General features: G+C 38.8%; 4 protein-coding genes and 2 pseudogenes across 4 annotated transcripts in view; 1 reads left to right on the top strand and 5 right to left on the bottom strand.

The window, feature by feature from the left end:
* LOC110211125 (olfactory receptor 2AP1-like) overlaps positions 1-2,802 on the bottom strand; it is a 5,723-nt gene extending 2,921 nt beyond the window's left edge. Inside the window, exon 1 of the mRNA XM_078150268.1 lies at positions 2,789-2,802. Coding sequence (XP_078006394.1) covers positions 2,789-2,802 — 14 coding nt within the window. The remainder of the gene's footprint in view (positions 1-2,788) is intronic.
* An 18,294-nt stretch (positions 2,803-21,096) lies between these two features.
* On the bottom strand, positions 21,097-22,093 carry LOC110210893 (olfactory receptor 2AP1-like). The gene has a single exon (XM_020989949.2). The coding sequence runs from the start codon at positions 22,091-22,093 to the stop codon at positions 21,164-21,166; it is 930 nt and encodes a 309-aa protein (XP_020845608.1). The 3' UTR covers positions 21,097-21,163.
* Positions 22,094-35,618: 13,525 nt separating this feature from the next.
* LOC110211124 (olfactory receptor 6C4-like) lies at positions 35,619-36,562 on the bottom strand. The gene is given in 1 exon segment (XM_078149246.1): positions 35,619-36,562. A coding segment is annotated over 1 exon segment (933 nt). The 5' UTR covers positions 36,552-36,562.
* Positions 36,563-48,735: 12,173 nt separating this feature from the next.
* Positions 48,736-49,664, bottom strand: LOC110210892 (olfactory receptor 6C4-like). The gene is given in 2 exon segments (XM_020989948.2): positions 48,736-48,980; positions 48,983-49,664. Coding segments are annotated over 2 exon segments (927 nt in total).
* A 7,168-nt stretch (positions 49,665-56,832) lies between these two features.
* LOC110211105 (selenoprotein F pseudogene) lies at positions 56,833-57,931 on the top strand (annotated as a pseudogene).
* A 4,439-nt stretch (positions 57,932-62,370) lies between these two features.
* LOC110211123 (caspase-7 pseudogene) lies at positions 62,371-63,345 on the bottom strand (annotated as a pseudogene).
* Between the last annotated feature and the right edge of the window lie 8,744 nt (positions 63,346-72,089).

Raw genomic sequence — 72,089 nt, 5'->3', positions numbered from 1 at the left:
AAGTCTTTCAAAGTTGTTTATCTTTACAATGTTGTTATTGTTCTGCTTACTTCACTCTGCATCACTTCACTCAACTTTTGATGGATAGATATTAACAGGGCCCTTTCTTCTCTCTCCTCAACCCTCTTTACTCTTTTCTCCTTCTTCCCCCTCCCCCTCCCTTCCCTCCTTTGTCTGAGAAGACACAAAACAATGGGGGTACTGTTGGAATAGATGCCCTTCATGCCTTGTACATCATACCTGTTTTACTTCCTTTAGTAGGAAGGCAGCAGATTTGAGGACTTTAGTAACTGAATGCTAAGAAGAACTGTTGCCCATATTTTATGGATGGGGGAAGTGAGCCCCAGAGAAGTTATATCTTGCCCAAGGTTACATAGTGAGTTCAAGGTGGCAGTGAAAGTTCATTAAAGAGGAAAGGGCATTTATTAAGTGCCTACTATGTGCTAGGTACTGAGTTAAATGCTGTACAACTATTTCACTCGATCCTTACAACACTCCTTTTTTATAGTTGAAGAAACTGAGGCATAAACAGAGGTTAAATGATTTGCCTGGGGTCACACAGTTAGTAAGTGACTGAAGCTGGATTTGACCTCAGGTCCTCTGGACTCTAGGCCTAGCACTCTATCGACTGTGCCACCTAGTTACATTTAAATAATTTCTATTCCCTTGTTTGCTTTTTAGAGTTATTGATTGATTGATCCAGAGTCACACAGACAAGTAAGTGGCTGAGCTTGTATTTGAACTAGTCTCCCAACCTTAAGCCTAGTCCTTGTCTCATTTTATTAGTTTTCTGTGAATGGTTTTCATTCGTGTGAATGTAGGAAAGATCCTAATTCACAGGAATGAAAACCATTCACAGGAAATAGGAAAGACCTGTAATTTCCTCTAGTAGAAGTTAAATACTCTCCCCCTCCATAGTTATTCAGCTAATGTCAGAGTTAGTATTTCAATCCAGGTCTTGGCTGCAAGCCCCACCACCCAATCCACTATATCACCTTGACTGCTTTTCCTTTAAATTGTACCTGCCTGACACCTCATGGCTCAATAACAGTTCACATTTGTGTTTTGGTGTATGAAAAGCACTTTTCTCACAACCCCAAGAGATGGCTTACATTTTGTTCCTTAGGAAAGCAAGGTGAGTTATCAAAAGTAACACAGCTAATAAATGTCAGAGCTGAAATTTTTTCTGGAGGCAATCAGGGTTAAGTGACTTGCCCAGGATCACACAGCTACTAAGCGTCTATGGTCGAATTCGAACTAAGATTCTCCTTACTCTGGGCCTGGTGCTCTATCCATTGTGCCACCCAGCTGCCCCCAGAGCTTAAATTTGAATTCAAGTCTCTCCCAATGCCAAATCTATCACCTTTCCCCCCTATATCTCTGTAGTTTAGAAACCAACTACCTTATTCAGGGCCATACTAATCCAATTACAAAATGATCATTCTGCAAAGCTAGAAAAAATAATAATGAAATCTTTTTGGAGGAACAAAAGGTCAAGATCTTAAGGGACCTAATGAAAAAAAAATGTGTGAAGGAAGGAAATCTAGCAGCACCAGATCTCAAACTGTACGATATAATAGTAATCATTCAAATGATTTGTTACTGGTTAAAAACAGAGAGGTTGATTAGTGGAACAGATTGGGCACTTGAGATAAAGAAGCAAGAAATTGCAGTAGCCTGATGTTTGATAAAAACCAAAGACCCCAGACACTGGGGTAAAAACTCAGTACTTGGCAAAAACTCCTGGGAAAGTTGGAAAGCAGTCTGGGAGAAATTAGATATAGACCAACATCTTACACTGCATGCCAAGATAAACTTTAAATGGAAATTAGAAATAAAGAATGATGCCATAAGCAAATTAGAAGAGCAAGAAAAAATACTTTTTAGATCTATGGATAGGGGAAAACTTCCTAATTAAAGAAGGGATAGGCAGGATTACATGGTAAAATGGCCAGTTTTGATGATATGAAATAAAAAAAAAGTTTTACACAAACAAAACCAATGTAATTAAAATTAGAAGCAAAAAATTTTTGTGACAAGTTCCTCTGATAAAGGCCTCATATGCAAGATATATAAGTAGCTAATTAAAATTTATAAGAACAACAAACATTCATCAGTTGATAAATGGTCAAAGGGTATGAACAGATAATTTTCAAAGGAAGGAATACAGGCTATCAGCAAACATGAAAAAAAATGCTCCAAAATGCTATTACTTAGAGAAGTGCAAATTAAAGTAACTCTGAGGTCCTATCTCACACTCATTATTTTGGCAAAAATGACACAAAGGAAAATGGCAATTTTTGGAGGAGATGCAGAAAAACAGGGACACTAATGCATTATTGGTAGAGTTGTGAATTGGTTTAACCATTATAGAAAGCCATTTGGAACTGATAATCATTTAAGATCAATTGATCCCTAATAAAGGCCAAAAACCTAAATTAATCTTTTTCTCTCTGAGTGAACCAAAAACACCCCTTACTGTGTCAGCAAATTCCAGGACCAGATAGAACTGATCAACATTCTTCCTGTTTGTTATCACTAAGCCCAGGATATCTGGGACCAGATATTCTCTTGAATAATGGGACTTTTCTTATCTTGAATTTCTATTGACACTTTGACATTCTCCTATTTTATTGTATTTACAACCTATTCAATTAGGGAAATTCCTTTCCCATGCTATATGTTAAAGAAACATATGGAGGCTGTATTTTTTTTGTAAACACAGACATCCCGAGTCTGAACTGTATAAAACCTCTCTCATTTTGCTTAATCTTGGAATCAGAATCACGTTCTGTTTTCCATGTCGACATGATTCGCTAGCTAAAAGGGAATAAACTATATAATCATGTATCACCTAACTTGTTTGCCTTCTTTAACCAAACTTTCAGGTCGACAGAAGTAAGCCCCCAAAATAAACAAAACAAAACAAAACTGCGTGATTTTTGATACAGCTATATGCCATTATTAGTCCTATACCCCAAAAAGATCAAAGGAAGAGAAAAAGGACCGACATATGCAACACTATTTATAACCTCTTTTGTGTGATGGCGAAGAACTGGAAACCAAGGGATTATCTATTTATTAGAGAATGGATAAGTGAATTATGGCATGTGAATGGTGTGAAATGTTATTGTGTGTAAGAAATAATGAAATAGATGAACAAACTATGATGAAATGGTTTCAGAGAGGTCTGGGTAGACCTATGGGAACTAATATAGGGTGAAATGAGCAGGACAAAAACTATACAGCACTAACAGTATCATAAAGAAGAACATCTTTGAAAGATGTGGGAACTCTGATCAATGCAATGACAAACCATAGTCTCAGAGGACTGATGATGAAGCATGTTACCCACTTCCTGACAGAGAAATGATAGATTGAAGATACAGAATAAAACATACGTTTTTGGACCCAATGTAGGAATTAGTTTGACTGTGCACATTTGTTCCAAGGTCTTTTTTTTTTTTCCCAAATGGGGGTAGGGTGGGTTGTAAGGCAATGAGAAATAGGGATAGGGCAGAAAAAAAAGAGGGAAAAGAAAGGAAAGAGTGTCGTGGGAGCTGTCTTTAAAAAATGCAAATGAGAAGACAGTAAGAGGGCCAGAAACAAGCATAGACAAAAGGAGAACTTTGAAAGCTACAGGTTAATTTGTGATATACTTAACAAGGAAAGTGAGTTGTACATAACAGAGACCTACAGTTTTATGTACAGTATATTCTTTTCCTTTCCTACTAGCATATGCAAATGCCCATTGTATTTGGTGTTTGTTAAGCTCGAAGTAAAAACAACAACAAAAGGAACCCCATTTTTAACTTTCCCCTCCAGCAAAGTTTGGAAAGGGTCTTCACTATTGCCTTAGTAGCTGCGTGGAAGCAAGGGGTTGTCCCTGCTTTACCTGGAGCTTTGAAAAGCAATGTGCTGATGAGAGATCAGAGACTTCTGTGAAGGACAAGAGAGCAATTGCCTGGTGGCCCGTGGGTCACCTGGATTGAAGTTTATTCCTGGGGGCTAAGAGAGAGAAGCCGAGGCCTCAATATGAACACTTCCCATTCAATAACTGAATGTCTTAATGGATCTTATGTAAAGAACAATGATGCTGAGTAGCACTGAAAAATTGAAGTATTTCAGATGAGGACATGTCATTAATACTCTGTAGATCCTGCCTTACTTACCTCAAAGCCCATCTTTTCTTTCACTCTAAACAAAATCAAAATGCACTTCATCGTTTAGGGAAAAGAAATGGGGTTACATAGTCTGAAGCAATGTTCTTATGACGAAGGGGCCTTGAAAGATTGAGTCAGGACTCTGGATGTTTACCATACTCTCCTGGGCTTCTCAGCATCTGGAAGGTCTGGCCAGGAGGCTTTACAATACTTGGAGTGACAATTGTTCTATCTCTTCTGTTCATTACAGACTACGGGTGAAAGAGGTAGGGCATGGGAGGGGGAAGCAACTGGGGAATAAACAAACAGCACCCTGGGGACCAATTTTCAGAATTCTCTAATGAATGTTGTGCAACATCTTGAGCAAGATCTCTGAGCAGGGATAGTCCTCCAGGAGTTAGGGGAAGGCAGTGGGAACTACTGGGAAGCAAGAGGAAAATCAAATGTTTTCCCAAAGAACTTATTCCTGAGTCAATTTTTGTGAACCTGTGAGTTTTTCAAAATAGTATTTCATTTTTTCCCCAATTACATGTCAAGAGAATTTTTAGCATTCATTTTTTTAAAGTGAAACTTCTTTATTCGGAATTTTTGAATTCCAGATTGTATTACATCATTTATTTGATAAGTATGATTCCTCCAACCCTGGTCTTAATTATTTAAAAAAAAAATCCTACCCAGGGTCTAGAGACCCCTGACTGGTTTAAAATCCTAAAACACTTATTGAAGCAAAAAATGAGTTTCAATGCTGGTAGTGTGAATGGGAGACATTGGATTTAAAAGCCACCCTGAGACTTTTACTTAGGAACTGGAAGAACTTTAGAAGTCAAATAAAGCTTAGAAAAGGAAAGTTTTGAGTTTAGAAGGCAGTAGAGAGCAGACAGCCTTTTTGTTCCCATTTTGAGTTCCAAATTTTTCTCCCTCCCCTCCCCTCTTCCAAAAATGGTAGGCAATTAGATATAGGTCATATATGTGCTATCGTGTAAAACATATTCCCGTATCAGTTGTGAAAGAAGAAATGGGTCAAAAGAAAAAAACCTCCACAAAAAAAGGATAAAGTAAGCAAAAAAATATGCTTTGATCTGCATTCAGAGTCCACCAATTCTTTATCTGGATATGGATAGCCTTTCCCTTCATGAGTCCTTTGTACTTGTATTGAATCATTGTGTTACTGAGAAGAGCCAAGTCATTCATAGTTGTTCATCACACAATGTTGCTGATACTGTGTACAATGTTTTTCTGGTCCTGCTTATTTCATTTTGCATCAGTTCATACAAGTGTTTCCAGAACCTGTGAGTTTTTAATAGAGGAATTTCAGATTTATGTGAGGAAAATATTTTTGGCTAAGAGGTGGTATTCCTCCAACTGTGCCACAAATGTGTTCAGCTATTATGCCTATATGTATGATAAGGACAGCATTGGACACAGAATTGGGATGGTAGCTTGAAAATTGGGCTTTAAATAATAAATGGATGACTTTTGGACCTGGAATTGATCAGGTAGGTGCTGCTCACTGAAAATGATTTTCAGTGATGTGGCTAGAACTGGTCCTAAGGCAAAATTGTGAGGTACGTTGGTGGTGAGATAGACAGGTATCTAGTGTCTTCTCATCTTCCATTAATAAAGTTTTCTCCATTCCTACATCACCTTCCACTAGCTTTATATCCAATATAGAATCATGAACTCAAAATAACAGAAGACTTGACTGGTCTTCTCATCCAATCACTGCTTAAATCATGAGTTCTGTCCATAGTGGTCCTGGTATATGATCATTTAATCTCTACTTAAAGATTCTCTCTGGGAAGCTGCATGACATAGTGGATAGAGATCTGGCCTCAAAACCAAGAAGACCTGGGTTCAAGTTCTTCTTGTGTCTCATATTGTCTATGAGAGTCTTAGTAAATCATTTAACCTCCCAATATTCTAGGCAACTTTCTATGACCATAAGTTACGAAGAAGGTGCTGATCTATATTGGTAGAGGGGTTTTTTTCTGCCAATGAAATCATAGGCACAGTCCCTATCACTCTCCTTCAAGATCTATAGTGAAAAGGAATTCATTATATGGTCCACTATTGGGCTGCGTGGTCTGAGTTGATAACCTTCCTGGCATGGCTAAATCATGAGGGGAAATGAAAATGTTACACTCAAGACAATATTGATCTATCAGCGTAGCATGAGGTTTGGAAATAGTTTCTGTTGTTATAAAAAGATAAGGCTTTGAGTGGCCAGGCTGAGTCGGCTCTCTGATACCCCTGAATCCTGCCTCTTGAATGTACCTTTCTGTCTTGAAGTTTCTAATCCTATACTCAGCTACATACTTTGTCTCAAATCTTTGCATTTTGGTGCTATGAAGAGACCTAGATGTCTGGTCTATGATTTATTTAGTTGCTGGCTTTAATCCTGATTCAGGCTTCCCCTCTCATTTCCCAGGAGTGTTAGTGACCCAAGAATTTCTGCAATCAACCATTATAACTTTTCTTAGTTCCGGATCCTTTGTCCAGAACACTTTCCAGTTTCCTGTACAACTGTTTGGCGCCCAGGAACTCACCATTTCAGACATCACATCTGTCCAGATGTCTGGAATTTAACCTTATCACAATTGATGCAAATATATTTAAAATTGAGATTATTCTGCAGGCATTGGTGCCAGGGCTTATGCTGAGAAACTATTCCCTAAAAACTCTAGCACAGAAATGAACCCCAGAATACAAACAGGGAACATATCTGGCCATGCTCAGACTTTGAAGTGTTTCTGGGAGTCCACACCTGGAGATTCTTTCCATACACACTCTCTATAACATTAAACCAACAATCCTCTGTAGGAGTAATTAATAGTAGAGGCCAGCTGCTGTCACCTCATATGCAGCTTTAAAAAATTTCCTTTGGATTCATAGCCTTAATTTGTAAGGATTGTGTCCACACCCAGCTCCAGTGATTGCCTTAACCAGTCACCACAAGAAATAAAATAATATTCTCCAACTTCATAAACAGACTGCCTGTGGTATACAATGATGCAGCTATTATCTGTACTTCAAGCACCCTGGCAAGGTCTATCAGCAGGATAGTTTGTTTGTCTCTAAGAAGGCAGTGTTTAACTCCATCAAAAGCAAAATACAAGTGAAATTCAGAGAGATGCAGGCTCAGTAAGAAGGCAGATGAAATTCAGTTTTACATTAATAGTAACAACCCAAAGCACTTTTATGATGCCCTGAAGGCTATTAATGAGCCAAAGACCTATTGTGCATCTCAACTAATTAGCGCTGATGGAGCCACATTGATTAGTGATAAGGACATGATCTTGGAGAGATAAGTGGGACACTTCCATAGTGTTCTCAACAGACCACCATTAATCAATGCTGAAGCCAGTGACTATATACCTCAGGTTCAAGTCAATCCCTCTTTAGCCAAACTCACAACTGAAGAAGAGGTTTTGAATGTCACTCAGCTCCTCTCATGCCGTAAAGTACCCGGTGCTGATTCTATTACAGCCGAGAATCAGAAGGCAGGGGGTCCACGGCTCATACAAAAGCTGGCTGAAATTTTCTAGGCTATATGGCAAGAGGAGATTATCCTTTAAGAGTTCAAGGATGCCTCCATTTCCCATCTATATAAAGGTAAAGGAAATAGATTGCCCTCTGACAATCACAGGAGAGTCTCTCTCTCTCTCTCTCTCTCTCTCTCTCTCTCTCTCTCTCTCTCTCTGTCTGTCTCTCTCTGAGTCATTGCTGGCATGATTCTTGCCAGAGTGCTCCTTAAAACACTAATCCTTCACCTGGAATATGGTCATCTACCCGAGAGTCAGTGTACCTTCAGAAAGGGCCAAGGAATGGTTGCTATAGTGCTTGCTGCCAAACAACTCCAGGAAAAATGCCAAGAGCAGAATAGAGATCTGTACACATTTGTCATTCTGACCAAGGCCTTTGATACTGTCAATTATGAGGGCTTACAGAAAATTATAGCAAAATTTGAGTGCCTGGAGAAGTTCGTCAGTATTGCAAGTCAGTTTCACGATGAGTTCTGGATAATGGACGATGTTCTCATGCTTTCTCAGTCACCAATGGAGTAAAGCAAGTTGTACTTGTCAAACACTTCCAATGAGGATGAAAACAGCATCAAGGTCAGCTACTGCACTGACAGTAAATTGTTTAACTTGAAAAGGCTATGAACTAAGACTAAAGTGGAAGGAGAGTTGGTGTGTGATTTTTTTGTTCTCAGATAATCGCACTCTCCATGCAGCCTCTGAGGCCAGACACAGCAAAATATGGATCAGTCCTCTGCTGCTTGTACTAATTTTAGCCTAACAATGAACACCAAGAAAACAGAGGTTCTCCACCGGCCAGTACCACACCATCTATACGTGGAACCATCAGTTACAGCAAATGGAGAAATATTGAATGCTGTGGATAAGTTCATTTACCTCAGCAGTATAGTTTCCAGGGATGTCTACATAGATGATGAGGTTGATACATACATTGCTAGAGCTAGCTCAGTGTTTGGTAGGCTCTGAACGAAAGCGTTGGAGGGAAGACTGCCTACCAAACTGAATGTCTACAGAGCCATTTTGCTGACCTCATTGTTGTATGCCCTGTATAGTATACCAGTCCCATGCCAGGAAACTGAATCACTCCCACTTGAACTGCAGAAAGATTCTGAAGATCACCTGGCAAGATAAGCTACCAGGCACTGAGGTCCTTTCTCAAGGTAAACTGCCAAGCATTCAAACTACTGTAGAGGAGCAACTCTGATGGGCTGGCCATGAATGCCAAAGGTACTAAAAGACTATTTTATGGGTGCTCATGTAGGGGTCAGAAGAAGCAATACAAGAACACTCTTGAGGTCTCTGTGAAAAACTTTGGTCTTGACTGTGAGATATAGGAGATACTGGCACGGGACCACCCAGCATGGCATGCCCACATTAAGGAAGGTGCTGTGTTCTATGAACAAAGTAGAATTGCAATGATTCAAAAGAAATGTGAGATGCATAAATTTAGAGCCATCTCTACTCCAAATGTTTTTCTTTTCTTTTTGGCTAGGCAATGGGGTTAAGTGACTTGCCCAAGGTCAGCAGCTAGTAAGTGTTATGTGCCTGAGGCTAGATTTGAACTGAGGTCCTCCTGACTCCAGGGCTGGTGCTCTATAAACTGAGCCACCTGGCTGCTCTCTACTCCAAATGTTCATGTGGACTGTCTGTGCCCAACCTATGGTAGAGCCTTCTGAGCTCTTATTGGTCTGATCAGCCACAGTTGGACACACTGTACCTTGATTCCAACATAGTGATGTTATTTTTTCGTCCTTGAGATTGAAGGACAGCAACGAACCAATTACCTTTTCAGTTTTTAATCAGTACCGTATATCTTTAATGGTGATTACTCTGTAGTATAGTTTGAGATCTGACACTGCTAAGCCCCCTTCCTTCCCTTTTTCCTGTTTTTTTTATGACTTCCCTTTATATTCTGGAGCTTTTGTTCTTCTAGATGAATTTTCTTATTATTTTTAGTAAAGTAGTCATTTGGTAGTTGAATTGGTATGAATAAGTAGATTACTTTAGGTAGCATCACCACTTTTGTCATGTTGGCACCATTTAACCATGATAAATGAAGAATTTTCTAATTATTTAGGCTCAACTTTATTTCCCCTCATGGCTCTGCTTCTGACTTATGGACTTTGCCACCATCTTCAACTGCCACAGAACTTCCCTCAGAACTTGCATCCTCACCCTGGAACATCCTTCCTCCTTCACTCTGACCTTTTTCTATTGGTGAGTTCCTCTCTGGACTTCCATTTTGGGGAGGACCCAGAATGGTCAACACTCCTGACTTTGCTTCTGACTTTTCAGCCTTTGACACCATCCCCTCCCCAATCTTCCCCACTCTGCCCCACCCTCTGCTTTTTAGCTCTGTTAGGGTTCCTACAGAAACCTTCTTATGGATAAAAATCTCAATAATAATTCACTACTGTAGTCTTTCAGCACCATGTTTTATTTGCAGTGACAAGTCACCCATTTTGACTTAGAGTTGTATAATTACAACCTTGATGTCTTTTACATTTCTTAGGTCAATGCATCATGTTTGTAAGTTCTAGAACTTCCTGTGCTTTCATCACTATTCAACAGAGTATTTCCAACCTATCAATTTCAAAAGATAACTTGGAGGTGGTAAAGTTGCTAACACTTTTCTCAGCAAAGATGGAGACGAGGAAGGCCTCCTTTTCATGCCTAAATATTCCTTGAATACTCTGATAATCAAGGAATTTCACAATATATTATCATCCCAGATCTAGGGCTAGAAGGGGCCCCTTCATTTTACAGATGATAAAGCTGAAGCCCAGCATGGTTAAGTGGCTTGTCCTAGATCATACAGGTGATCAGCATTAGAGGTGGAATTCGAATCCAGTTCCTTTGTCTCTAGAGCCAGTGCAATTTCAATTACACCATGTTTCTTTGGTCACTTTCTTTTCCCAGAAGGACTACTAGCTGTATAAATCATAATCTTTCTATAACAGAGAGTAGAAAGGAAAGAAAGATGAACAGTGGGAGCATATGCTGTGATTATAGAGTTACTGAATACCTGGATTATAAAATTAAGTGTTAAGATGTCTATAACTTAAGACGACAGTGATAAACAGCAGTCATTGGTCTTACCCTAGCTAGGAGTTCTCTCTGTCTCTCTCTGTCTCTCTCTGTCTCTCTGTGTATATGCATGTGCATGTGTATGTGTGTGTCTGTCTCTGTCTCTTTCTCTGTCTCTCTGTCTCTCCTATCACCTATCCCTTTGTATCTCTATTATCTATCTTTTGCATTTGTCTCAATGCCCACCTTTTAGGGAATTACTCTCATCCGTGCCTCACCTTATTTTCTCTCTGTCCTTTCAAGATGGGCAAGCTCTAGGTGGATCTGATATCCTGAGTCACTAGAAGAAACACGAGGATCAGAGTCTTGAAGAGGACTGGGTTAAAAAAAAAAAGGAAATAAGATTCGCTTTTGTATCTAAGCTGTAGTTGACATGATCTCCACAAGAGGGAGACAGATCTTTTCTTTCCTTCCCCAAATAATACTCTCAAAACCCCAGCAATGTTCTATTTAAAATGGGAGATACTCAGGAATTGGAATCAAAAGTTTTTATTTTTCTAATGACAGAAGGTAAAGATTCATCAGTAGAATCCAGAAGTTGTTTGTAAAAAACAGTCAAGAAACTAATTTGAAGAGTTCAATGAAATAAAAAAGAAAAAGGGAGGGGGAATTGTCTTACTACTTTATAATTAAGAAAAGCAAAATCTCTTTTCTTTCAGAATTGCAAGAATATGGGAGCAGCTAGGTGGCGCAGTGGATAGAGCACTGGTCCTGGAGTCAGGAGGACCCGAGTTCAAATCCGGCCTCAGACACATAACACTTACTAGCTGTGTGACCCTGGGCAAGTCACTTAACCCCATTGCCTAGCCAAAACAAAACAAAAAAACCCCCAGAATTGCAAGAATATGAACAAAATTCCTTTAATTCTGTTGCATCAAGTAGTATGGATATTTTAGGGAAAAGTATTGAGGAGTCTCCTTAAAAAGAGATCTTTAAAAAGAAATTGGGACTCTGCAATGTTCTCCAATAGTGGCTACAAAGAAAAAAAATACACACAGACACACAGACACAGACACACACATATCCTTTGGGATTTGTACTTTCACAGTTTCTTATAGCAATCCTCATGATTTAGACAGAATGTAAACTCCCTAAAGGTAAGGACTATTGTTTCTCTTTTGACTCATGTAGTGATTAGAATGCTGGATGTGGACACAGAAAGACTTGGGTTTGAATCCTATGTTAGACACTTCTAGCTAAGCAGATCATATAACCTCTCTGAGCCTCAGTTTCCTCATCTGTAAAATGGTAATAAGAATATCCAATTTGAAAGCATCAAACAAGATAATGTATGTTACGCTCTTTATGAAACTTTAAAGTATTAGCAGCTATATTTGTCATTCTTATCACTACTGCATCCTCAGTTCCTTCTATAATTCTTTGTACATTGAAGATGCTTAGTAAATGTTAGTTGAATTGAACAGAATTTTTTTAAAAATAGTATTTTTTCCCAATTACATGCAAGGATAATTTTCAACAGTTATTTTTCTTTCTTCTTCTTTGTTTAGGGAATTGGGGTTAAGTGACTTGCCCAGGATCACACAGCTAGTAAGTGTCAAGTGTCTGGTCTGAGGTTAGATTTGAACTCAGGTCCTCCTGACTCCAGGGCCAATGCTCTATCCACTATACCACCTAGCTGCCCCTCAATAGTAATTTTTAATAAGATTTTGAGTTTCAAATTTTTCTCCCTCTCCCGTCCCTAAAACAGCATGCAACCTGATATAGGTTATACATGTGCAATCATGTAAAACATAGTTCCACATTAGTCATGTTGTGAAAGGAGAAATGGAACAAAACAAAAAAAAATAAAGAAAGAGAAAATAGTATGCTTTGATCTGCATTCAGACTCCATTAGTTCTTTCCCTGGATGTACATAGCATTTTCCATCATGACTCTTTTGGAATTGCCTTGGATCATTGTATTTCTGAGAAGAGCTAAGTCAATCATAGCTGATCATCATACAATGTTGCTGTTACTATGTACGATGTTTTCCTAGTTCTGCTCACTTCACTAGGCATTATGAACTGAATTTTTTAAACCTCTGTTTTTTCATTTGTAAAATTTGAGGGTTAGACTACACAACCTCTAAGACCTAAGGTTAAGCTCAAGAGCAGTTCTTTACCTGGGATCATATACTCTGGATGGGTTTTAGGGGGTCTTGGACTTGCATGGAAAAATAATTACCTCTTTATTTTCACCAACCTTTGGTTCTCTTTGTAATCCTGTGTATTTTATGCATTTAAAAACATTGTTCTGAGAAGGAGTCCATAATCTTCACCAAGCTGCCAAAGGTCTTGGAGAAGAATAAAATAAATTAAATAAAAAAAGTTTAAGTATTTCTGCTTTATTGGATAGCTAGGTGGTGCCGTGGATAGAGTGCCAGGCCTGGATTCAAGAAGACTCATCTTCCTGAATTCAAATCTGGAGTCAGATACTAGCTGTGTGACCCTGGACAAGTCTCTTAACCCTGTCTGCCTCAGTTTACTCATCTGTAAAATGAGTTGGAAAAGGAAATGACAAACTACTTGAATACCTTGGGCAAGAAAACCCCAAATGGGGTCACGAAGAGTCATATATAAGTGAAAATGACTGAATAATGACAACAATTTCTGCTGTAGAAAATCTACTTAAAGACCACTTTATTATTTTGGATTTCTTTTCAGGAGGCATATCCATTTATTTTATATTATCCAGTTTCTCTAATTTATTATTTGTGTCTTACTTGTCACATTTTGAAGGATTTCTGGGTCTTCCTTGATTGGGTATTGGACTCATGTCCAAGGGACAGTGTGGCTACAAAAGAAGAGAATCTAATCAATTTTGTCTCCATGCTGGGAATCTAGGGAAAGATCTATTAAACAAAATTGAGATTTGGCTTGTGTCTAGGGGCTCCCTAAAAGAGATTAGTAGGGCCCCTTCTAGAAAGTTGTCCCATGTCCAAAGTAGTGGATATGAGGTATAGCAACTAATTTTACAAAAAAAAATGCTTAGATCATGAGACTCATAGGCATGCATTGACAAATACTTTAAACATTGAAAGAGTAAGTAATAATTTCTATTATGTTCTCCCAGGAAGTAAAGAATCCTTGGAGACTTAATGGACTATATATTCCGCTTTCACCCCTGGCCTGTGTGCTCTAGATTTTCTGGTAAGCCAGGGCGTAGCTTGGATTCTCCTAGTGATGCTGGTTATCTCTCCTTCAAGAAGTCATTACAGAAATCATCTACTCTAGACAACCAACACCTGAACCCAGTAGTTCTCAAACTCTCAAGATCCCAAAGTAGCTACCAAGGCTGGGAACATCTATTAAAGGATCCCAGTTCAGTCACCTGTGTTCAGAGAAGGAAACATAAAGCAGATGAGGCTGCCAGAAGCTTGAGGTTTGATCTTGGGACAGTACATTTGTTTACTTCCATGTGCATGTAACTGCCAAAGCTGCTACAGAGAAAGTAGAGGGGGAAGTAAATCTCCCCACCCTCAAAAGAATCCCAAAGGATGCTGGATGAGGACCTTTCCTCTTACTTTGCTTAGAAAATTGAAGCCATTTTCCATGAGCTTCCTCTTCTCGTCCCCACCTCTTGATATCATCATTCACTCTCTCTTTTCTATAGTCAGAGATAATCAGGTGGCCCTTTTTCTTGTTAAGGTCAACCCTTTACATGTGACCTAGCACAGTGCTTGGCACATAGTAAAAACTATATAAATGTTGACTATTAGTTGCCTCAGTTTCCTCATTTGTAAAATGAGCTGGAGAATGAAATGGCAAACAACTCCAGTATCTCTGCCAAGAAAACTCCAAATGTGGTCAGTAAGAGTCAGATAAGGCTGAACAAAATTACAAAATATGTATTAATATATTATATATTAAGCTCTGGTCTATATTGATTCATAGACTATATGATTCACAGATGTATATATAAACTCCTATACTCCAGTCTCAAATCACCAGCTAGTTACTGAACATTTCAAAGTGGATAGACATCTCAAATTTAAAATGTCCAAAACTGAAATCATTATCTTTTTTCTCTCAAACTCATCCCTCTCCTGTATTTCCATGTCTGTTAAGGGAACTACCATTCTTTCAGTTTCCCATATTTGTAACCTCAGTTGGCCTTATTTCTGACTCTCCCTTATTCTATAAAACCAATCAATTGCTTAGCATTGCCTTTTCTACTTCAGCACCATACCTTTCAGCTATCCCCTTCTCATAACTCCTACATTCACCACCTTTTCAGACTGTACATCACCCATCAGGGGTTGGCAGATTGTGGCCTATGGGCCAAATTCAGTGCCTCCTAATTAGCCTCCCTGCCCTAATCTCTTCTAGTCTAATTCATCTTCCATATAGATGCTAAAATGACTTTCCTTCAAGGGAATAATAATAGCTATCACTTATATAGTATTTTAAGGTTTGCAAAGTGCTTTACAAATATCTCATTTGAACCTTATAATAACCCTGAGAGGTAGGTGTTTTTATTATCCCCATTTTATAGATGAGGAAACTGAGGCAGAGTGAGGTTAAGTGACTTGCCCAGGGCAACACAGCTAGTAAGGATGTGAAGCTGGATTGAATTCGGATCTCCCTGACTCCAGGTTCAGTGTTCTTGTGGGGAGAATTCCTGATTATTTATTTATAGTTTGAATCTAGCCTTGTATGGCTAGATATTGTTTAACTCAAAATGTACTAACCCCAGAGATCCTTCTGGGGAGCTAATGATGGCTACAAGGAAGGCTTGGATTGGAACTTCACCTAAAAGCCTGTATTTTGGCTTTATCCAAATTCTATTGTATGCTTAGACTTACCAACATCTCAAGTAACTTATGTGGACTTATCTGGAAACTGTCTACATGCAGCTGATTGTGTTCTTGTACCTGTGTTTGAACTCTATATAATGTGAAACTTACAGAGGTTCAGGGGAGCAAGCTGCACCTTTTCCTGGCTCTTCTCTTTGCCAAATGATTTAATAAAAATCTTTCTATAAATCTTTTTAGGCTTGGGGTTTGTTCTCAACCACTCTATCCACTGTACAACCTTAGTGGTTGATGTCCCTCCTCTACTCAACAAATTCAACTTATCTCCATCATAAAATCTAAACTCCTTTGTTTGACTTTTAAAGCCCTTTATACTCCAGCCACAATCTTTTTTTTTCTTCAATTTAGCATAATACTCTGTTTTGATGCCTCGTTTCTTTCTGACTTTAGATCATGGGCTCTTAACCTTTTCTTTTTTTTTTTTTGCATCATAGACCCCTTTGACATTCTGGTAAAAGCTATGGACCCTTTCTCAGAATAATGATTTTTAAAAATTTTTTAAAATTAATTTTTTTTTATTAATTTGATTTATCAATAATCACTTCCATATGCTTTTGAGTTTAAAATTTTTCTCCACCTTCCTCCCCACCACACTCCCCAAGATAGCGCACAATCTGATATAGGCTATACATTTACATTCCTATTAAACATATTTTCACATTAGTAGTGTTGTAAGTAAAAATTAAAAACAATAGGAAGAACCATCAGAAAGAGGAAACAAAACTCAATAGAAGAGAAAAAAATAACAATTCAACTTTCATAGCTCTTTCTTTGGAAGTAGATAGCATTTTCCATCATGAGGCCTCTGGAGATGTCTTAGATTCTTGTATTGCTGGGAAGGGTTAAGGTTATCAATATTAGTCATTACACAACGTGGCTGTTATTGTGTACAACGTTCTTTTGGTTCTGCTCATTTCACTCAGCATCAGACCATACAAGTCTTCCCAGGTTTTCAGAATAATGTTTTTAAATGTATAAAGTAAAATGCAAAGATTACAAAAGAAACCAATTATATTGAAATACACCTATCAAAATACTTTTTTTTTAAAAAAAATCCAACACAACTAGGTTAAGAACTCTGTGCCTCTGACCACGGGTTGGCAAACTACAACTGAGGATCAAATTCAGCCAACTGCCTGTTTTTCTTTTTTTATATTACCCTGTGAGCTAAGAATAGTTTTTATATTTAAAAAATTACAATAGAACCTTATCCAAAAATGTAAAAACCAGTGGAGCAAAGATGAAGGAACAAAAGCAGGCATTCACCTGAACTCTCCCAGTTCCTCTCCAAACAAGTTTAAAATAATGTCTCATAATGAATTCTGGGCTGGCAAAACCAACAAAGGGATGGGTTAAAATGGTTTTCCAGCCCAAGGCAATTTAGGTCTGTAGGAAAGATCTGTTTCATTGGGGTGATGTTGGAGTGTACTCCAGCACAGGCTGGGCCAGTGCAGGCTTCCCCTGGAAAGCCAGCAGCAGGCCTTGGGGGGTGGTGACTGAACTGGCAGCACCAGCTTCCAGAGCTCTCAGCCCACAGATAGTAAAGGAGTAGGGCAGAAGGAGATTATAGGGGACCCTTTGCTGGCACTGGGTGCAGGTGTCTGTTGCACTAATCATAGATGATTCTAGGTTGCAGTCTCAGGGTGGAGAAGAGCACTAATACACTAGAGCATATGGCTGCCAGGAGCAGGGATCACAGTCACAGTTCCAGGGCAGAAAAGAGTGCTTGTGGTCATTCACAGACCACAGCGCATGCCAGGAGAGCAGTGGCCACACCTCTCCTTGGTCACACCACCTTTGAAGAATATAAAATGTACAGACCCCCAGAACTAGCTCTGAAAAGAGCAGCAGGAAAAACCTGAAGCTTGGGATACTACCTCTTCCACTCTGGGAGCACAGCCAAACTTGAACATAAAATTAAAAGTCAAAAAATAGGCTGGAAAATGAGCAAACAACAAAAAAGACTCTGACCATAGAAAGTTACTATGATGACAAGGAAGGTCGAAACAGAAACTCAGAAGAAGACAACAAAATCAAAACAGCTGCATGTAAAGCCTCAAAGAAAAATATGAATTAGTTTCAGGCCCCAAAAAGAACTCCTAGAAGAGCTCAAAAAGGATTTAAAAAATCAAATATGAGAGCTAGAGGAAAAATTGGGAAAAGAAATGACAGTGATGTAAGAAAATAATGAAAAAAGGGTCAACAGTTTGATAAAGGAGGCACAAAAAAACACTGAAGAAAATAACACCTCAAAAAACAGAATAGGCCAAATGGTAAAAGAGGCACAAAAATCCACTGAAGGGAACTCATTAAAAAGCAGAATTGGCTAAATGGAAAAGATGTTACAAAATCTCACTAAAGAAAATAATTCCTTAACAATTAGAATTAGGCTAGTGGAAGCTAACGATTCCATGAGACACCAAGGAACAACAGAACAAAATCAAAAGAAGAAAAAAAAAGAAGAAAATGTGAACTATCTCATTGGAAAAACAAATGGTCTGGAAAACAGATCAAAGAGAGATAATTTAAGAATTATTGGACTACCTAAAAGCTATGATCAAAAAAAGAGCTTAGGCATCATATTTCAAGAAATTATCAAAGGACACTGCCCTGATATCCCAAAACTAGAGGCTAAAATAGAATTGGAAAGAACTGATCACTTCCTGGTTCTGAAAGAGATCCCCAAGTGAAAATTCCCAGGAACATTATAGTCAAATTTCAGAGCTCCCAGGTCAAAGAGAAAATATTGCAAGCAGCCAGAAACAATTTAAATATTGTGGTGTCACAGTCAGAATCACAAAAGATGTCGCAGCTTCTACATTAAAGAATTGGAGGGCATGGGATAAGATATTCCAGAGGGCAAAAGAGCTAGGATTACAACCGAGAATCACCTACCAAGCAAAACTGAGTATATTCCTTCAGGAGAAAAAAAATGATATTTAATGAAATAAAAGAATTTGAAGCATTTCTGATAAAAAGAGCAGAGCTGAATAGAAAATTTGACTTTTAAATACAAGACTCAAGAGAAGCAAGAAAAGGTCAACAGGAAAGACAAATCATAAGTGATACAATACGGTTAAACTGTTTATATTTCTGCATGGGAAGATGATACTTATAACTCCTAAGAATTTTATCATAATTAGGGCAGTTAGAAGGAGTATACATGGACAGAGGTCATGGGTGTGAGTTGACTGTGATGGGATAATATCTCAAAAAATAAAATTAAGGGTGAGAAAGAGGATGCACTGGGAGAAGGGAGAGGTAGAATGAGATAAATTATTTCACATACAAGAGCTTATGTAGTGAAGGGAAAGATGGGGGAATGGCAGAAAATATTTGAACCTTACTCTCATCAGAATTGGCTCAAAGAGGGAATAACACACTCAGTAGGGTATAGAAATCTATCTTACCCTAAAGGGAAGTATGAGGGGAAAGGGACAAGAGAAGAGTGGGGTGCTGATAGAAGTGAGGACAAATTGGGGGAGGCAGTGGTTAGAAGTAAAACACTTTTGAGGAGTGACAAGGTGAAAAGAGAGGAAGAAGAATAAAAAAGGGGAAATAGGATGGAGTAATTATAACAGTGAAAATATTTTTATAGCAAGTTTCTCTAATAAAGACATCATTTCTCAAACATATAGAGAACTGAGTCAAGTTTATAAGAATACAAGTCATTCCCCAATTGATAAATGGTCAAAATATATGAACAAGCAGTTTTCAGGTGAAGAAATCAAAGCTATCTATGGTCAAATGAAAAAAATGCTCTAAATCACCGTTGATTAGAGAAATGCAAATTAAAACAACTCCTAGGTATCACCTCATGCCTATCAGATTGTCTAATATTACAGAAAAGGAAAATGACAAATGCTGGAGGTGATATGGAAAAATTGGGACACTAAAGTATGTTAGTGGAGTTGTACACTGATCCAATCATTTTGGAGAACAATTGGGAACTATCACCAAAGGGCTAAAAAAACTGTGCATACCCTTTAATCCAGCAATATCACTACTAGGTTTGTATGCTGAAGAGGTTAAAAAAAGGAAAAGGACTTGTATATATAAAAAATATTTATAGCAGCTCTTTTTGTGGTGGCCTAGAATTGGAAATTGAGGGGATGCCCATCAATTGGGGAATGGCTGAACAAGTTTTGGTATAAGATTGTGATGGAATACTAATGTGGTGTAAGAAATGATGAGCAGGATGCTTTCAGAAAAACCTAGAAAGACTTACATGAACTGATGTAAAGTGAAGTGAGCAGAATTAGGAGAGCAGTATATATAGTAACAACAATATTGTATGATGATCAACTGTGAATGACCTGAGCTATTCTCAGCAATACAATGGTCCAAGACAGTTCTGAAGGACCTATGATGAAAAATGCTATCCATCTCCAGAGAAAGAGCTGATGGAATCTGAATTCAGATTAAAGACTATTTTGGAAAACTTTGTTTATTTTTTTGGTCTGTGTTTTCTTTCACAACGTTGACCAATATAGAAATATGTTTTGCATGACGACATATATATAGTCTATATCAAATTGCTTGCCTTCTCAGGGAGGAGCATGGGGAAGAAGGGGGAGAATTTGGAATTAAAAATTTTTAAAAATGAACGTTAAAATTGTTTTTACATATAATTGGGGAAAAATAAGATATTAAAAAATGTAAAAAACATTCTCAGTTGCTGGCCAGGAAGCAGGCTAGATTGGACCTACAGGCCATAGTTTGCTGATTCCTGGCTTAGATCACATTTTCCTGTCTTGCACTTTATATCTCAGACTAGCTAAATAACTGATCTGTGCTTATAGATCTGGGACAGACCTCCTGCTTCTGTCCCTTGTTTTTATTGTGTTGATTTTATTGTATTGATAATTGACCTCCTTTTCTCAAATGACCCTCCTCATTTTTCAGGCCTTTTATTATGCCCCAGGTTTTCCCTGGGGACTGTCCCATTTAGGCCAGAGTTCCTGTTAGCATCACAGTCCATGCCACAGAGGACCAAGACCCTGAATAGCTTCACCCTTGACCCTTCCTTCACATGAGGAAATAATACAATCAGAGGAGTGCTTTGGAGAGTGATTTTCTTTTCAATGGTCATACATGTAACAGTGAAAAGTATTTGTACTTGTTGGGAATCCAGTCTATGCTCATTATTAGGAACTATTTCTTGGAGAAGGCAGGCTTAGAATGAGGAAATAAATCAATGAATGAATGAATAGATGAATGAAAAAACTGCTTACTGTGTGCCAAGCACTGTGTTAAGATTGAGAATGCAAATACAAAAACAATACCAGTCCCTGCCCTCAAGCAGGTTACATTCTAATAGGAGGCAGCAAAACATATAGGGAAGTGAGGCCAGGGATTGACAATTTGGGAAATCAAACTGATACATTATTTCCAAGAGTAATGCATTAACATCCTCATAGTTAGTAGAGGGAGAATGTGATAAGGGTGACTTTGAGAAGATTTGGATTATAGAATTGAAGGACTTGGGGATCAAAGGTTAGCATGAAATGTCATAAGGGAGACAACGAAGATTTTCATCTAGGCTTGAATTATGTGTCTCCTCAAATACTCATTATTTTTCGGACCATGTCCTTGAAGGCTTGTATAACTTGCTTGTTCCTTAGAGTGTAAATGAAAGGATTAAGTAAGGGGGCAACTGAGGTATTAAGTATAGCTACTCCTTTGTTGAAAATAATACCTTCCTTTGCTGATGGTTTAACATACATGAAGATGCAGCTACCATAAGAGAGGGAAACAACGATCACGTGGGAAGAACAGGTGGAAAAGGCTTTTTTCTTCTGTTGGGCAGAGGGAAACCTAAGAATGGTCTGGATGATGTTTGTGTAGGAAAGAATCACCAGCACAAGGGTGATCATAAGCGTTACTAGTGCTAGAATAAAATCAACCACCTCTAAGAGGGTTGTGTCAGAGCAAGAAATTTGCAAGAGGGGCCCATAGTCACAGTAATAGTGGTTTAGCACATTGGATGCACAGAAATCCAGATGGCTTGTCAGGATGATTGGTGATAAAATAATTAAGAGCCCAGCCAGCCAAGAGCACAGAACAAGTTGGTTGCAGACTCTGCTGCTCATGATGGTTGTGTAGTGCAGAGGTTTGCAAATGGCCACGTAACGATCATAGGACATGGCAGCCAGAAGGTAAAACTCTGTTGCTCCCAGAAATATGGCAAAAAAGTACTGAGTGAAGCATCCAGCAAAACTGATGCTTTTGTTTCCTGTTGAAAGGCTGAACAAAAGTCTGGGAGTAAAAACAGATGTGAATGAAATTTCTAAGAAGGAGAAATTGCGGAGGAAGAAATACATGGGAGTCTGGAGATGGGAATCCAGCAAGGTAAGGGTGATGATGGTCAGATTGCCAAAGATGCTGAACATATAGGTGAAGAAGAGGAAGAGGAATATTGCAGCTTGGAATTCAGGGGCATCTGTCAGTCCCAGAAGGGTGAACTCAGTCAGTGTTGTGAGATTTTTCATAGCTGACTTTGCTGGATCTAAGGGTGAAAAAGAAAGAAGTCAGTGGAGAAGTTGGGAGAGGAGGAGAGGAGTCAGATTGGGAGAGAAAAGTTGAGGGAGCTACTGGAATCATCTCATTTGTATTTCCTCTGCTTACTAGGCTAATGGACAGCTCCTCACAAATTCCATTTCCCTTAGGAAGCATACCTCGTACGAGACAGCTTGTCCCTAAGGACCTTTTCATGTCATGGTCTTCCCATACTTGTCTCAGCCCTTCTTCCCAGAGTGACTACTGATTTCTTGCCTTTACTTTTCATGCCCATCATTCTTTCCCTTTCCCTTTGGAAACATTTGGAGTTAAGTGACTTGTCCAGTATCACACAGCTAGTGTCTGTGATCCGATCTGAACTCAAGTCCTCCTGACTTCATGGCCCATGCTCTATCTACTGTACCACCTGGCTGCTCTTTTCTTCTCAGTTTTAAATCCATCACTGCACTCTGATTCTGGGATGGCTAGTGATATGGTAGGTATAGCTTTGGACTTTGAATCAGGAAGATCTTGAGTTCAAATCCTTTCTTACTAGTTGTGTAGCTCTGGGCAGATTACTTAAACTTTTTCAGTTTCAGTTTTTTCATCTGTAAAATGGGGATAATAATAGGACCTACTTCACAGAGTAGCATCGCATTGGACAACATATGCAAAGTGTTTTGTAAACCTTAAGGCACTATATAAATTCTAGCTGCTGCTGCTACTGCTACAACAACAACAACTACTACTACTACTACTACTACTACTACTACTACTACTATCACTACTATCACTACTGCCACCATCACTACTGTTGCCGTTTCTGCTGCTACTAAGCTATCTTCACCAAGCCCATATTTGCAGGTCAGAAATGATTGGCCTCATTTACTCCTTTGGCTCAGAGCTTGTACTTTGCCCCACTGAGCCTTCTCTGAGCTGACCGATCGGGAAATCATCTTGTTATTGCATGTTGGGGTAGTAAGAAGCATCAACTTGACAATACATACTGCCTATCCTTTTTTAAAAGTCATGTCCACAATTTTGTGCCGCCCACTTCCATCTCCCTGGATAATTTTTCCACTTGATTCTTGTTTTTCTGTACACTCAAACTCCTGGAGATATCCATAATGGTGACTCAAACAAACTTCATAGTTCTACATGCCTAACTCCTCTGATTTTCACCTATACAAATGTCAACAACTTAGAGTCATGGTTGCACCCTGGACTTTGTTACTACATGGTGATGTTCCCACTCCAGTATATTATTTTGGTTTGTCCACATATACAATAACAACCTTTCTACTATTTTCACTCCTAGGACCTCCAATCACTAGACTGTGTACTTTGCCCAGTACATCATAAACATAAAAAACAAATGACCTTTACATTGAGCTGAAGTATGCTTCAGTATAGCTTCTACCCTTTGCTCCTACTTCTGCCCTCTGATGCCAAGCAAAACAAAGCTAATTCCTTCTCTGTGACAAAACTTCAAATTTTTTTTTTTTTGTATTTTGCTAGGCAATGGGGTTAAGTGATTTGCCTAGGGTCACACAGCTAGTGAGTGTCAAGTGTCTGAGGCCGGATTTGAACTCAGGTCCTCCTGACTTCAGGGCTGGTGCTGTACCCACTGCACCACCTAGGTGCCCCAAAACTTCAAATATTTGAAGGCAGCTGTTATATACCCCTGCTTTCTTATTCAGGTTTAACACATGCTATTCCATCAAACCATTCTTTACGTAGCCTGGTCTCTTGTTCTCTCCTGGTCAAGCTATGATGCTGCAGTTTGTCAATGTGCTTCTTAAAATAAGGAGGCAAGTATTGAATGCAAAACTCTAGATGTGGTCTGACAATAGCAAGCTTTATCTGGATTTTGCCTTCCTTTTCCTGGATGCTGTGTCTCCATTCAGGAAACATAGACCCATATTAGCTTTTTTGGCTACCAGGTCAAAAGATTGATTCACATTGAGCTAACCAGCCCTGTTCTGCCTCCCCTTGTTTTTTTGAGTGGTATCTAACCATGTCTCTCTATCCTATACCTGTATAGATCAATTTTTGAACTCAAATGTAGGCCTTTTAATCCATTCCCATTTAGTTACAACTTATTATATGTAGACGATAGTTATGATACTCTGCAAATGATAATGGAGACAGCATGGCTTAGATCTTGGAGTCAGAGTGATCTGATTTCCAGTTCTGCTTCTGGAACAAAGTTTCTCAGTGCCCCAGGCAACTCTTTAATACTACAAATTGTAGATAAGTTGGTAGTCTTCATGGGAGTAGAGATTTCCTTACCTGGGAGCTCCCTACAGTGATGAGTTTTGGTTTGGACTAGAAGAAAGATAATAACACATTTCCTTTTCATTACTGTACTCACTATGATTGTTGTTGTAAACCCTGCTTACTCTGTTCCCATCTCTCCCCAATTCTACCCTGAATCCATTCTCAGCAGATGATTTTATCTCATATTTTAATGTGGATATAAAGGGCAAATATTGTGAGCCTCTCTCACCTACTTTTCACCTCGTTGTATATCTTTGTCTATCACCATTCTTTTAGCCTTCCTTCAGTCACAGACAAACCATATCTTTCAATTTCTTGGGGGCTCTCCCATCCTTAGGACCTTCATATAATTTTTTTCTCTCTGCTGATTCCTTTCTTTTTACTTTCAAATATGCATGATAAAAAACTCTCAGAACTGAAAAGAGCCTCAGGGGTCATCTACCCCAGACCCTTGATCAGGAATCCTCTTTTCTATATCTCTAGTAATGTATTTTCAGTTTCTTCATAGATCTTGCCTATACTGAAAAAAATCTGTTACCTATGCTTGCTTCTTCCTCTAGCACATCTTATTTTTCTCTTTTCTTTCACGGCCACCCACCTCAATTTTTTTATTTGGTATTTTATTTTCCCCCAGTTACATGTAAGAACAATTTTTAGCATTTGTTTTTAAAACTTTTGGGTTCCAAATTCTCTCCCTTCTTCCCTCCCGCTCCCTGCTGTCATTAAGAAGGTAAGCAGTTTGATATAGGTTATACACATGTAGTCATGCAAATCATATCCATAACAGTCATGTTGTGAAAGAAAACATAGACAAAAAAAACTCAAGAAAAATAAAGTTGAAGTGTGCTTCAATCTGCATTCAGGCACCATCAATTCTTTCTCTAGAGATGGATATGTGCACCTCACATTGATGGTTTACAACTACTTCTTCTATTTCTTTGCCACCTAATCTCTCCTTAGACTTTAAAAATAAGGCTTCTGTTCCCTATGATGCAACAAAAAAACTGCACTCTTCAAGTCCTTCAGTAACATTCTAATTGGCAAATCCAATAGCCTTTTTCAAAGTCCTTTTGACCCATAAGCTTCATTTGATCATAGATCAAAAGTTGGAAAGAACCTCAGAGGCTATCCAATCCAGCAACCTGCAGCCTTGAGGCTAATTGTGGCCCTCTAGGTCTTCAATTATGTCCCTTTGACTGAATCCAAACTTCACAGAACAAATCCCCTTAATAAAAGGATTTGTTCTTGTAAAACTTGGACTTGGTCAAAAGGTTAGACTCAAGGACCTAGAGGGCCACCCCTGGCCTAGCATCTTCCTTGAAACCATTTCTTTCCTTGGCTTCCATTACAATTCACTTTCCTACTTTTCCTCCTACTTTTCTCATTTTGCTTTTCTGTCTTACTTGCTGGGTCAACTTTCTCTTATTCCCCACCCCAACTCTGGCTATTTCCCAAATTTCAGTTATTGTCTGTTCTTTGCTTACACTGTCTCCCATACTAAACTGATTCTGTCTCATGGCTTTGACTGTAACCTCTTTGTTCCTGGTCCCAAATTTATATTTCTTCTGAGCTTTAGTTCTTTATGTCATTGTATCACTTTAAACTCAATTTGTACAACACCAAACTCTCTTTGTGATGAAACTATTTTAAATATGTTTAAGACCCTTGTTAGATTTTCCATTGAAATATAACATTCATCTAGAAGTATGAACAGTCTTATAAAAAAGTCTTCAGTGTAATGTTTTGGTAATTTCGATCCCTCTACAAAATGGCCTGCTATAAAGATTTTCAGTCATGTACAAGGCCGTTTAGTAAACTGTGCACACAAGACTAACTAAGGACTTAAAAAGTTTAAATGCTAGTGCTTTAAGTGCCTTTTCTGCTCAAATAGAAATAGGCAGTGTGATGTTTAAAAAGTTCAAGAGACATAATTTCTGGGTAATTAGTCATTTGATTAATAATGCTAGCATTTCAATAAAAGAGGTCAGTGGCAACTCTCAAATGGCAAAGACCCTCACGGCTGCAGACTCAAAGTTTATGTAGCTTTGGAAAAGTGAGCATTCTAGAGGCTGGCAATCAACACTGATTAGTAATTAGAGTAACTGGTAATTAGTAAATTAGAATTAGTAACAAGTAATGAGAGAATGAATATTACAATAGAAGCTAGACCTATTCTAATGAATTTTGATTATGTCATTTTACTTTTGAATTATCTCCAGCCTTAGGTGATCTAATCAAAGAATTTAGCCTCACCCAAACCTGAATAGAACACAATGGGATTAAATTTCTTGTAAGGTTGGGTGGGGTCTGACCAAGATTGAGGAGACTTACTATGTTTCCCCACATAATGGTTGCAAGTTTTATACCAGTTTTTTTTTAAAGTGGGGTTCAACCATTATGAGAATTTTTCTTAAAAATTGTGCTGGCATTACTTAAAAATAATTTATTACTAATCTGTCTTTGGTGCAATATTAGGATGCATGGGATACTTGTGAATATATGTTAAAATTGAGTACTGAGAATATGAGTGTGTTGAGAATTCTAGGCTTACATGCCACTGGTGAATACATTGCTACTCTGTTTACCTTGTAAGTGGCATGACAAACAGAATTACACCACTTGATGATTATGTGATGAAGGGTTATAAACCAATTTTGGACTAAAAAAAAAGGTGCAATAATTATGTAGTGGAATATGGTAATTCAATCTCATGATCAGTAATGCCCTCCAAGAAAGACACTGAACTTTCAAATGAAGACTAGAAAAAAGGAGGAACTCTGTATCTTTCTGAATCATTGGTTATTAATAATAATTTCTCTCATCAAGGAACCTCCTGGATTGAAAAAAGGCCACAAATGTTTTCATGTTGGCAAGCATAAGCATTGCAAGTAATTCTAATTTCTCTTTTTGCTGATATGGAGGTGAAAAAACTAAGAGTATCTTGGAGAGAGGGGTATTGGAGGAGAGATCTTACATTTTTTTCTCCCATCTATGAAGGTTTCCCTTTCCTAATGAAGACAGAGAGATGGGGTAGCAAGAAAATGGAACACTACTTGCTAACAAGGAAAGCCAGTGGCAGCCAGAGAACCTTTGTTAGGGAACTCATAACAAGCAGCTGGGAAGAAGCTACAAAGGCTTTTAATAAAGCTTACCTTAAACTAGCTTGAATTTCTGGAGACTAGGAATAAGCCTTGGAGCAATGTAGCTTGAAGTGAGGAAAGAAGACTTTTGCTCAAGTTCTGTGAAAGAAAATCCAGGTTGGATAAAAGATGATAATTATTTAACCACCATTTCTACAATAAAATGATTACCTATTCATTAAGGTAGAGATGGCATGAAAAAAAATTTTTTTTTTTTTGGGAATGTCACCTCCTTGAATAGCACAGTGCATAACCACAGATACTGAACATGCTTGTTAAATGAACAAATGAAAAACTTTTTCTCATGTCTTCTTTCCTTTATTTCCTTTTTCCTCTGTACTACATATCACTGCATTTCCAGTAGCCATTCATCCTCTTCCAGTTAAGTTCCCTTGCTCCCCTCATAGGATCTTAGGATTTGGCCAACCCCTTTATTTTACAGATGAAGAAACTGAGGCCCAGTGAGATGAAGTGACTTTGTCTAAAGTTACATACATAGCAAGTAACAAAACTGTTTTTTCTCTTCAGGAACAAAAGGAAACTTCTTGAAGACAGGCTAGGAGGAATACTTTTAAAGTAATCGATTGATTTCTGCATTCTTTTCATCTCTTTCAGAGGATAAATTTCCAGTGGGCCTTGAATGTTACTCTGCCTATCAGCAGGGATACTACAGGACTTATGAACAGGTCAGGAGTTAGCCTTTTCCTGTCCATGACTGGGACTCAATCACCACCAAATAATTAAAATGTATAGATGGGTATATGCTTCCTATTTGCATTCAGAATCTCTGTAGCTCAGTTACTGATGACGAGAAGATTTAATTCCCCAAGGAATGCTAAGGTGGTGGCCAGAGGTGGTTTTCACCTATGGTTTCTTTTCATTTTAATTTTATTCTTCTCCCTATCCCTTAATTCAAAAATTTTTTTATTGATGCCTTTTTTTTACATCATATTCATTTTTGTGTAAATCTCTCTCCCTTCCTTTACACAATGAAGCATCACTTCTAATAAAGATTAAAACAGAGAGAAATAAGCATTTCAGCAAAACTAACCAACACATTGACTGTATTTGCCAGGTATGGCAAAATATGTGCGATATTCCACACTCAAAGTCCCCTACCTTCGCAGAGAATGAAGAAAGACATATTTTCTCAACTCTTCCTAGTGGTCAAGCATGGCTAGCATAATTACCAAGTTCAGTTTCATTTTTTGTTAAATCACATTTTCCTGGTTCTCTTATTTCACCATGCATTACTTCATAGAAATCTTCCTATTTCTTACAGGACAGCAAGAATTCATTCCATTGGTGTACCTTTCTAACTTTATTATACAGTATTCCCCTTCCTCTGCTTTATAGTTCTGCCCAGCTTGCAGTCCTGCTGTTCCACCTCCCATCTCTGAGCCTGTGGACTGGCTGTTCCCCTGTACTTGGAATGTACTTCTCTCTCACTGCCACCTCTTAGAATGCATAAAATGTTCATAGGATCTTGATATTTGGATCTCAAAGTCAGTCTGGCCCACCTCTCTTCATTTTTCCTCTTGCTGGAAACTGAGGTCCAGGGCAGTTAAAGGACTTGCTTAAGAGCATATAGCTAGTAAGCATTGGAGGAAAGATTTGCATCCTCTGACACTAATGCTCTTTCTGCTCAAAATTCTGCTCAAATTGTACCTTCTATAGGAAACCTTTACTGATCTCCTGGGATACTTAGTACCTAGCCCATCCCATTCCAATTTAGCTTGCATTTATTTTGTATATACTTATTTTTATGCCTATTTTCTCCTCTGATAACATGTAAGCCCCCTTAGCACAGGGAGAGTTTCATTTTTCTCATTGTCTCTCCATAACTTGGCATAGTGCCTGGCACATAGTTGGCGCTTAATAAATGCTTGTAAATTGATTGGTACCATGATTTGTTTTCAGTTACCTCATAACTGTGAGACATCCACTTTGTTTCTGGATTTTTTTTTGTTGCCACAAAAGTGCTGCTATGGATACTTTGGTTTATATGGGACCTTTCTGTCTTTGACTTCTTTGGTTTCCCCATCTTTTTATAGTTTTCTCAGTAGCCACTGAGGAAGAGGAATAATCAGCATTAGGGCTCTTGTGCCTGAGGAGATAGCCCTATATTAAGAGAGAATGACCTTTCCTAAAATAGACATATACCTTTAGGAAAGGGTATATGGGGTTTCAGGGCCCAGAATCCCTTTAGTAACTCCATCTTATGATCTTGTAGAATCCCCAGTCCTGCTTGCATCACTGTGCATATCTAGCTAGAAAGCAAGGCTGTCTGGTATGGGTTGTTTTTATTGATTTCTCTTCTGTAACAGTGATAGTCACTGGTCTGACACATACAGGTTATAAGACAGTAGTCAACAATAGCTATTTACCTGGATATTGCAGTACTTTTGATTCCTCTTGCCATAAACCTTGGGTCTTTGGCTGTCAGCAGAGTACTTCCTTTTAGGAATCCATATGGATCTTTGTTTCCACAGTCCTGAAAGTGTAACAGCAGGGTGGAAGTGAGACAAGGCTATAAACTCATATTCCTCATAGCCTAGATACATTCAGTGGGGGTATTAATCTTATGTGTTCTGTGTGGTGAATCAAAGCTGAGTAGTCATGCATTAATGACAAGATGGTATCAAATATACCATATTTTTCTTTATCTCCCTCTGAAGCATATCAATTTTCAGGGGTCTAGTAGGAAAGGAATAGAGTCAGTTGAATGCAATAAATTTTTGAAGTTAAGTTGACTGGACCTCATAGCCATCTCATGGACATTTATTAGAATTCTGCTCACCACTATTAATCCAACATCTAACTGACTCAGAGGAGGACAGCCAAATCTATTCAAATGGGCAAATAGATACTGTTAGAAAGAAAAGAGATTGTAAAGGAGAGACTATTTTTGGACTCTTTTTGTTCTGGGAGAATTGATGCTCATATACTCCACAGGCAGCCTCTAGGCTCCTTGGCAGCTCCTGTGCTAACAAAAGAGTGGCTCCTGTTTTTTATCTATTTTCAAAAGAGGCACTAGGGGATCAATTGAACAAAGATGTGAAAGTGCCCCAGGGGGGCATATCTCAAAGATGTTAATGAGCCTCTTTGGTTGGCAACTTCAGGGAAAAAAAAACCTCTAAAGAGGGGGCTGACATAAGAGGTCCAGAGAAACTGGTGACAAAGGTGCCAGGAAAGCATTAGTCATTGACTGGCCTGGTGTTTAATGAGAAGGAGAGTTTTTCTTCTACTGCCCCTGGACATTCTTAGCATTTCTTAAAAAAATGTTTCTTTTTATTCTTTCAATGATCACTTCCCCCCCCCCCCTTCTCCTACCCTAGTCTCTCCCCTCTCATTGGGAAAAAAAAAAGAAAAACAAGACCCTGTAACAAATAGGAAAAGCAAGCAAAACAAATTCCTGCATTGACCACATACATGAATGTATATCTCATCCTGCATCTAGAGTTCATCACCTTTTTATTAGGAGGTTGGTAGCATGTTTCCTCATTGGTCCTCTGGAACTGTGGTTGGTCATTGATCAGAGTTCTTAAGACTTTTGAAATTGTTTATCTTTACAATGTTGTGATTATTCAAATTGTTCTCTTGGTTCTGCTTATTTCACTCTGTATCAGCTCATACAAGTCTTCTCAGGTTTCTCTGAAAACATTCCCTTTTGTCATTTCTTTGCACAATAGTATTCTATTACATTCATATACCATAATTTGTTCAGCCATACCCCAACTGATGGATGCTCTTTTAGTTTTGATTTCTTTGCCATTATAAAAAACATATGCCTTAGGTCTAGAATACAGATAATGAGGAGTCCAGGAGGTGGATGAGGTAGGGCTGTAGCATAGATAATCTAATGGGTAAGACATCCTTTATGACCCAGTGCAAAACCACTTCAAAATAATAATTACTTCTGGTGCTATTTGTTACTGCACCACAAAGGGAGATAAGGGTCTTGCCGGGGCCCACTCATGAGTAATTGCTAGGCACAGCGTCCTTGGGCTGGGGAGAAATTGTCAGACACAGTGTTTCTGAGACTAGGGAGAAATTGGGGTCCAAGTACAAGCACCCGAACATAAGCACCCAAGCACCCCATCATTCTTGACATAATTGATGAATTAGCAAAGGCTACTAAGAAGAATAGGTAGAAGGAAAAAGCAGTGTCCTCAAAACCCATAGAGGAGACAGTATCCAGGAAAAGTGTGGTTAACAGGATCATAAGATGATCAATTTGGAGGTGGAAAGGATATTATTGGCCACCCAGTCCCACCTCCTCATTTTATAGATGAGGAAACTGAAGCTTAGGGCAGTTAAGTGGCTTGTATGCGGTCATACAGAGAGTTAATGGCAGAGGTAGGTCCTTTGACTATATATAAAACACTTTTTCCACTCTGCTTTATGGAACAAAGAGGTCAAAGAGGATTGCTGTTGTTGTTATTTGTTCTTCATTCTCAAAGAAGATCATGACATCAAGGAGATGATGCCACAACATACAAGCGAATTGGATTTAAGTGAGGCAGGGCTGTACAAACTCACCAGCCTCACTTTCTCTTCTGGAGCCATCTGGGTCTAGTGGTAAGATATAGATCAGGATGACTGAAGATGGCCCTGGATACAGTGGGAGACCTTGGCCCTTTCAAGGCAAGGTCTTTCCCAGGTCTCAGTTTGACTGAGGCAAGGACTAGTCAGTGATTAAGGCTTAGTAAGAAATGAGGCAGAGCATGGGCCTCTTTACCTAGTCAAAAAAAAAATGATTTGGGAGGGGAAGACCCCTCAGGGTTTTTGGCCAAAACAGAAACAATTGCTATTTATGTTAATTCTGAGCCAGTCAGTGCCCAAACAATGACCAAGTAGGGTTTGGTCTGGGCCTTGTCATTGGGCAGTCAATGAGAGCCTAAATGATTTTGGGGTTAAGGCTGGTCTTAAAGAAAAAAAAATTTCAGAGATTAAAATTACATTCCCTTTGGGCAGAGGATTAGATTTCAGGGGAGGCCATTAGATCTGGTGACTGGGTAATCCTTTGTAGAGAACAGTTTCAGTTGGGTGTTGAGGTCAGAAGTCAAAATACATGGGATAAAGAAGAGAGTGAGGATGGGAAATGGAACCACCAAGTACAGATGGATTTTTTCAAGGAGTTTGAAAAAAAGGGGAGATATAAGATGGTAGAGTCGAGTGAAGGTTTTTTAAACAAGGATTTAGAAGAATGGGTATGTCTTTAGTCAGCAGGAAAGGAATAATTAGATAGGGAGATATGGAAGAGCAGAGAAAGAGAGGGGATCATTATAGGGGTAATCTGTTGGAAAAGACAGGAGAGGATGGAATCAAGGACACATATATAGAGGGATGGATTTGGTGAGGAGAAGGCCACCTCTTCATCAGAGACTGAATAAAGGAAGAAATGGTGGGGTAAGGTGTTAAGCTATTATGAAATGGAGAGGAGATGTTTTCAGATGAGGTGGAGAGGAAAAGATGAATTTTGAGTGGATGGCCTTGACATTTTGGGTTAGATATGAGGGCCTCAACTGAGAGTTTAGGACAAGGGGTAGGATGGTTGGAGGCTTGAGGAGAGAAGAGAAGGGTTACTCTTGTGGAGAGTAAGACAGAGAATCAACAAGAGGAGAATACAAGAATTGCTTGTTTCGGTGAAAGCACATTTAAGATTACATAACATTATTTTGTAGTGAATTTAGTGAGAATGGTTGTGAGACTTTCTCTAGTTTCAGTCAGCAGCAGATGAAGAGGAACAGGTGAGACAGATGGTGGAATTATTCCAGGATTGAGTTTTGCTGAAGTGTGAGTGGTGATAAAATAAGTGAGTAAGGGATATAAGAATAGAGAGTTGAACTGGTTCAGTATGGGGTTGAGATTGGGAAGAGAGGAGACCAGCTAAAGCATTGATGAAAGTCATAATGAGGATGAAGAATGAATTGGGGAGGATTGTGATCAGATAAGGAAGTTTGGATTTTTTTTTTGGGTGAGGTAATTGGGGTTAAGTGACTTGCCCAAGGTCACACAGCTAGTAAGTGTCAAGTATCTGAGGTCAGATTTGAACTCAGGTCCTCCTGACTCCAAGGCCAGAGTCTATCCACTGTGCCACCTAGCTGTCCCAACCTCTTGCTTTCTTAAAAAAGGACACAGCTCTGCCATCCCCTGGAGCATCATCTTGATCTCTTTTCTGCAGTCTAACTCCCACAAAAAATCAGTTTACAATATTCCCATCACTTTCTCTTCTTCCTCTTGCTTCTTGACCCCTTGATATTTGGTTTCCCACCACACCATTCAATTGAAATGAGTCTCTCCAAGGTCAATTACTATCTCTTAATAGTTAAATTCAATGAACTTTTCTAATTCTTTATTCCTTTTGGTTTCTCTCGAGCATTTTACACTGTTGAGTAATCCTTCTTCTAGACACTCTCTCTTCCCTGGGTTTTCATGATACCATACTATTCTGGTTTTCCCTGTCTTGACTATTCCTTCTCAAGCTCCTTTGCTGTTATCATTATCTATTTTCTGTCCCTTCTCCCCCACCTGCCCTCATTGCTTGTCCCATGGTTCTGACCTGGACTGTCTTCATTCCATTCTACAGTTTCCCTTGGTTATCTCTTTAGCTCCCATGAGCGCAATTGCTGGGTTTTTGCAGATGATTCCCAAATTTTATATATATAATATGTATTATATAATATATTTGTGTATATTGTGTGTAGAAAATATGTGTATACATACACAACTGTATATACAACTGCATTTTGTATATACACAAATACATATAGTTGTATACATATATAAACAGTTGTATATATATATATATATATACATATATATAGTTCTATACTCATGTGCATGCATATGCACACATATTTTTGATATGTATATGCTACTGTTATCTCTCTCCTTAGCTCTAGCTCTATAATAGTGGTGACAAATCTAAATAGAAATAGGGGCCACTAATCATACATGAGGATCCCTGGGGCCATATGTTGACTAAGAAAGCCGCATAATAACATCATAATAACAATCAATCACTTCAGCAATCTTGCAAGCAAAACTTTCATAAAAATTAGCATTTTTTCCCTAGAAATTTAGTAGAGGTAAGAAATGAACAGAAGGGAAGGATTTTTTCTTTTTTAGAAGAAAGGATAATTGAGCATGTGTGAAGGAAGAAGGGAAAGAGCCAGTCAAGTTCCAGTATCCCTGGACTGAGAGAATCAGAAAAGAGTGAAAAATAAGGAAAAAAAGTAATGAAATTATAGGCTTTCAGAATTGGAAAGGAAGTCATGAGTCATGAGCTTAAGTAATATATTTAATACAATGTAATACAATAAACATTTGTTAAGGGCATACTGTGTGTCAGGCATGGTGCTAACTGCTGGGGATATAAATGAAAGAAAAACAACTCCTGTCTTCAGCAAGCTTACAATCTAACTGGGGAAGACAACAGACAAAAGGAAGCAGTAAAGGGGGAATGTTGTTGAGGGAAGAGGCTTCTGAGTTTCATTTAAATGGAGGGTAGGGGAGGAATGTTTCACTTCACCCTCCTGCCCTCCAGTCAGAAGGGCAGAGGCGACTGCTCTCAGCATCACTGATGATTTGTGAGTACCCAACCTGATGCAGTTAGGACTTAGTAATCCAACCTCTTCATGAAGCACAAATTTTTCTCTGGGTAATGGATAAATCTATCCTCCTGAGGTAGCCCATTCTGGTTCTGTACAGCTTTAGTTCTTAGAAAGTTCTTCCTATTTTTAAACTAAACTCTGCTGAATCCTCCTGTTCTGGTCCAAGAGCTATTGTCTGGGGCCAAGCAGAGCAAGAGGAATTCCTCTTCCATATGATAACCCTTTACACATTTGAAGGCAATGATCATATCTTTCATTGTCTTTTTTTCTATGAGTTATAGATCCCCAGACATTTAAAGTTATCTGCAAATAAGCAGACCTCTAGCCCCCTCCTCACCCTGGTTACCCTCTTCTGGACACATTCTAGTTTGTCCATCAATACCCTACCAGTCAGTCTAAGGCAGTACTTTTTAGTATGTCAGCTGCTTCACGTGCTAATTCCCTCCTCAGCTTTTCCATGCAGGCTTGAATTCTTCATCTTATGAATGGCCCACAATCTTTCGGACCAAGTCCTTGAAGGCTTGTTTCACCTGCCTGTTTCTCAAGGTATAAATGATGGGATTCAGTAGAGGGCTTATTGAGCTATTGAGCACAGCTACTCCCTTGTTGAAGGTGGCATCGTCCTTTGTTGAGGGCTTGATCTCCATGAAGATGCAGCTTCCATAAGAGAGGGAGATGACAATCATGTGGGAGGAACAGGTGGAAGAGGCTTTCTTCCTTTGTGGAACAGAAGGAAATCTGAGAATTGTTCTAATGATGTTTGTGTAAGAGAGCATCACGAGCACCAAGGTTATTACAAGTGTCAGCACAGCTAAGAGTGAATCAACCAATTCTGTTAGACTGGTATCTGAGCAAGATAGCTTCAGAAGGGGAGTTGTATCACAGCAATAATGGTTTATGACATTGGAAGAGCAGAAGTTTAGGCGATGTGCCATTAAGATTACCAAGAGAGAAGTCAGGAACCCAGCCAACCAAGAGCAAAGAACAAGCAGGACACAGACTCTGCTGCTCATGATGATTGTGTAATGTAGGGGCTTGCAGATGGCAACATAGCGATCGTAGGACATGGCAGTCAGGAGGTAAAACTCGGTGGCCCCCAAAAATGTCGCCAAAAAGTACTGAGTGAAGCAGCCAGCAAAACTGATGGTTTTGTTTACTGTTCAGATACTGTATAAAAGTCTGGGAATAAAAACAGATGTGAAGAGAATTTCTAAGATGGAGAAATTCCGAAGGAAGAAATACATGGGGGTTTGGAGGTGAGAGTCCAACAGAGTGAGGGTGATTATGGTTAGGTTACCAATGACACTGAACATGTAAGTGAGAAGGAGAAAGAGGAAAAGCACAACCTGGAATTCAGGAGCATCTGTCAGACCCAGCAGGATGAAGTCAGTTAATGTGGTGAGGTTTTTCATTGTGACCTTGACTGGATCTGAAAATGAAAAGAAAAGCAGTCAAGTGTAAAGATGAGAGAGGTAGGGGTCAGGCTGCAAAATCCAAAGGAATCAGTTTATGAATATTTCTTCCATCTATCATGTTGGTTCTGTGTAGGACAACTTGTCCCTAGAGTCCTTATCAGGGATTTGATACTTTGCCCCTCATAGAGAAATAATATTCCATTACATTCATTTATCATATTTTGTTCAGTCAATCTCCAATTGTCCATGAGGTAGTCTAAGGTGACCTTTGGATTCTAATTCTTTGCTTCACAATCAGGAAGTTTGTGTTTGTGTAGCTTTTCTCTTCTCAGGATTATTCTTCCTGTCAATGACTGACTTGTTTTCTTGTTGAGGTTGGTGTATTTCCACACCCAACTCTTGGTATGTATGTTTATGTGCCTGTGTTCAACCGTCTGTTCCAATCAAAATTAAAGTAACTTGGGGCAAAGTTCTGAGAACATTCAGTTTATCAGCAAGGCTAGCAATTACCAATAAAAGAGGTCTTTAGCTCCTTAGCAATAAAAAAGACCTTAAGTGAAGGCAGATAATTTTTACAGGCAAAAGGAGGAGAATCCAAAAGCTAAAAGGCAGTATCACAGATGGAAAGACAATATGATTGATTACAAAGCCTGTAGCATCATAGATGGGAAAACAATATGATTGGCTGGATGTTTGGAATGCAAGGCTAGCAACTAACCTCTCCTTTCATCTTGACTCTATGAAAAACTCATTGGTGGTGTCCACCTGCATGGCTAGTTACTTTCAAAGTGATAACACATTAGACATTCTTGAAGGACAGCCAGTGTCGCAGAGATAACAGACCAGACTCCCTGACATCTACCTGCATCCTTCAAGGATAACAGATTTCCTTAACATAAGAATAGAACAGTGATTATTAGGAAAACTGAACTTCTAAGCTTAATTAATTCATAAAGGAAAGCTAAATTTCTGAACTTAACTCAGAGACAAAGAAATATGATCTAGGCAGTATACAAAAATGTCAGCAGGGACATAGAATAGAATAAATTTAATTTTCTTACCTCCTTTGTCCATTTCAGATGAGTGAGGTGAATCTAATCTCTTTTTCTCCATTCTTTCCCCCATGTTTGCATATTCTTCTTTTCATGCTCCCCATTAATGAGAAATAACAAATTCTGCTCCTTGTTCCTCCTTTATATGCTAGTGTTTTCCTTTTATCTATCCTTCTCTTTCTTTCTTTTTTTAACTCTTAGAACAGAACCAATCAACTCCCATGACCTCTGTTTTTCTTATCTAACTCTCAATATCTTTTGGATATTTGATATACTTTGGAGACATTTAGCTTCTAAGGGGCACTTGCATCTTTTCTATGAAATTTACCTTTCTAGACTTGTACTTTAAAGTTCCATTTCAGTTCTGTTATTTTTATCAGAAATATTTGAAAGTCCTTTATTCTATCAAAGGTCTATTTTCCCACCTTGTAGAGTTATGCTTAGCTTGGGTAACTTAGGTATGGTAAGTTATACTTGGCTGTAAGCGTATATGTTTTGCCTTTTGAAATATAACATTCGAAGGACCCCTCTCACATTTTCAACTATAGCTGCCAGTGTTTTTTGATCCTGATTGTGGTCTGTTGCTACTTGAACTGATTGTAGTCAGTCAGTCTGTCTGTCTATCTATTTATCTATCTATCAATCATCTATCTAGGTCTATATAGTTAGATAGGTAGATCTATCTACATAGGTAGATCTAGCTATATAGACCTAGATAGATAGATATTGGTATTGATATTGAATCTCTGGATTTTGGTTATGACATGCCAAGAACTTTTCCTTTTGCATTTTCAGGAAGTGATTGGGGTATTCTGTCCATCTTCACTTTGATTTCTGGTTCTAATAGCTATTTGTTGTTGTTCAGTCATTTTTCAGTCCTTTTTAACTCTTTGTGATCCCATTTGGGGTTTTCTTGGCAAAGATGCTGGTTCACATTTCCTTTTCCAGATCATTTTGTAGGAAAGGAACTGAGGCAAATGGGTTAAGTGACTTGCCCAGGGTCACACAGATAGTAAGTGTCTGAGGCAAGATTTGAACTCAGGAAGATGAGTCTTCCTGACTACCACTCTATCCACTGCACCACCAGAGGTGATATATAACCATAAAGCACCCAAAAGGATACATGTGATTGCTTCCATTTCCACAGCTCTCTCATAGAGAGTTTGCAGTGAGCTGTGCATGTTACTATCTCTATGTGTAAGGATTCTGAGGGATGGGCATCCCACCACTAAAGGATTCTGTACTTAGGAACTTTCCTTGTGGATATTTGAAGTTTAATTATAACTGAATGAAACCATATGTAGCTGTTTCTTGGCCTCCAAGTTTTATTTAGGGTTTCCAGAGAACTTCAGATTTGGAAGGGGCCTCAGAATAATTTAGTCTAACCTTTGCCTAGCCAAGAGTCTCTTCAAAAAAAACTTCTCTCAAATAATCTCCATTTGAAAATTTCTAATGAGGTGGAATCCAATGCTTTTTAAGGTTGTTGTTGCTGTTTAGTTGTGTTTGCCTCTTCATGACCCCATTTGGGATTTTCTTGGCAAAGAAACTGGAGTGGTTTGCCATTTCCTTCTCCAGTTCACTTAATAGACCAAGAAACTGAGGCAAACAGTTAAGTGACTTGCCCAGGGTGACACAGCTAGTAAGTATATGAGGCCAGATTTGAACTCAGGAACATGAGTCTTCCTGACTCCAGGCCCAGTGCCCTATCCACTGTGCTACCCAGCTGCCCTTGCCTTCCAAGGTAGTCCATTACTTTTTTGCATAGCTATAATGTTTCAGAAATTTTCCTTAGATTTTTAATTGGCCAAACTTTTAATTCTGTCGGTGTAGGGAAGACTTGGTGAGGAACTTCTACCATTGCAAATCAGCACATTCTCTGCAACTTATACCCTTGGAGAAACTGTATGGAGTAATGGCCAGAGAGTTGGTTTCTGAGTCATCAAGCTCTTTATTCTAATCTGCCCTTTGACATATATTGACTATATGACTAGAGGCAAGTCATTTAATGTTTCAGTGACCCAAGGAACTCTTTTCCTCATATTAAATACAAATTAGCTTCTTTGTGATGTTCACTTGGTTTACCCTCTGATATGATCATCCTACTGAATATGATGAGACCTTTCAAAGTGACCCAAAGGAGATTTCTAGTGGTAGGCTTTATTCTTAGTTTCAGTTACTTTCATGATCTTGGGGGAGGAGTGTTTTAGCCTCTGAATCCTCTTACTTCACTTACTTCAGCTCCCTCAACACCATTCACATTTGTTCTCACAGTTCCCAATATCATCTGAATTTTTATCCCTCAGACACAAACATAGCCCCTTTCAGAGTGTGAGAAGATGCCTATCGCATGGAGCCAGGAGCATTTTGGCATCACCCTCCCATCCTGTTCCTGAAGTATCCCTAAAGCAAAGGACATGTCAGCCACTTCTTATTACTCTACCACTCTGGTGAGAAGACAATAACATTTGGAGTGTCCCTGCTGCTCCTCTGTACATAAATACTGACAATATTGGTCAGAAACTCTAGGGCTCTAAAGGAGTAATGAATGTCTCTAGTTTGCTACAAACTTCAGGCTCATGAGTCCCAAAGGACAAATTCCCAATATAGCCTTTCTATCTAGGAATTGCATTCACACCCATTTTCTGTTCAACAACCATAGGAAGGAAATATGTTTTCTCTGAATCCCTCAAAATTCTTGTCACCACCTCTCTAAGAAGAATACATATTTACAGAAGTTTAGTAGAAAGATGATAAACACCTCATTTTGTGTTGTGCCAGTCTTGTGGACATTTGCACCATCTCTCTGTCTGGTACTGATACAAAATCAAACTGAGAGCCAACATTATTCAAATGAGCAAACAGGCATAATTAGAAGGAAAGAAAGAGGACTTTACAGATTAGAATATATCTGACCTTGGTGTGTTCCAGAAGAAATGATGCTGGTGACCTCTGCAAGCATTCTGTGGACCCTTCCTTGGCAGGTTCTACCTACGTTAACCAGAGAGATTCAGGTTTTATCAGCTCTGTTCAGGGTGGGCACTGGGATCAATTGAGTGAACAAAGAAAAGGTGGTCTGGGGAATTATTTTTTATTTTATTTATTTTGGTTAGGCAGTGGGGTTAAGTGACTTGCCCAGGGTCACACAGCTGGTAAGTGTTATGTGTCTGAGGCCAGATTTGAACTCAGGTCCTCCTGAACCTATGGCCAGTGCTCTATCCACTGTGCCACCTAGCTGCCCAGGTGAATTATTTTGAAGGTAGTAATGAACATCTTTCATGGACAAGTTTGAAAACAAAGCTGTCAGCAGGTGGCTAAGAGAGGATGGTCTAGAGAAATAGGGAAAGAAGATGTCAGAAATGCATCAGTTGAGCTTCTAGAATCTGGTAACAGAAGCAAGAAAGTTAAGACTTTAGGAGCCTGCTTCCTCCTGGGCTGCTAGGTATCCTCAACACTGTTAAAATATTTGCCATCTAAATCAAGAACCAATTTGTTCCTGGAAAAAGGCTATCTTTGGGGAATGTTTCCTTCTCTCCTAGTCGATGGGCAGGATGCTGGAATATACTGATTTAGTATTATAGGACTTAGAGCCAGAATGGGAAATTATGGCTTTTCCACACCAACCCCTGAATCTTCCAGATGAGGAAAGTGAGGTCAGGATGCTAAGTGGCTCATTCATATATGTGTGTGTGTGTGTATACATACACACACATGGAGATTCTCTCTCTCTCTCTCTCTCTCTCTCTCTCTCTCTCTCTCTCTCTCTCTCTCTCATCTATTGAACACAAGTCCTCTGAGCCCACATCTAGTACAGTATCCATGTGTTCTCAGGCTGGAGCAGTGTATTTCCCCTCCCTGACAAGGAATTGCCCTCTTGAAAACTTTTCTCTAAGGGAAAACTATGGAAATTTTCTACTTTCACCCAGTTATTCTCTAGCCCCAGTTCTTCTCTGCCCCTGCCTCTCAAGTCTCCTCATGTGTCTAAGCTCTCAGACCCCAATTCAGTCACATAGCCATGGCATACTTGATATGATATCTAGTATACATAATGATCTTCCAGGAATTCACAGCCACATAGATTTTCTCTTCTATTGCCACAAAAAGTGAGTTTGAGGTAGTGGTGGGAAGGATTTGGAGACATACTTACACTCCTGACAATCCAAACAGGTTCATTGAGTTTGCTAATCCTCAGTATCTTGAAGGGTGGGTCAGAGCTGAGAGTTTATGCAGTGGTGAACATATTTTCTCTAAGATCTTTAAAAGGTCTTGTCATCTTCTCTCCTGGAAATACATACATTTGTGGGGGTTTACTAGAAGAGCAATAGCTACAATCTACAATCTCTGTACCCAGAGTTGGTACAAAATGAACTGAGATCCAGTGGTACTGGTGAATAGGTACAGTTAGAAAAAAAGAAAGGGAACTTCGAAGGTTAGAATATTTCTGGAATGTGAATTCCAGGAGAAATGATAGTGATAATCTTTGCAAGCAGCCCATAGGCTCCTTGATAGGTTCTACACTAACTAGAATGTTTCAAGTTTTATCAGTTCTGTTCAGGACAGTCACTGGGGTATTAATTGAATGAACAAACAGAAGGTGCCTTGTGAAGATACTAATGAACTTCCTTCTTTGGCAATTTTGAAAACAAAGTATAAACAGGTGGCTATGACAAGAAGATGCTGAGAGGCAGGGAGGAAGGGGTCAGGAAAGTATCTGCCATAAGCTTGGAGTCTGGTGAGAGCAGCAAGAAGGACAGGGTTCTGGATTCTGCTTTGGAACATATCCCCATTAATGCTCATTGACTTGTCATTTCTTTTAGGAGTGAAAAAGATATTCAACAAGGTCATTTTGTGTGTGTGTGTATGTGTGTGTGGTGTTTTCTACTATCCTATATGAGTATCACACTATTTAGAGGCATAATGGGACATTACAACCTATTCAGCCCATACACCCAGTTTCTGAGAGGAGTAAACTGAAGCCAAGGTGTTAAGTAACTTAACCCAAGCATACACAGGGAACCAATAAATGGGCCTGGGCTTGAACCCAGATCCTCTGAGTCCACATCCAGTACTGCATCTAGTACACTATGGTGTCCTCAGTTTGGAGCAGTGCATTTACTCTTCTTGAAAGGGAACATCTGTCCTGAAGATTTCTCTCTGAGGGAAAGATGGAGAATTTCCAGTCAAGATTCACTTTCTACTTTCACCCAGTCATTCTTCATTCTTTTTTCCCTTTGACACTTCCTCTTACTTCCTAATTTACTTACACTTCAATGACATTCCTGATGTGATCTCTAATATATATGGTTCTGATTCAACTTCATACTGAAGGAATATTCAAGTTCAATCAGGTTCATGGGGTTATGTGGGGACAAGTGTCTCATGGGCTAGAATGGAAAGGGGCTTCCTATATCATAACGATTCTCTGAAAATTTCCATTCCTGTACTTCTTCATGGCATGAAGGTAATTCTGGCTTCAAGAAGTCTCTGCCAGTGGAACCTAAACTCTGACAGATTACACCACAGCAAAAAGTCTTTGAATATGGTCCAGAAAACTGACTGGGTTTGTTTTCTGAGGACTGTCTTAGTTAATTTACTAGGCTCATAATCAAATGACATTTATTTCATTTTAACTCATATTTTGAAATTTAGTTGGGTGCGATCAACATTTCATTTTCCTTTATATTCCCTCTCCCTGTCCCTTCCCCCCCAAAGTCTCCAACCTGAAAGTGTCAAAGGGAAGTGTGTGGCTTGTGTCAGTGACTGTATGTTAGCAGAGTGGCCAAAAAGTTCTGTAAAATTGTCTTGAACATTTAGAACAAAAACAATTTCTCAATTTTGGGGCAACACTCTAAAAGATGGAGAGGAGAATACAGAGAAACACAACATAACACAATATGACAATATAAATCCATCATGAACAGTGAGCTTTCAGTGTGCCATCTTTTCTTTAAAACATTCAGTACTTTTCTGTGTTTTCTGCTACTTCTGCCTGTTGGCTTTCTAGCCTGTGAATTTTATTGGCTTTTGATTCTACCTCTACATTCAAATTTTCCCACCACCGTTTTTATCATTTTACACTATAACAATCAGTCAGGTTGTTTACAACTACTATATATTGCTTTATACTTCTCACATTGGTGTGAGACCACCTTCTCACTTCATCAGTTAGCTCAATGAGTTGGGTACTTTCTTACCCAAATATCATTAGGATGTAAGTAAGTTGGGATTTGAACTCTGGTATTTTAACTCCAAATAGCATGCTCTTTCCATTATTTCATGTTGTCCAGTAACCAGTGGAGAGCTCCAGTTCATGTTAAGTTCTAGGAATAGTGATCCTGTATTTTGCAGAAGAAACTAAAAAGATAAAATTTAGTTATCCTGATATAATAAAAAATCTGGTACATTTGTTGTTTACATTATATGTTCTAAAGACCAAGCTTTTTCCCCTTTGCTCTCAATTAATAGGCCAGCAATACTGCAAGCAAATACAGTGAACTTAAGAAAGATAGGAACCAAGATACTTAAATCCAATTGTTGTATAATGACATTGATCCAATATTCAGTGACGATCTCTAATTCAAGTCAGACTATTTCCAATAGCAGTAGGGGAAACCCAAAGTAATCTTCAGTAACTGAGATACGTTCTTAGAAATCTTAATGCAATCTTTGGTTACCCACAGTACCCAAGGAAACCAAACTGGAGTAAACTAGTTGATCTTTAGAACATATATTATAATCAATGGATGTACCTGATTTCTATTTCTGTCTGTTTAACTACAAGTTATATTAGATTTCTACTGCAAGGTTTTTAGGATCAAGATTGAAGCTTTTAACATGCAGTCTAAAGACCAATGAATTTGCTTCATTTTGTTTTGTAGTATTCTTAATAATGAAGTAGTTCTACTTATTTGTTATGGAATGAAGTCTAGTTACCAAGAACCAAGATGCCTAAATCCAAAGCAGCTAAATAAGAACGCTGATCCAATACCTGGATCCAATACTAGGGAGTTCCAGGTCGCGTTAGATTGCTGCCAGCAGCTAGAATCATGAAAACTGCAGGAGAAACTGTATAGTCTTTAGTAATTTAGATATGTAAGTAATAATGTTGCACATTCCTTGAGTAAAATACATGTTATAAAGAAAAAAATATTTTGCTCTTCTTTGTTTTGAATTATTCTCAATTATTATGATCACTATATTTCAAACTAATGCAATAAAATCTTACCTCAAGATACAGTTATACAAGAACATAAATCCATCATTGAGTGAAGAGTTCCAGTTTATATTAATTATTGACAACAATCAGACTCTTTAAAATCCTGCTAGTTAATTCCAGTATAGAATCCCACATGGAAGAAGAGGGACAGTTCTCTCAGTAGAGGTCTCTAAAGAGGCAAGGATTTGATATTATGACTACTGCCCTCCATAATGTTCCTGAGGTTAGTGGTTGGGAAATACTTGTACAAGATGATTCTCAAGACTGACCTTTTCACTGGGTCATCATGCCTGTAAGAGGATAAATGTTCCCTTAGTTTCCTTACTACAGATGACTTTGAACCATCATGAAAATTGATGACTATGTTAAAAGTGTCATCTTTTGAATTGTGGCCCTAATATTCCTGGTGTTGCTCCTGCTCACCATCAGTGATTTACATTATGAGAACCACTATGTTCTGTGAAGGTTTGGTACTATGTACCACCTGGACTAGATTTTAAAGATCCATCCTTTTAAAAAGGTGTTGTTAGCAGAGGGAGAGAGAGAGAGAGAGAGAGAGAGAGAGAGAGAGAGAGAGAGAGAGAGAGAGAGAGAGAGAGAGAGAGAGAGAGAGAAAGAGAGAAACAGAGAGAGAGAGAGAGAGAGAGAGAGAGAGAAAACAGAGAGAGAGAGAGAGAGAGAAACAGAGAGAGAGAAACAGAGAGAGAGAGAGAGAGAGAGAGAGAGAAAGAGAGAGAAAGAGAGAGAGAGGTATGAAAAAGAGAGAAAGAGAAAGAGAGAAACAGAGAGAGAGAGAGGAGGGGAAGCTAACAGCATATTATTTTTAAATCTATTAAAAAGTAGATAACAAAAGCCTGTAATTTCTGTTTTTTTCTCTTCCATATTCAACAAATCCTTCAAGGTGATTTTACATTGCTTGCTGTTTTTTTGTATTCTTTCTACTTTTGTTTTATATGCAGTAAGTTTTTATCAAATAGTTACTATACCAGGCTTCTGGCAACCCTGATGTCAGAGATGTCAGTAATGTCAGTGATGTCCTTATGATCATTTAAGTAATACTCTGGAAGATCTTTATCACTTACCCACAAAACAATGCTTTGTCATAGGAACAACATCTGCTCCACAATAGGAATATTGAACCATAGATTTATAGGTACAAGGGACCTTAGAGGCCACTGAGATGGAATTTGAACCCAGGTCTTGGTCATTCCAGCCCTGAGATTTGTCCTGTATTCTGGGGTGTCTCTTAGGCTAGATTAGTTTTTGTGTATAACATATTAAAACTGTCTTTGAGATTCAGTTGGTCCAGAGGTTTAAGGATTAAACCAGACACCAGAGCTCAGTAGAAACATTTAAATTCCAACCTGAGCTATCACACTACATTTATTCCTGTCCAGGTTGTTTGTGCTTCCTTCTGAACTTGTTTGTTGAACAGTTTTCAGGGAGTCCCATGATTCTTAAATTATCTTTGACCTTTTTTTCAGAATGTGAAGGTTCTGAGGGATCACTTATTTCACCTCCATTAAAATGCTGACCCTGAATCATGTCAGCCCCTTGCAGCTCTAATGCATTTCTCTTTCTACATTTCTTTTGATTTTTGTTTTTGCATTTCAAAGTTTCTATTCATCTCTTTTCTTTTCATTAAGAATATCTGAAAATCCACTAATCCATTAAATATTTTTTTTTCTCATGTAGGATCATACTCAGCTTTTCAGGGTGAATGATTCTTGATTGTAAACCTCTATCTTTTGCCTTTTGGAATGCTATATCCCAAAGATAGTCAATCATTTACAGCAGAAGCTGCAGTCTTATGTAATCCTGACTATGTTTCCTAGGTAGTTGAACTACTGATTACTTTTAGTATTTTCTTTTTTAATGTAGAAGATCTGGAATTGACTATGAAAATTCTGGGACTTTTTCCTTTTGAAGTTGTTTTCAAAAGGTGATTGGTTAATTGTTTCAATTTTCACTTTGCCCTCTGACTCTAATAGATCTTGGAAACTTTTATTTGTGATTTCTAGAAATGGAATGTTATGAAGAGACAGAGGGTGGGTGGGTGGGGTGTGAACAGCATGTTATCTGGGTAATCTTCACCTAGGGAACAAGAGCAAAAAGACCAAGAAGGGGTTGACTGACAGGTGGGAGAATCAGGAAATTACAGCATCATGGAAACTGAGTAAGAGACACATCAAGAAGGCAGAGATAGTCATCATCACTAGATGGTAGAGAAAGATTGAGAAGAAAGATGAGGAGTGAAAAAAGTAATTGAATCTGGCAATTAAGAATTCATTAGTTACCTCGGAGAGAGCATGCAGTTGATAGAGATAGATTGTAGGATGTTGAGCAGTTCATACAAAATTAGGAAATGGAAGAAGTAAATGTTGACTATTTGTTTGTAGGAATTTATTTTTAAGTAATTATTTAAAAATTTTATTGATGTATCCTGTTTTTCATATTACATAAATTTGCATATCACTCTCATTTTGCAAGAAGTCTCTTGTAACAAAATAAAACAGTTAAGAAGTGACCTTGTCCAAAAGTGCTTGTAACATTTCACATGTGCAACATTCTCCCTCACCCCTTTGTACAAAAAAAATCAACAGAATCTACTCTCTCTCCCTCCCATCCCTCATCCCATTAAAACTGAAATATATAATTCTTGTCAAAAGTATGCATAGTCAAGCAAAACAATTTCCACTAGAATACAAGGCATGTATGTATGTGTATATCTATATCTATATCCCATTCTATACTCTAAATCCATAATTTTTATTTTATTCATTTTCACAGTGTTTTTGTATACATTGTTCTCTTGGCTCTGTTCTTTTCATTCTCCATAAGTTTAGAAAAGTCCTCAAAATTGTTCATTTATATAATATTGATATCATAGCATAAATTATTCTTCTGGTTCTGCTAATTTCATTCTGCATATGAGTTCATATAAGTCTTTTAATTTCTTTTGGATTTTTTTTTTTTATTCCTTATAGTGCAATAGTACTTCCTCTAGCCATATGTCACAATTTATTCAGCTGTTCCTCAAGTGTTATACATCTTGTTTTCCCATTTTTTGTCACCACAAAAAGAATTGCTAGAAATAGTTTTTGCGCATGTAAGAACTTTTACTCTTTCTATAATTTCTTTTGGGTATAACAATGAATATCTTCAGCAAACTTGTAGGATATAAAGTGAATCCACAAAAATTATCAGTATTTTCTCTAGAAATTTAGTGAAGAGGAGAAGAGAAATGAAGAGAAGTTGATTAAGATATTAAGGATTAAGAGAAGGCTTTTTTTCTGTATTAGGATAAAGGAGAATTGGGAATGTTTGGAGGAAGATGGAAAGGAGCCAACTGAGTGTGAGCATCACTGGACTTAAAGAATCAGAAGAGAGTAAAAAATAAAAAAGCAACGAAATTATGGACTCTCAGAGTTGGAAGGCAAGTCAGAGGCCAACTACTTTAATCTCTACCTGAAGCAAAAATTCTTTCTATAATATCCCTGAATAATGGGCAGATCTTTCCTTCTGAGGCATCTCATTGCGGTTTTGGACAGACTTAGTTCTTAGGAAGTTCTTCCTGTTATTGAACTAAAATCTTTTTAAATCTGTTCCTGTCTTGGTCCAATAGTCCAACAGGTCTGCCAATAGCAGAGTAAGGCTAACTCCTCTTCCATATGCACACTTTTCCACATATTTGGAGGTTTTTCAGTGTCTTCCTTTCTATGGGTTATACTTCCTCAGTCATTTTAAGGTATCCTCAAATGACCAAACTTCTAGTCCCTTCCCCATACTGGTTGCCTCCTCTGGACACCATATAGCTTATTCATTAATATCCCTTCAATCAGTCTAAGGCATTGACAGCTATTTAATATTTAGGACATACTTTTCATCCTTCTGCAGGTTTGAATTCTTCATCTCATCAATGACCCACAATCTTTTGGACCAGGTCTTTGAAGGCTTGTATCACCTGCTTGTTTCTTAGGGTGTAAATGAAGGGATTCATCAGAGGGCTTACTGAAGTATTGAGCACAGCCACTCCCTTGTTGAAGGAAATATCATCTTTTGCTGAGGGCTTGATATACATGAAGATGCAGCTTCCATAAGAGAGGGAGATGACAATCATGTGAGAGGAACAGGTGGAAAAAGCTTTCTTCCTTTGTGAACAGAAGGAAATCTGAGAATTGTTCTAATGATGTTTATATAAGAGAGCATCACGAGCACCAAGGTTATTACAAGTGTTAGCACTGCCAAGATAGAGTCAACCAGCTCTATAAGGCCTGTGTCTGAGCAGGAGAGCTTAATAATGGGAGCAGTATCACAGTAATAATGGTTTATGACATTGTTCAAACAGAAGTTTTGGTGATTTGCCATGATAATTGCTGTTAGAGAAATTAAGAACCCAGCCAACCAAGAGCAAAGAACAAGAAGGACACAGACTCTGCTGCTCATGATGATTGTGTAATGTAGGGGCTTGCAGATGGCAATATAGCGGTCATAGGACATGGCAGCCAGAAGGTAAAACTCGGTGGCCCCCAGAAATATAGCAAAAAAGTATTGAGTGAAGCAGCTAACAAAGCTAATGGTTTTGTTTCCCGTTAAGATACTACGCAAGAGCCTGGGAGTAAAAACAGATGTGAAGAGAATTTCTAAGATGGAGAAATTCCGAAGGAAGAAATACATGGGGGTTTGGAGGTGGGAGTCCAGCAGGGTGAGCATGATGATGATCAGATTTCCAATGATGCTAAACATGTAAGTGAGAAAGAGAAAGAGGAAAAGCACAACCTGGAATTCAGGAGCATCTGTCAGACCCAGCAGGATGAACTCAGTCAATGTGGTGAGGTTTTTCATTGTGACCTTGGGTGGTCTGAAAGTGAAAAGAAGAGCAATCAGGGGTAAGAATGGGAGAGGTGAGAGTCAGGTTGTAAGTGGAATGGAATCAGTTCATAAATGTTCTTTCTATGATAAAGGTGTTGGCTTCTCACAAGCTCCATTTCCTTCTGGTCCTGTGTAGGATAACTGGTCTTGAAAGTCCTTGTTGGGGCTTTCACATTTTACTCCCAAATAGCAACAATATTCCATTAAGTTCGTACACCACAGTTTGTTGAGTCATTTGCTAGTTGTCTGAGAAGCTTGTCCTGTATTCTATTTGTTTTCTCCTTCTTTCCTCCTTCTTTAGCTCTTCCTTTAGGATCAGGTACTTTATTTTGGTTGCAGTTACTCCTTCCTCACTAGTATTCTTTCTCTTAACTTCTCCCTCTTCAACCCTATTTAATTTTTTGTCGAGGAAGTTGTATTTCTATAAGAAATTCTTATGTGTATGTGTTTATGTCCATCTCTCCTTTGTCCATTTCAGACAAGCATGGGGTTAATCTAATGCCTACTTCCCCACTCTTTCCTCCGTGTTTGCATACTTTTCTTAGGCATCCCAATAATGAAGAATAGTAAATCTCATACGCTTGTTTCTCCTTTTTATGCTATTATTTTCCCTTTATCCTTCTTTCTTTTTCCCCTCATAACACTCTCAGAATAGAACTAATCTATTCCATGAGTTCAGTTTTTGTTACTTAACTTCCTCAATAACCTTTGAAGACATTCAGCTTTTGAAAGGGCATCTTATTTCTTCTCTCTCTATTAGACTGTTAGCACTACATTATCATATAGCTCCTTCCCATTGTTCAAATAAATTTATTTCTAGGTTTCTTTGTTTTCCCTTTGGGTTTAATGTTTCCTATTCAACTCTGGTCTTTTCATCAGAAATATATGAAAGTACCCTATTCCATTAAAGATCAAGTTTTCTAATATTGGGGAAAATAAAAACAAAACAAAAACCCAACAAGAACCCAGCTTTGTAGGTTAAGTTATAATTGTTTGTAAGCCTGTATGTTTCACTTTTTGCGTAGAGTATTCCAAAGTCTCCTCTTGTTTTTATAATAATTACTGCCAGGTTTTTTTTTTTAAATCTTGACTATGGTCTTTTGGTACTTTAAGTGCTCCTTTCTAGATGCTTATAGTATCTTTTCTTTGACATGGAAGCTCTGGATTTTTCTCTAACATTCTTGGATGCCTCCTTTTGGACAAGTTTATTTCAGGAGGTGATTGGTGGAGTCTTCCTGTCTTTATTTTGACAATTTTTGGATTGAACTGGCAGTTTTGATTTTTTGAAATATTGTGTCCAAACTTCAATTTTTTTTTTCTGGATCAGGGTTTTTAGGGAGTCTAGTGATTTTAAAATGATCTCTCCTTGACCTGGTTTCCTAGGTTGGTGTTTTTTGACATTACATATTTTACATTTTCTTCTATATTTTCAATATTTTGATTTTATTCTAATATTTCTGGCTGTTTGTTGGAATTATTGATTTCTTTTTGGTCTCTTCTCATTTTCATGGAATTCATTTCTTTAGGTAAATTTTACCACTGCCCTCTCTAAAATAATTATTCCTCTCCTAATTCTTTTTTCTAGAGCTTTAAAGGTTTTTAAAAACCATTTTTAACAAAAGGACTTTTCGAGCTTTCATTTCTTTCCTTTTTAATATTTTGTTTCATTTCTTCTAGTCCTTGTGAAAAATCCACTTTGCAGCTATTTTTGATACTGGTTGGTGCATTTAAAAAATTACTCATCTTTTAATTTTAGTTCCTGATCTGGGTCTTTGTACCAGGGCCAGGTTCTATTCCCTGCTATGTGTTTGGGTAGAGTGATGGTATCTGCTTGGGCAGGGCACCCTGGGTCCACCTAGGTTCCTGAGTTGCCTTTCCTTCTGGATTAGGCTGTGCTTATTTTTGAGGTTCAAAGTGCTGAATCTTCAGGGGCCTCTCAGTACAGAGTGCTTGGTACCTAATACCTCTAGGCCTGGGCTGTCCTTGTTTGAGAGGTATGGCCCAATGCTGGTCCTTCTGCTGTGGCCTTCTGATCACCCTAGGGATTTCTGATACTCTGCAGCTAAGGAGAGCCCTCTGTTTTCCATCTGAAAAAAGAACCTTATAGGTTACAAGTTTCCCTGACCAGTTCTGGTTGTACTGGGAGGATTTGGCAGTGGGTTTGCTGGAAGGATCCTCCTTTTCTATTCTTTTGATCTCCTGCACAATTTTGGAAGGAAGAGACCATGTTTCTTATTGTATTTTCTTATCATTATTTAGTCTAATGTAAATTTCAGTATTTTGTCCCTCTAGTATGTGGGAGTCTTGGGCTACCTACTCCCCACTCAGGCAGCTATCTTGGCCAGAAATCTATTTACAGTTAACCCTTCCACTTCACAACTTTCCCCATTATTGTTTCAATATATCACAGGTCAGCACAAGAAACCAAATGGCAATTTTGGGGAAGTATTGTGGAAACCACATATGATGACACGTGAAGGCCAGCAGATGGCACAGAAAAAGTTTAGAAACTCAGAAATGCATAAAATATATGTAAAGTATTGTATACTATCAACATATTTTATCTTTTAATACCACAAATATACACAATTTCTTTTTTAAAGTCAAAATAGGTAAAAAGTTAAAATTTGCAAAAAGAATGCTAAAGCCAGGAGATGACATTCACCTTTATATAACATTCACCTACATATAGCCTATGACCAAATAATTAACCCAAATTTTAAAATAAGATACTGTAAACACTCCATAAAAAGAAAAAGAAAAAATTCAGACTTCTCTGGCATGAAGGGAAGACCAAAAATTTTTATGGGGATTTTCCAGATCCTGGGGGTGCCATACCCCTAATCCCTGTGATATGGAAGGGATAACTGTATTTATTTGCTTCTCCTCTCCTTCCTCCTCCTGTTCCCTGCTCCCTGTAGTCTATGCTATATTCCCACAGTACACCTGTGATTCCTCATCAGCTTAGCTCTCTGTCTTCCCTTCTCCAGGGATAAAGGTAGAAATTCCCCAGGTGAGGAAGCATTGGCAGTCACATAGTGATTTCTCTCTCACAGACAGATTTTGTAGTGAGCTCTGTATGTTAGTTACTATGTCCATCTGAAAATGGACCATCTGATATGCTCAACTTAGTACTACAGAATTCTGTCCTTTGGGGCTTTCCTGATATATATTTGAGGTAAATGATCACTGAATGAAAAATCACTTCTAGCTGTTTCTTGGTTTACCTGTTGCATTCAGAGTTTCCAGAGAACTTCAGAGTTCAGAGGGGTCTCAGAGATATTTATTGCGACCCAGACTTAACCAAGGATCCAATAAGCAAACTCTCTACGATAATGGTCATCTGTTCTCCATTTGAAAACTTCTAATCAGGTGGAACTAATACCTCCTAAAATAGCCCATTCCTATTCACTTATTTATTTATTTTTGCATAACCAGTAGTTAGGACATTTTTCCTTATAAATTTTGACTAGACTTTTGCTTTCATTTGTGTAGGGAGGTCTCATGAGAAATTTTTTCTACCAGTGCAAATCAAATATCTTCTGTACAGTTTATACCCTTGGAAAGGCTGCGTGGATTAATGGCTAGAGATTTGGCCTCTGAGTCATGAAGATCTGGGTTCCAATCTACCGCCTTACACATACTGTCTGTGTGAGCCTTTCAGTGACTCAGACATCCTTTTCCTCATATTAAAAACAACCTACCTGAGTTAGCCCTTTGATATGGTTATACTACTTAGTGGGAAGAAACCTTCCAGAGAGACCACAAGGAGAACTGTGGGAGTGACTTTTATTCTTAGTTTCAGTCTCCTCAGTGATATCTAGAGGAGTGTTAAAATCTCTGGATCCTCCTACTTGCCCTGTTCCCCCAGCTCTCTCAACCCTATTCCATCTGTAGTTGTTCTCCTGGCTTCCTGGATCATCTTAATTTTTATCCTTCAGATGTAAATATAGTCCCTTTCAGAGATCAGGAAGAGACACCCACCCTATGGACATGATACCATTTCCTAGAAGACTAATGGGGTTTCAGGAAAGGGAGTTAGGTCCTTTTGGCTTCTTCATCTTATCCTATTTTTGAAGTATCCCCAAGATAAAGGAAGTATCAGCCTGCCCTCTTATTGCTCTACAGCCCTTGTTAGAAAACAAGCTCATCTGGGCTGTCCTCGTTGCTTCCCTTTTCTGTTGCTACAGAAATTGGTCAGATACTTAAGCTCTAAGGGAGTAATTAATGTCTCCAGTTTGCTGCATACTCCAGTGCCAACAGGACTCAAAAGACCAGTTCCTAATATAGCCTTTTTCTTCCTAGAATTTGCATCCACTCACATTTTCTGTTCTAAAACCACAGGAAGAAACCACATTTGTTTTGCACCTCATAAAAAGTCTGGTTACCTTTACTTGAAGAACAACACAGACTTACAGAGGTTGAGTAAAAAAAGTTATAGACATAGCCTCACCTAGTCCTATGCTTGCCTTGTGGACATTTGCACCATCGCTCTTCCTGGCATTGATACAAAATCAAACTGAGAGGCAGTCCTACTTGAGTGAGTGAGCAGGTACACTTGGAAAGAAAGGGGACTTTGAGAATGAGAATATATCTGGACTCTGTGTTCCAGAAGGAATGATGTTGGTGACCTCTGCATGCAGTTTATGGACTCTTTCCTGGCAGGTTCTGCATTAACCAGTACGACTCAGGTTTTAACAGCTCTATTTAGGATACACACTGGGGAATCAATTCAGTGAACAAACAAAAGGTGCCCTAGGGAGCTTGTTTTGAAGATACTAATGAACTTCATTCTTTGGCTACTTTGGAAGCAAAGTCATTAACAGATGGCTAAGGGAAAGTGGTCCTGAGAGAAAGGAAGGAAGGAAGGAAGGTGTCAGAGGGACATCAGTTGTAACTCTAGAGTTTGGTAAGAGAAACAAGGAGGACAAGGTTCAAGAGCCTGCTGCCTACTGGGCTGCTGGTATCCTCAACACTGCCCCAAATATCTGCCATCTAAATCAGGAGCCAACTTAATCTTGGATAACGGCTATCTACAGGAAATCTTTCCTGTTTTCCTAGGGAACTGGGGAAATGATGGAACACACTAATATTGTACCTTAGGATTTAGAGTCAGAATGGGACATAATGGCTTTTCAGTGAACCTCTTAAATTTACAGATGAGGAAAGTGAGGCCAAGATGCTAAGTTTCTCACTCATGCATATACGGGGAGCCAATGAGAGAGCCAAACCTTGAGCTCAGATTATCTGAGTCTGCATTCAGCATTGTATCCCTTTAACCATGGTGTTTGCAGGTTGGAGCAGTGTATTTCCCCTCTCTGCAAGGGAAATGTCCTCTTGAAGACTGCTTTCTAAGAGAAAACTACAGAATTTTTGGTCAAGATTTCTTTCTACCCAGTCATTCTCTAGCCCCAATTTCCTCTCTGATCTTGCCTCTTAAGGCTTCTCATGTCCCTCTGCTCTCACTCCCTCATTCACTTACACAGCAGTGACATACTTGAGTTCTAATAGATACAATTTGGCTTCAGAGACTTACTGACCATATGACCTTGAGAAAGGTGTTTAACTTCAGTTTGCTTCAGTTTCCTCTTCTGCAAAATGGGGATGATAGTAATAGTATCTATCTCATGGGGTTGTTCTGAGGATGAAATGAGGTAATAGTACAGTGCCTAGTAAAATTAGGTACTATATGAATGCTAGCTATATAATTATTCTTATTATTAATTTGAAAGAATATTTAGATTTTTATCAGATCTATGGAGCTGTGTGGGACAGCAGCCTTATGGGCCAGAATGGAGAGGGGATTCACACATGATTACCACCCTTACCCATTCCTGCTCTTATGCTTTGATGTATTGTGGGAGTGCTCCTGGGTTCTGGAAGTCTCTGCCAGTGGAGCTTAAATCCTTATAGGCTCTACCATAATGAAAGATTTCAAGTATTTTCCAGTCAGAAGTGTGCCGGTAAATGTTTATCAACTAGCTCTCTTACAAAAAATGTGATCTGCATCATTAGCATTTGCTCCTTTACTCTCTTAATTCAAGACAATCAACAAAACAGTAAATCCAGCCCTCATTTGTAACATTTGCTGATTTCTGAGGTGTAAATGCTCACACTGAAAACTGAACAATTATCTCCTGAGTCAGTAAGAGCTGGCTCCAGCACATCACTGGGTGTAGGTAAATGACTGCATCTGCTTTCTGAGGACCATCTTAGCTGAGCATAGAAAGGCTCATTGCTAGAAGACTAGATGATGACTTCTTCATGGCAACTCATTAAATAAAGAAAAATACAAAATATCCTTCAGTTCAGTACTTAATTTTTTTTCTTTTTTATGTTTGAGTTTCTTTATTTATAAATATGTACATAATAAAGTACACCTAAGTGTATCTTCGTTTATAAGCCCTGAGAAAAGTACTCCAAATGCAAAGTATATTATTATATGATATAGTAATATAATTAGGACTGTCCAGGGAAAAGTCTATGGTTCCAAATGTAACTTAAAAAAACCACGTATCCAAAGTGTAACTCTTTTATATCAACAAGAAATGTTGATGTAACAACATCAAAGAGGCCAGTTTACTTATAAAAGATTAATTAGCATTTTGTGCAATATGAGTACATAAAAAGGGCAAGTTACAAAAAAAAGTTATGCTCTCAGTGCCAATTTATGTGGCCACTAGTAAACTGAAAAGGACTACAACAGAAGGATCGGCCTCTGTCCAATATTCATGTTATTTCTGTCTTCAGATGCTGCCAGAAGCACTTAGTTTATCTCCCAGGTTTTGAATAATCGCACCTGGACACGAACACCAGGGTAATTTTTCCTGCCACAATTGTGTTCCAAACTGGTAATTCCCATTAAGTAAAATTTGCCGGCATCTGGAAGGTAACACATTAAAGGCTCACCACTGTCACCCAGGCAAGTATTAATAAATTCATCTTCTTTACCTGCACAAAATGAAGTCGCGGCAACGCATCCTCCATAGCTTTCTTGGTGTCCCAGGGAACACAATGTAGTTCATTCAGCTTCTTGTAAAGTATTTGAAGCACATACGTGAAGCTTCCCCAGACTGACCACACGGCGGCGCCCACAAGCCAAGGCCCCTTATGTGTAAGGACTGGGGACCCGCGGCAGCCGCAGCGTTTTTTCCCAGTCCTCTGACGTCAACGCTAGGCTCGGGCTGGCTTCTCAGAGGGAGGGGCCTAGTACGTAATTTCTTTTTCGTAGTAACCACCAAAACCCCAACTTTAAAAAGATATGAAAAATGAACCTAAGATTAAAAAAAAAAGTGCAGGTAAACAAAAACTGTAACTCACGTTCTGGAATGTCATTAAAAGGAATTAGGGAACAGAGGCGTTGGCTGCGGGCTGGCAGCGGTGGTTTGCTCTCACCTAAATGCGTTCGGACTTCGGCTGCTGCTGGCTTCCGCGCTGCAAGCGGGGCTCTCCACAGGGATCTGAATTATCATAGGAAGCATGCAAAGAGTTGGGTTTCTTCAGCAATTTGCTCTGTAGCTTTTGTGATCTTGGACAGTTTCCCTTAACTCATCTGGATCCTGATTGCAGAGGATGCTGTCAGAAAGAAGCAATTTTGAAACCCGAAGGCTATATGCAGGAGCTGTTCTTGAAGTATGTGGATGAAAACTAGGCGGTTCCCCCAAGTCCGGGACTGCAAATCTTGGTTAGGACCCTGCGCTAAAGTTGTTGGATGACAGTGGGAACATAACTAAGAAGAACTAAGCATCCAAAAATGGGACGCAGATCGTTTAGAAGAATTCTTCAATGAAAAATTAGAACGTATGTAAAATATGCTTTCAGTTTTGTCACTTCCTTCTTAAGTGAATTTTGCAGGACCAATCATTGTAATCTTTGGTCACCTTTGGGCGATTGATTCCTTACTGTACGGCATTAAGTACTTTCTACTTTGAATTGAAAGTTTCTGCATCACACACCATTTAAAACCAGTTGGCCAACTGTACAAAGAGTCCGTTTTAGTTATTACCACTAATGAGATGCTTTGTGACAAACTTGTAACTGATCACGCAAATGCTAGGATTTGTCATAATTGGACCAGTTCAACACACATGAGACTTTAAAACTAGGGAGGTGAATAAGAAAATGATGATTATGTCTTGTCTGTACCCTGTACTCCTTCTTTGTAAGCAATGACTGGAATTCACAAGCAAATATGATGTACTGTGACTCAAACATTGCCTGCCAATGACCTGACGTTTGTGACATCCCAGCTTTCTTTTTAATAGAAATATAATAGTTTATAATGAATGCTAGTTCAGAAAACATTTCATCACTGTGCGTGGATTCATTATTTGTAGCATTCTGAGATGCACTCGTTACTGAGATTCACACACAAAACCCTGAGAGGGCTTGTGTAAATCCGACATTTGGTGCATTCTTTTCAGTTTTGATTTTGCTGTAGTGAATAAGGAAAAAAAAAGATTCATTTACTAAACTGAACTAGAATTAAAAATTAAATAAAAAAATCAGAATTAAAGTTTTCCAACTCTTGGCGGGGGAAAAAAAAGGAGTTAGGACCTGCTGCTGAAACCCTGAACTGCCTTCAGCAAGTAATTCACTCGACACCTGATTTCCCTTGAAAATGTGAAACATCCTCCGGTGCTATATAAAAGCTCACAGAGCTGGCTCTTCCTGGGCGCTGCAGCCCAACACTTCCCATCCAGCTATTCGCTCACCAGGAATAATTCGCTCACCCTATTGAATCAGAACAGAACTCACAGCAAATAACCAGCTTAGTTTACAGAAAGACCTTTAGAAAACTTTTGCCACTAGAGTGGAGCTGCAGATGCTTCTCCTCTATTAACCTCGAGGTGGCGCTGAAGGGCTGGATCCCACTATACCACGACATTTGTATGTAATTTGTATTCAGCTAGCATGAGCTGGCAGGTGAAGTCAACTGCTCCTGCTATTGGGTTATTCAGATACCTCTGACAAAGTTGGTTTTTTTTTCCGACCCCTCTTACTCTCCTACCTGTTTTTTTTTGTCACTTTAATTTCAGTCTTAGCCACAGTCATCTTTAGTGCATCTGCCTATTTCAGTGACTTAAATCAGTCTCTTGGAATTCAGTAACAACTAACCAAATTTCCCCAATGAAATAGTCCTTATTTTATCATTCTTCCTTCTCCAAATGATTTCTCATTTTTTCACTTAGTTTTACCCTGATTGGTCTTAAAACAGTTATATGTAAATGGCCAGGAGGACCACAATTCTCAGAAGCTCTAAGTCCTTTGGACAGTCTTTACCATATTCTGTGTCCTTGACATGGTTTCTTCATGCTCACCTATAATCAGTTTTTAATAAGTAAAAGCATGTTGCCTTTTAAACTATCCAATTGGTCACCCGCAGAAGAGGAAAATAAAGAAATATATAATACTTTGTTTATATCCTTTGCCAGTAGCTATAACTTTTTCTTTAGGGAAAAAGAGTTTTTTTTTTGTCTACCCCTTTTAGCATCAAACTTCTCTGTATGAAAAAAGTTTACACATTGTTTCACTTTTCTAATGACAGATATGTCATTAGATATTTTGGATCTTTTCTTTATTGATGTCATATCTTCCTTCATTTTCTTTAAAATGTTTATTATCTAATTTGATGTCTTAGATTAGGTCCCTTTGCATTTCTTGGTAAATTGTTGAAGTTTATTTGTTTTTCAATTTTTGTTTCTGGATCTTTTAGTAAGTTGTATTTGTTTATCATACTGGAAGCTTTATTCTGTTGTTTACTTAGTTGCTTGTCATTTCCTACTTTCTATTTAAGCAGCTATTCCTTTGAGGCTCTGTGGTTGCTCCCCTTCTTTTCTCTCTTTCCTCCTTTAAGCCTCTAATTTGGGTGGATTTTTATCTATTCAAAGAGGACTGAGGAGCTTTATATGCTCCTTGTGATTCAGTCATCTTGTTGAAATCCTGGGAATGCATTATTCAAAAGATAATTTTGGAATATTTGAAAGGGGAGTGGTAATGCCCATGTACTTACATGACTTCATTGAAAATGGGCTATGCTTCACAAATAACACCTTCGTTTCTTTGCAATACTAAGAAAACAGTCAGGAGGTAATGATAGATTGAGAAAATCTTTTTTTACAATGCATAAAGTATTTGGGAGTTAACCTGCTAAAACAGATTCAGGACTTACATATGCAACTATGCAACAACCTTTACAGAAATAAAGCAAGAGACATAATTAGAGAGAATTTCAGTCTTCATGGTTGGGCTATACCAAGATAGTAAAAATAATGATAGTAATGAAATTAATTTATAGATTTTATGCTAGATCAACCAAGCTGTTAAGGGGTTGCTTTGTAGGAAGAAAGAGCCTGGAATTTCAAGTAAAATAATAATCAAAGCAGAAATGATGATTTTCTAGCATTACCAGATGTCACACTGTATAACAAACCAGTAATCATCCTATTGGAATGAGTTAGAAAATTTGAGGAAGGAGATCAGTGGAACAGACTAGACAAACATATTAATCTTTCCTAGTTTTCTTTCTAAATGGCTGACAACTCTTTCTTGGTTTCCTTTGCACACTGTCCTTTGCTGTAAGCTTAGGTACCCCTTCAAGCTCTGGCCTGGGACCTCTTCTCTTTATTTCTATATACTCTTTCTTGTGGAGCTTGTCAACTTGAATGAATTTGATTATCCTTTTTATGCAATTGACATCAAACTCTATATAATGCAGCCCTGAGCTTTCCTTTTCTCCACTTGCCTGCTGGGTATCTCTTCCTGGATGACCCATAGAATTATTTAACTTATCATGTCCAAAAAGGAACTCATTATTTTCTCCCCAATCTATCCCTCTTCTTAATTTCCTTCTAGTCACTTAGATCTGCAACCTTAGAGCCACTTCTTTCTCCCTAATATCCAATGAATTGTCAAGTATTGTCAATTTCCTTACCTAACTCGTACATCTCTCCTATTCTCTCTACTCACATAATTACCACCCAAATTCATTCCCTATCACCTATGACATAGATTACTGAAGTAACTTTCAAATTGTTCTCTCTTTTGCTCTCTCCCTTCTCTAATCCAGCATTCATACATCTGCCAAATTGACATTCCTAAAACACAGTTCTGCTAATGTCATTCCTCAGTGATTCTCTATTCATTTGGGGATAAAATACCAACCTCTCTCTTATATTTAAAGTGCTTCACAATATGCCCTCAATGAACATTCTCAGACCTCTCTCATATTAATCTCTCCTACACAGTCTCCAACAATTGTTACAGAAATTTAGAGGTAGGATACCTATAGGCATATGTGAGTGTGTCAAAATTCTATCTTGTTCTAGTTCCCCTGATAACCCCACCTCCCTTCTGGTTAGTATAGTTAGTAAGTTTATAAGTAGCCAGCTTAAAGTGGCGATAGCAGGAAGTAAGAGTCAATCAAAAGTATATAGTTATACTTGAGAGTAACTAATTAGCAAGGGCAAGCAGATTTACAGAGAATTTTGTCCCTAAATTGCTTGGACCATGCCAGGGGAAAGACCTTGTGTGGTGAGGGGGTAGGCCGCATTTATTGATCTAGTTATGATAAATTTGAAGTGTTTAATAAATGCTCAAGTCAACAAGCATTTATTAAGTGCTTATTATGTGTCAGGCACTGTGTTAAGCACTGGAAATGCAGATGTAAGCAAAAACAGACATTCTCTGCTTCCAAGGAGCTAGCATCCTTTTTTTTAAATTTTATTTTATTGTTTTTAATCATCAAAAATCTTCCTTCTCTCCCTTCCCCACCCCCCCTTAAGAACAAAACAAAAAAACTTCTGTTACAAACATGTATACATGTATACTTTGACTATATCCAAATATCTATATCTATCTCACTCTGCAATGAGATGTTCTCCCCTTTTTCAGGAGTTGTGTTAGTCATAACACTGATAAGAGCCCAGTACAATACTATTCTATCACATTTTATATGCCATAGTTCTTTTTGTTTTGTTTTGTTTTTTCCTATTTGCCTCCTTGACATGTTGTTGTTCATTTTACTTGTGTCTGACTCTTTGTGACCACATTTATGTGTGTGTGTGTGTGTGTGTGTGTGTGTGTGTGTGTGTGTGTGTTTTGGGCAAAGATGGTGGAGTGGTTTGCCATTTCCTTCTCCAGCTCATTCTACAGAAGAGGAAACTGAGTCAAACAGGATTAAGTGACTTGCCCAATGTCACACAGCTAGTAAATGTCTGAGGTTGGATTTGAACTCAGATCTTCCTGACTACAGGCCTTGCTCTCTTCACTGAGCCACTTAGCTGCCTTAAATTTTTTTCCCCCAAGACTGGAAGCAGTAATTTTATTTGGTGATGTAGATATGCATTTTTTCTTACGTCCATTAACAATCCAGAGGTACACTCTCATAGGCCAACATAGAGGCTGCTTATATTGTTTGCATCACATTCCATAAAGATTCAGAAGAAATCATCAACAGACTCTTGACCCTCATCTCTGAATCCAGAGATAATTACAGTCATGAAACAAAACTATAATTAAAAAATTATAATCCCTTTGAAAATTCACGAAAGCACCAAGGAGCATTGGAAGTGTGTTCTGCTGGATTGATGGTTTTCCCTGAAATTAAACATTTCTGGAGATTTAAGATCATAGGTCTTCATTGAAACAAATTAGAGGTTTTTTTTTAAATGAGAAAGATTCATAGTTCCTGATTGAAATATCCTTGGTGCAGTTGGGTATGTTGTCGAAAGTAAAGTTCTTTGGTGAGCATGGAGACTCTGCATGGAATCTGTTTCTTCTCATTGAAATGTGGGTTGTCAGAGTGAGATTCAAAGTTCACAGCCACTCAGTTCACTCAAGTGAGGATTTGCATGATCTATAGGCTTTTTCCATATTTATTCAGGACTAATCAGAGGGCCTGCACAAACCAAGAGCCTTTTCCTGGATTCTTCCATGAATAATATAGCCTGGAACTGTGGAATAGACAAAGAGAAAATTGGCTTCTCCAGTAACTTGGATCCAGGTTTAGCATTTGTATCATTTATAGGTCTGAAGTACCTCTGGATCTCATCAGCAAACTCAGAAACTTGGCAAATCTGAATGAAAAATGATTTGGGTTTCCCTAAGAGACTCTTGCATTTATCTCCTCTAAAGTGGACATCAGATCTTTTATTGGGGTCACCTCATTTGTCACATAAATTAAGTCCTCATCTACAAGGTTCAGAAGGATACAGGCAAAGTAGGCAGACTTGGTATGGTCTACTTGAGAGACTTGTTTGAGGAGGTTCTGTATGTCAGAACAGGAGAGGTTGTGATAGAACAGGGATAGGGAACCTGTAGTCTTGAGGCCACATGTGGCCTTCTAGGTCCTTGGGTGTGGCCTTTTGACTGAATCTGAGTTTTATAGAATAAATCTTTTTATTAAGGAGATTTGTTCTGTTAAGTTTGGATTCAATTAATGGGCAGCACTTGAGGACCTAGACAGCCACACGTGGCCCTGAGGCAGCAGGTTTCCCACCCCTGTTACAGATTCTCACTTCAAAACTAAGTTTTGGAAGCATCTGTACAGTCCTTCAGCTTCTTTATCTGTGACATTTCTTGTGTCTATGTTGATTTTAACATCAAAGCGTTTGTTATTTATTATGATACATTTGCCAACCTACTTGTAATCCATATTATATTGGAATTTGGATACAATTACTCCTTTACGATCGGGCAAGGATTGGTTTTGATTTCTTTGGTACATCCCCCCCTCCCGCCCCCCATCCCAACGTTGATGTGAAGGAGGATCAATCCGGCTTTGTATCCATCATCCTAAATCACGTTTCCCCTGCTCCACTGAAGACTCCAGCACCGGCCACCGTGGATCCTAGAAAGGAGGTGGAGAGAGATGCGGCAAACTGCGCTACTACGTGAAAGCGAAAATGGACCGAGGGGCGGAGCTGAGGTCAGCTGCGGGGCAGGACTCCTCTCCCCCAGGGCGAGAGCCCCCGCTCTGGTTGTTTTGTAGTAGGCCCTGGGGTGACAGGAGTGAGGATAAGGAAGGAAGCAGCAGCGGTGGCCAGCCCAGTCCCGAGGCCTGGAGCCCCTTGGCTCTTTTTTTTTTTTTAAAAGGCTGTGGGGAAGTGAATGAACTGGTCTTGCGATTTCACTAGTGTAGGGAATGCCCTGATTTCCAACTTCTCGGTTTAGAGAACTGCCCAGAACATGGAGAGGTAGTAAGCTGCAGGTCAGTTCTCTTTGTCCTTCTCCACTATGCCTTTCTTGAAAAGAAGGTTCCTTGAACACTAATTACAAGAACATGAACCCGACGATGGAAACGGGACTTTGAGTATTTAAAAGTTTTTGCAAGCCATTTTTTTTTCTTGTGAGGCAATTGGAATGAAGTGACTTGCCCAGAGTCACACAGCTAAGTAAGTGTTATGTGTCTGAGGTCAAATTTGAACTCAGGTCCTCCTGACTTTAGGGCCTGCTTTATCCACTGCACCACCTAGCTGCCCCCCTATGTCAACCTTGAAAACTCCTAAACGTAAAAGCTAGCTTTTTGACTCTACCTTCCTGCCCCAATGCCCTCCACCCCAATCTGCCCCCCCAATCTCACAATATCAGACCAATAGGTAACAAACAAAATTCCATCTTGATTTCACTTGGATCGGTATTATGGGGATCTGGGTCACACTTTGTGCCAGGGCTTGCTAACTTGTGGATTCCAAGGAGGGCTCCAGACCACTGTGAAGGACAAGGTTCTGCCAGTGGCAAATAGATAGCTTTCCCTCTCTATATATTAAAACAAAAAATTTAAAAAGGAAACTTCAAAATCTGAGTTCCTTCCTCACAATCAAGTAAGAGGTTATGGTGTATTGGAAGCAATGGAACTTGGACAGAATGTTTTGGTATGACCTAGAGGTCCAGCTGTCTTCTTATTGTGGTTAAGAGCAGCTGACCCTGTGTGGGACCCGGTTCTGCCACATTTGTGCCTTAATGATCCCAGCTGTAAAATGGGGGTCTGGGACAGCTAGCACTCCCAGGAAACCAGGTGGAGGAGCTACTCTTTCCTGGATCAGGCAACAAAAAAAGAATAACCCCAAAATACAGTCATGGTGCCATTCTCCAATTCTGTTGCTCTGGCTTCCCCTCTGCTCACACTGGCTCAATATTGCAAAGAACAATGATTTGCAAACAAAACCTTTGACAGTCAAATTCATCAAAAAAAGGGCACTGGTGTCAGTTTTTTTTTTAAAGTGGGGGTTCCAATTACTGAGCAGCAGCATATTTTTGTTTGAATGTCATAGGCCATGGAAGTGCATAGATTAGAATGTTAATCGAGAGCTTTGGTGAATTTTGAGATCTCATACGAAATGTAAAATTCCCACTCCTGGGCACCTCACCGGCAGACCACTATCAATTGCTCTAAAAACTATTTTCTTTTTAAATGAAGGAGACTTATTTCCTTGAGATCTTGCAGGCAGGATTTTGCATTTAGGCCAGGACTCAGGAGAAGCTTGGGAATCAGTTCCCCACTGGAGGAGAGGCTGCTTGCAGGGTCACTGGAGGGAAGAAGACACCTGCACCTGTGTTTCCAGAGAAACTGTGAGATGCGCAAAGTCAGCAACATCTCCCTCTTACACGGTCTTTTGGACTGTTTGTGCCCAAGCTGTGGTAGAGCCTTTCAAGCTTCTACTGGTGTGATCAGCTATAGCCCCTTCATTGTATTGTCATTTTGGAAAGGACAGACAGCACCACCACCATAAGTTATGTCATCCATTCCTTAAATTATGGACACTCCTTCCAATTCCATTCTTTGCCACCTCAAAAAGGGCTATAAATATTTTTGTACATCTTTAGAGTTTGTTTTGCTTAGGACTAATCCCTTCCTTAGTCTACCCTCCCTCTAATCCCCCCTCTCCTTTCTTCCTTTCCCCCCTATTTTCTGATTGAGAGCAAAGTAGTTCTGCACTTCATTCTAAACCTAATGCAGTGTGCATGTATTTATTCTTCCTTCTTTTGACCAGTTCAGATGAGAGTGAGGGTCTAGTATTAGCCACTCCCTTCAACCTCCTTGTTTGTATAGATGTCTACTTGTACACTCTGATCATATGAGACAATTTTCCTTAACTGTCTTTTTTCTCTACACCCCACCCTCCATTGTATACATAGCTCTTCTCTCTTTCCACTCTTAGATCATCAAGACATCTCTGTCTAATTGGACTTGTCTAATTGGACTTCCTCTATGACTCCAATGGCGATAGTGTTCAGAAGGGACACAAATATCATATTTTCATATTTGAATGTAAGTAATATGTCCTTGTTTAGTTCTTCATCATTGTTCATTCATGTTTATGTTTTAATGTTTTTCTTTACTCCTGTGTTTTCATTTCAAGGTTTTTCATCTTTTCATCAAGAATGTTTGGAGATCCTTTGTTTAACTTCTGTTTCAATCAATCAAAAGTCCACTCTCCCCACACCCCCCATAGGATTATACTCAGTTTTTTTGGTTAAGTTTATTCTTGGTAATAAGCCCATATCCTTTGCCTTCTGGAATATAATCTCCTATGTATCCACTTCTTTGTGGTGGTGGCTATAATCTTCTGTGGTCATAACTGTGGTTCCTTTCTTCCTGGTTGTTTATAGTCATTTTTCTTTGACCTGGAAACTCTGGGTTTCGGCTATGATGTTCCTGGGAGGTATCATTTTGGAGTTTCTTTCAGGATGTGACTAATAGATCATCTTGTTTCCATTTTGTTCTCTGGTTCTAAGAGATCTGGGCAATTTTAAGATTTCTTGAAATATGATGGCTAGGCTTTTTTGTTTTTGGTTACTGTTGTTATGGTATTTATTTGGATAGTTCCAATGATTCTTAAATTTTTCTACTCAATCCATTTTCTAGGTCAGTTTTTGCTAAGAGATACCTTACATTTTCTTCTGTTTTTCCCTCCCCCAGACTTTTGGCTTTGTTTTAATATTTCTTGTAATCTCATGGAGTCATTGACTTCTATTTGTTCATTCTAATTTTCAGTGAGTTTGTTGCTCAGGAAGGTTTTAATACTTCTTGTGCCAAGTTGTTAATTTTTCTCACAACTCTTTCTTCCATAACTTTCTTTTCTTTTCCAACTTTTTCTTCGAGTGCTCTTATTTCATTTATGAATACATCTTAAACATTAAAATATCTTTAAACTATCTCCTACAGGAATTCTAGTCGGATTTTTGCCCAAGCTGCACTTTTCTCTGAAGCTTTGCTTGTAGATGTTTTGGAGTCATTTTCTTCTTCTGGGTTTATGTTATGAACCTTCCTGTCACTATAATAGCACTTTAGCTTAGGATTTTTTTTTTTTTGGCACATTCTTCTATCCTACCTCCTGATTTCAGACTTGATGTTAGGAATGGGCTTGGCCATGCCTCTGGAGTGAATATCTAGGTTAGTCCTGTAGCTGCTTTCTTGAGGTATCGAATGTTGATTTATTCCAGGATCTTAAGGATGAGCTCAAGTTGGGGATCTGTAAGCTTTCACTGCCCTTACAGTGTTGTGATCCATTGCTCCTACTCGATCTATGTTCTTCGAATTATTGACCTGGGTTTGCTTCTGAGCAACAGTAAACTGGGCAGCTAGGTGGAGCAGTGGATAGAGTGCTGGGCCTGGAGTGAGGAAAATCTGAGCTCAGATACTTACTAGCTGTGTGAACCTGGGCAAGTTACTTAACCCGGTTTGCCTTAGTTTCCTCATCTGAAAAATGAGCTGGAAAAGGAAATGGCAAACCACTCCAGTTTATTTCCCAAGAAAACCCCAAATGGGGTCTCAAAGAGTAAGATACAACTGAAAATGGTTGAACAACTGAAGAAAGACTGCTGCTAGATTCACCCACTGTTAGTCAGCTTGGAAGCTCTGCAGATTCAGAGCCATAGAACAGCAGACTTCTGAATGGGATGTCCCAGTGAAGACTTCTCAGTGTAATTAAGGTAATGAGTTCAGAAGGTAGGATAGGGTTAAGAATAGATTTCTGTGAGTTATTATATTTTTTAGTAGTTAAAATTTGTCTAGTGGTTAAGTCTTAACTTACTTTTTAATCTTATTCAAATGCATCTTTGTCCCTAAAGGAATCTGGCTCCAGAAAACCCTTAAAAGGTTCCTTATCTACTCCCCTTGACAGGATTTTACTTAGATGTCTTCCAGTTCCCAGCATTGTCTGTTCAATCCCTAAGACCTTCCAAAACAATTGTAAATTATCTTCCTAACTGCATGTATTTTATTGCTTCTTTGACATTATCTCAACAAACTAAGAAATATAGAGATGTATGCTATGTCCTTTGTCCTGTGTTAGAGTCTGGCTGTGAGATTGTGAGCCGAGTTAATGGACAGCTGTGAGGGAGGGGGAGCTGAGTCTTCAGGGTTATATAAGCTGATTTCTACCTCTGTGGGCCATCTCCCGTCATCAGAGCTTACTGATGGACGGATGCAAGGACACCCAAATCTCGAGATTTGAAATAATAATAACTATAGCTATAATAAATTAACTTTCTGTTTCTCCTTGTACACCTCTGTGTTTTGTTTTATTTTTAATTTGAGTGGCATCCCACACACTCCCCTTTGGCCTGGGATTTTTGTCTTGGTTATTCCTCTGCAGACTTCAGAATGGACTAGAAGTTGAGACCCTGATTTGCTCTTGGGTGTGAGCACCACTGCTGCTTGCCTTTGAATTTGCTTTTCTCTCCTTACATTGCCCAGGAGCTGTGGCCACTCCCTACCCTGGAACTCCTTCCCTTGGCACAGGTCCTCTTTTGCAATCTGCCTTGGACCTGTGACCTGGAACGGGATAGTGGGTAATAAATCTGCCAGATGGCACCTCTTCCAATCAGAGTGTCTCAGTAGGGTCTGGGATACCTTCTTGCCCCAGTGCACAGCCTCTCCCTGGGTGCTGCAGTGCCCTGCCTGGCTCTCCACTCCTGACCAGATACTATTCCCAGTGTTTGCAGATGTCTGTATTTGTGACAAACTGAACCACACAAATGACTCACTGTGACTTTTCCCCTTGGTTTTCCCCAGCAAGATTAAGCCTAGTATGTTTTCTAGACCTGTTTGAAAGATTTACCCTCCCCCCCCACCCCCAACCCACAAGTGCTTCCTGCTACTCTGCCATCTTGGCTCTTTGTTTTCAATGCTTACCTTCATAGTCCATGCCTAATGATTGTATGCAGCAACAAGACTTTAACTTTAGAGGCAGGTACGTGGCATAGTAGAGAGAGAGAGAGAGAGAGCCAGACCTGGACTCAGGAAGATCTGAGTCCAAATCCCACCTTAGAGACTTATTGGTTGTATTACTTTGGGCAAATCATTTACCTGTTTTTTTTTTCAGTTTCCCCATCTATAAAATTGGGACAAAAACAGCACTTACCTCCCAGGTTTATTGTGAGGATCAAATGAGATATTTGTAAAGGACCTAGTACAATGGCTGGGTTATAATAGTTGCTAAATAAATGTTATTATTATTATTACTTTTAGAAGCACTAAATTTGTATCAGTAGAAGGATTTTCCTCACAGGGATGATAGAGTCAGATCTAGAAGGCATTTTCAAAGTCATTTAGTCAACATTTTCATTTTATAGCAAAGGAATCTGAAGCTCAGAGAGGTTAAATGATTTTTCCAGAGTCATAGAACTAGTAAATGACAGAGACAGGATTTGGACCCAGGCCCTCTGTTGTTGTTGTTTAGTTGTTTCAGTCATGTCCAACTCTTTGTGACCCTTTTATGTTTTTTTTTTTTTGGCAAAGAAACTGGAGCAGTTTGCCATTTCCTTCTCCAGCTCATTTTTCAGATGAGGAAACTGAGGCAAACAGGGTTAAGTGACTTGCTCAGGGTACACAGATAGTAAGTGTCTGAGGCCAGATTTGAACTCAGGTCTTCATGACTCCAAGCCCAGCACTCTATCCACTCTGCCACTGAGCTGCCCCTAAGGTAACTGTGTCATCTAACTGCTCCTAATTACTAATTTTTGGTCATTTTAATAATTTTCCACTATATCACACTTACCTGCACTGATGAAATCATAGTTCTCAACTCTCCCTTAATGACACAGTGGAAGAAGCTCTGTCCTGGCATCAGCAGACCTAGGTTCACATCCAGACCCTGTAACTTAATAGGTACGTGGTCTTTGGCAAATTAAATAAACTCTTATTAGAGTCTCTTTCTTCACTTTAGTAAAACCTAACTTATATACCTTACAAGGGTGTTGTAATGGTAAAATGAGGTAATGAATATGAAGCATTATATAAGTAAGAGTCATAAATTCTATAATTAAAAGTTATTTTTATTGAGAGCAACATGGTGGTATGGCTAGAGATTCAGTCTCAGAGTTAAGAAGTCCTAGTCTTGCTGATTCCAACCCAACACGAGGTAAGCTGCCAAAACCCTACAGCCTCCAACTGCCAACCAGGAGGAGATCCTGAAGCCCAGGTGGTAGAGCAGGCAAACACCAACACCTGGACCTCTGAGTGCCTCAGTGAGGGTGGGGGAACCAGAAAACCACCAGGTGCCTTGGCACTCTATCACAAAGGAATCTCCCAGTGCATTAGCAGAAACAAGGGAGGCAGCATTGCAAGGGGCCCCAGGCAGATAAACACCCTGCAGCACCCATCCAAAAGGAGCTGAAGAAAGCTAAAGGAAAGGAAAAGCAGGCAACCTAGAAATGCTTGAAAGTTCCAGCCTTGCTGATTCCAGCCCAACATGAGGTAAGCTGCCAAAACCCTACAGCCTCCAACTGCCAACGTAAGAGGCCCCAGCACACAAAACCAGTGACCAAGACCTAGGCTCCCAACACAAGAAGCTTGGGTCAGTGCCCTCAGTTCCCCAGCAGGAGAGCTCAATCTCTTTAAAGGCCAGGGAATAAAGAAACACCATGAGTAAAAAGAAATGTACCATAGATTCATATTATGAGAAGAGTGAAGATTAAGACAGAAATTCTGAAGAGGACAACATTGTCAACAAACCCACATCTGCAACATCAAAAGGGAATATGAACTGGTCTGAAGCCCAAAAAGCCTTCTTAGAAGAGCTCAAGAAGGATTTTAAAAGTCTAATGAGAGAGGTAGAAGAGTCCTTAAAAAATACAATTGGCCAATTGGAAAAAAAGTACACTGAAGAAAACAAGTCCCTAAAAGACACAATTGGCAAACTAGAAAAAAAGTACACTGAAGAAAACAAATCCCTTAAAAATACAATTGGCCAATTGAAGAAGGAAGTACAAAAAAACAGAAGAAAACAATCTGTTAAAAACTAGAATTGGACAAATGGAAACTAATGACTCTATGAGAGAGCAAGAATCAGTCAAACAGAAACAAAAAAAATGAAAAAATAGATGAAAACATAAAATACCTCATCAGTAAAACAAGACCTGGAAAATTGATCCAGGAGAGACAATTTAAAAATCATTGGACTACCTGAAAATCATGATGAAAAAAAGCCTGGACAGTATCTTTCAGGAAATCATAAAGGAAAACTGCCTGAAGTCCTAGAACCAGAAGGTAAAAAACCATAGAAAGAATACATCTCACCACCTGAAAGAGATCCCAAATTGACAATGCCAAGGAATATAATAGCAAAATTCCAAAATTACCAGATGAAAGAGAAGGTGCTGCAAGCAGCCAGAAAGAAACAATTTAAATATCATGGAACCACAGTCAGGATTACACAGGACCTTGCAGCTTCTACATTAAAAGACCGCAGGGCGTGGAACATGATATTCCAAAGGCAAAGGAGCTTGGATTGCAGCCAAGGATCAACTACCCTGCAAAAATGAGCATGATTTTTCAAGGGAGGAGATGGATATTCAATGAAATAGGGACTTCCAAACCTTCCTGATAAAAAACCAGAGCTCAACAAAAAATTTGATCTTCAAGTACAAGATTCAAGAAACATAAAAAGGTAAATGGGACAGAAAGATACAAAATGTGTTAATAAGGGTGGACTGTTTACATCCCTACAAGGGAAGATGACACTTGCAACTCTTGAGAACTGTATTGTTATTACACCATGTTAAAGGAGTATACATAAAGGGGGTGGATATTAGTTGACTTTGATGTAATGATAAAAAAAAATCTAATCAAGTGGGTTAAATGGATCCAAGTAAGTGGATTAGTCTGATCTTAGAAAATGTACTGAGAAAGGAGGAGGCAGACAAGGGTAAATTACATTACAGGAAAAGACAGAAAATCCTATTACAGCAGAGGGAAAGAAGGGAGGGGGGTGAGCATTGTTTGAACCTTACTCTCATCAGATTTGGCTCAAGAAGGGAATAACATAATCAGTTAGGTATAGAAATCTAACTTGCCCTATAGGCAGTAGGAAGGAAAAGGAGAAAGAAAAGGGAAGGGGGATAGAAGGAGGGAAGAAGCAGTAAGGGCAAAGGGGAAGAAAAGGGAAAGGGATA

Source organism: Phascolarctos cinereus, unplaced genomic scaffold, assembly GCF_003287225.1.
Source record: "Phascolarctos cinereus isolate Bilbo 61053 unplaced genomic scaffold, phaCin_HiC Scaffold_1;HRSCAF=81, whole genome shotgun sequence".
In the NCBI taxonomy this organism is placed as follows: Eukaryota; Metazoa; Chordata; class Mammalia; order Diprotodontia; family Phascolarctidae; genus Phascolarctos; species Phascolarctos cinereus.
Note: the sequence above shows the minus strand (reverse complement) of the source record. Positions and strands in the feature narration are given on the sequence as shown.

Bases quoted from the DNA above. Each gene is read 5' to 3' on its own strand.
- LOC110210893 (XM_020989949.2), bottom strand. From the start codon at position 22,093: ATGAAAAATCTCACAACACTGACTGAGTTCACCCTTCTGGGACTGACA.